The sequence below is a fragment of the Ictalurus furcatus genome, chromosome 10, assembly GCF_023375685.1.
Source record: "Ictalurus furcatus strain D&B chromosome 10, Billie_1.0, whole genome shotgun sequence".
Taxonomy (NCBI): Eukaryota; Metazoa; Chordata; class Actinopteri; order Siluriformes; family Ictaluridae; genus Ictalurus; species Ictalurus furcatus.
This window is the reverse complement of record NC_071264.1, coordinates 23561281-23633369: the sequence shown is the minus strand read 5'-3', so window position 1 is coordinate 23633369 and position 72089 is coordinate 23561281. Positions and strand designations below refer to the sequence as shown.

The 72089-nt window shown below is 40.3% G+C and overlaps 4 protein-coding genes and 1 long non-coding RNA gene across 7 annotated transcripts; 3 read left to right on the top strand and 2 right to left on the bottom strand.

Moving 5' to 3' along the window:
* Positions 1–38914: 38914 nt before the first annotated feature.
* On the bottom strand, positions 38915–43733 carry si:dkey-56d12.4 (uncharacterized protein LOC799220 homolog). Its single transcript, XM_053635560.1, has 2 exons — positions 43132–43733; positions 38915–41264 (listed from the first exon to the last, which is right to left on the bottom strand). The coding sequence occupies exons 1-2, from the start codon at positions 43487–43489 to the stop codon at positions 40012–40014; spliced, it is 1611 nt and encodes a 536-aa protein (XP_053491535.1). The 5' UTR covers positions 43490–43733; the 3' UTR covers positions 38915–40011.
* A 73-nt stretch (positions 43734–43806) lies between these two features.
* On the top strand, positions 43807–53403 carry tomm20b (translocase of outer mitochondrial membrane 20b). Its single transcript, XM_053635562.1, has 5 exons — positions 43807–44050; positions 47183–47229; positions 47334–47415; positions 49097–49239; positions 51475–53403. The coding sequence occupies exons 1-5, from the start codon at positions 43927–43929 to the stop codon at positions 51517–51519; spliced, it is 441 nt and encodes a 146-aa protein (XP_053491537.1). The 5' UTR covers positions 43807–43926; the 3' UTR covers positions 51520–53403.
* rbm34 (RNA binding motif protein 34) lies at positions 53269–61909 on the bottom strand. The gene is made up of 11 exons (XM_053635561.1): positions 61500–61909; positions 60343–60499; positions 57488–57606; positions 57201–57405; positions 57055–57114; positions 56931–56974; positions 56721–56804; positions 55122–55185; positions 54971–55013; positions 53926–54044; positions 53269–53843 (listed from the first exon to the last, which is right to left on the bottom strand). The coding sequence occupies exons 1-11, from the start codon at positions 61523–61525 to the stop codon at positions 53460–53462; spliced, it is 1305 nt and encodes a 434-aa protein (XP_053491536.1). The 5' UTR covers positions 61526–61909; the 3' UTR covers positions 53269–53459.
* Positions 54837–59444, top strand: LOC128614208 (uncharacterized). The gene is made up of 3 exons (XR_008387016.1): positions 54837–55201; positions 56219–56441; positions 58155–59444. It is a non-coding gene; the product is annotated as an uncharacterized LOC128614208 (long non-coding RNA).
* Positions 61910–61953: 44 nt separating the features above from the next.
* On the top strand, positions 61954–71825 carry tbce (tubulin folding cofactor E). 3 transcript variants are annotated; one of them, XM_053635556.1, is made up of 18 exons: positions 61954–62058; positions 63484–63616; positions 64126–64210; positions 64918–65094; positions 65236–65321; positions 65436–65535; positions 66179–66281; positions 66436–66512; positions 66845–66937; positions 67059–67123; positions 67692–67756; positions 67851–68003; positions 69482–69635; positions 69796–69864; positions 69958–70017; positions 70105–70196; positions 70752–70832; positions 70969–71825. In XM_053635556.1, exons 1-18 carry the CDS (start codon positions 62056–62058, stop codon positions 71002–71004), a joined length of 1632 nt encoding a protein of 543 aa, XP_053491531.1. In that variant the 5' UTR covers positions 61954–62055; the 3' UTR covers positions 71005–71825. The 3 variants fall into 3 exon arrangements, with proteins under 3 accessions (XP_053491531.1, XP_053491533.1, XP_053491532.1); XM_053635557.1 differs by lacking the exon at positions 61954–62058 and adding an exon at positions 62400–62550; XM_053635558.1 differs by having other exon boundaries at positions 70752–71825.
* The last annotated feature ends 264 nt before the right edge of the window (positions 71826–72089 follow it).

Genomic DNA, 72089 nt, shown 5'->3' with positions numbered 1-72089 from the left:
AGGCGGCCTGTCTATCTGGCTTAGCTGATTCACATGGGAGGAAGTCAACAATCCACCACTAGACTGGGTGGGGTGGGGTGGTAGTGGTGTTAGGAAACAGGTCAGGTGATCCCCAGATAGTGTGTCTATAATCGCATCTAAGAGTGAATGGAGACCTAACATTGATTAGTTTAATGCCAGCCACATCCCATCCACGTGCTGTTTACTCCACTTCTGTTTACAGTATGTTTATTGGATGGTAGCGCAGCACCAGATTGCTTCACCCAGCTGCCTGCTTGCTGGTTACATATGTATCAGTTTTAAAAGACTATGTTCTGAGGCTTTTTTGAGAGCCTTCCTGGAATAAGATGCAATCTCTGAAATGAGTAATCTGATCTGAGCAGGCGTAACGTGGGACTACAGGAAGCAGGTATAGCGCCTGCACTGTTTCATTCTTTCTCTTTGCCGACTTGGGACAACTCATGCTGCTTTTCTTTAATAATTGAACAAATAGCTTTGTAGTGCATGCCTTTTGATGTGTTAAAGCCATTGAATTTTTAATGACACGTATCTTTAATGAAGAATTCTGAACATGACACACTGCTTTGATGTCCCAGAGACTGAAAAGCATCTCGCAAGTTGTCTGAAGCGTCTGCTGCCAATGACTCAACAACAGCATGGCAATATATAATCGCATCCATGATGTGATGTCATTTTTGCATTTTGTATTACAAAATAGAAAATAACTGATCGAGCAAAGCTATGCATACACACTACGCCCTCTCCAGTGAGCTGCCAGCGGTCACGCGGACCTGTGTATGAACATATTAAAGAGGTAAGAACAAATCTAGACACAGATATGAGTGATGTAATCTTTCGGAGAGCCCTTCTTTGCCCAGCATGAGTCACTTTTCTCATCGGCCTACTCCTTCCACCGGAAAGCGTTGCTATGGCAACCACAGCCTTATCAGGATAGCCTGTGTGACTAACCGCTTCCTGTTTACAACATTATGATTGCTTTCCACATTCAGCTCTGCAGACCTCCAGCAAAGTAGCACGCACATGTAGCCTATACACACTCACACACAATGCACACACGCACACTTATGCTAGAGTGTCAGGCAATGAGGCCAGGGGTCTTTTCCACAGAGCATGAAAAATAAACTGCAACGTCCTGCTACATACTTAACCATATGAAGCCCTTCTCCAGCTAATGGACCTGGTTTTATTTACTCACTCGACACAAAAACCACAGGCCAGTGTGTGATTTAAGGTGATTGGAAAGCATGCGCCACATTTCAGCCTGGCTGGCTCCAGCCGCTGAGTGGGCAAGCACTAAATCGCAGCGTCACCTCCACTCTAGGGCGCCGAAAGACAGAGCAGAGTGAAATACTCCTCTCCTAGGGAGGAGTGCAGAGAGAATATATGACTATTGGCAGATCACGACACCCCGTAAACAGATCAATGCAGAGAAAAACCGACGTCGACCCAAACAGGAGCATCTGGTTTGCAAGAAGAAATCTGTGTAGCTAGAGATGGCCTGTGTGTTTCTGTTGATTGTGATGCATGCAACAACGTAGTGGTATTGAGCTGCACTAATCAACAAAAGGAAGAGTTCAAATCATAGGACTGGCACTGAGCCACTGATGGGCCCTTCAACAAGACCCTTTACCTTCAAATGTACTATGCTTGGATTGGATATAATAATAATAATAATAATAATAATAATAATAATAATAATAATAATAATAATAATAATAATAATAATAATAATAATAATCAGATGTCATCAGCCTAAAGAAAGAGTCTCTTGACTAAAAAAAATAAATAAGACACCTTCTCAAATATCAAACTAATTGAAGAAAATTAGTTTGTATTGAACTAATAATATGGTATGGGCAGTGATAGTGACTAGGATTAAGGCCAGAAAGACTGCATGGGAGATAGGAAAATCTGACGAAGAACCTGGTCACAGTGACAGTGGTTCTTCAGCTAACAGCAATGTAACCATGTAAGATGGAGCCCGAGAGGAAGATGCAGGGGATCTTTTGATTATTATCTTGTGATTATTACTTAAAGCAGCACCTTGAGTCTATTGCTGAAGAAATTATGAAAGAAAGAAAATAATAATAATAATAATGTATAGTAGAAGCAGTAGACTCTTAGGGGCAAGGATGAGTCTAGCATTTTTCAAAACAGTGGCTTCAAAAAAAGACTAGGAATGGCACACCCAAACGTCTGGAACAGGCACGCCCAAAGACACCCCCCCCACACACACACAAACACAGCATTTAGGAGATGAAAAGCGCCAGATATAAAATGGTGCACTTTGTGGGGGAACGAGTGTTGAATAGCTTTCCACTCGAGACTGAAGAGGAGGAGGTGATGTCACATAAAATCTCTCTCTCTCTCTTTCTCTCTCTCTCTCCCAATCCTCTTTGCAGGCTTGGAAAGGAGAGGGGCAGGCTGCCAAGGCAAAGGCTGCTGGGAAAGGGTGGACGTTGCCAAGCGGGGCCTCAGTCGCCGGCGTCAGAAGCACACATCTTTGTTCTCTGAGACCTGGTGTTCTGCCACGGGCCTCATTTCAGCCTCCGCATTATGGCTGCCCTGGACATGGGCCAGACTACTGAGAGCTTGCTACCTCTCCCACTTTTCTGCTCTCTCTGTTTTTCCATCGCTCTCTCTCTCTCTCTCTCCTGCTCGCCCTTATTCATCAGACCATTTACGGCTCGCTGCCAAACATTCTGCTGTTGCCATGGCAGCCTGGAGAGCGGAACGTTGGAGAAGCACCGCAAAAACAAGTCTTTCCTGGATCCAGATGTGCCACATCTGCAGGCGCTGAAAGAGCACACAGCAAATAGCTAGGCAAAAAATAAATAAATAAATAAATCTTGCAAAATCCTCTAGGTCTAAATGAGAAATGAGAGGAAAGAACAGTGTGGGTTTGTTTAGGAAGAGTGTATGGAGGGACTGTACACACTGTAGTAAGTTTAGCCTTGAGCAACACATTTATTCTAGGATTGTGAGAAGGTTGTTTCCAGGTCCAATCAGAAGGCAGCTAGCAAGGTAGGCAGCATTTTCCCAAGATAAAGGCTGTCATATTCATAAGCAGGTCCTTTATTTGGGTCAAAACCTGATGTATCTCTCTGTACAACAAACATCGCTCTATCCAAGGCAGTGTTATGAATATAAATAAACTGTTTGTCATGTAGCTTGCTAGCATATTTGTACCAGAAATTGTTAGCTAGCTTACATGTGGTGAACATGGTAACGGTTAACTTGCTATTCAGTAAAGAATAAAGCTACCACGACAATTAGCTTTAAACTAGCTCGCTATGTTATAGTGATGTAAATTTGCAGCCCTAGAAAAATAGATGCTATTTCAGGCTCTATCCTCAGGTACACTTATGAATTGTCAAGTGATAGTGAATAAATAAATGTCACACGTGGTGCATGCTAAAAGTTATCACTGGTATACAAAGATAATTTCTGGTTAAAATGCTGACCAAGGCTACGCCAACTTCCTCCAGAATGAAATGCTTTTTTTTTTTTTTTTTTTTCCTTTTTACAAATATCATTTAAAAAAAAACCCCAGAAAATATTAAAATGATGGAAAAGTGAAACCGATGATGACTTTGGAGCTGAATGTTTTTGACACATAACAATTTTCCCTGACACATAACTCTCTCAAGTGCAAGCTCAGAGCTTCTGGGAGCAAAATGGTAAAGTCATCAACAAAACCTCAGTTGAACTGCCGTTTTTTTAATCTACCCTCCCCTTTTCTCTCTCTTTGTGTCTCTCGCCTCGCATAACTGCAGTCTTTGCTCTTGATTGTTTCCCCGCAGGCTCCTTGCCATCTCAGCTGCTCACAGTACAGGTAACTGACATGAGCAGTTTTCACATGGCCTCAAAAAAAATAACACAGGCGCGGCAACGCTCTCTGTGACATAACTAAGCCCCAGAGCAAAACCCGGCAAATAATGACAGCTTATGTAATGTCCAGACAGTCCTGCGTCTCTCTCTTTCTGTCTCCTTCTGACATCAAGTGCTGTCATGCCATACTTTACTGCCCCTCACTGCTTGTTTAGGAGGATGGACTGTTCAGCAAGATGGCACGGCATATCTTCTTGGAAAACAGTGAAAGGCTTAGAGAAGTAAACCGATTCACTTATTACTTTTTTTCTATTCACGTCCACATGTCAACGTTGCTCAAGACTCTAAACTCTGAGGACAGAAGACATGTTCCAATAATACATTTTCATATTACGATAATTGTCTATCCTGACTTTGCGATTGTTACCGCATTATCACATTATTCCTGATTGTTTTCCAATAACAGCACATTATTGGAAGTGTTTTATTCCTATTATACCACAGCCATTTCCTAACAATTACAACATTAATCTTTATTAAACATTAATTCATAACATTTATAGTTACATTCAGTTTTGTGGAACATCCAAGAAACAAGCTAGTTCCGATATAACAGCCATAAATAACTGTTCTGGGGGGGGGGGGGGTACGGTGGTACCTCCAGGGTTGGGGGTTTGATTCCTACTTCCATCCTGTTTGCACAGAGCTTCCATGTTCTCCACGTGCTTCGGGGGTTTAATCCGGGTACTCTGGTTTCCTCCCCCAGTCCAAAGACATGCACTGTAGGCTGATTGGCATTTCCAAATTGTCCATAGTGTGTGATTGGGTGTGTGATTGGGCACTGTGATGGGTTGGCATCCCATCCAGGGTGTCCTCTGCCTTGTACCCTGAGTTCCCTGGGATAGACTCCAGGCTCCCCACAACCCTGTGTAGGATAAGCAGTACAGAAAATGGATGGATGGATGGAACTATAGTACTGTGCAAAAGTTTTAGGCACATGCAAAGAAATTCTGTAGAGCAAATATGCCTTCAAAATAATGAAATTAAATGTTTCTACATAATAAAAAAGAGCCATAAAGAGCAGTAAGCAGTAGTAAATGAAACAAAGTCAATATTTGATGTGACAAATAAATAAATAAAAATAGCATAAAATTTAAAAATCTTTGGTACAATTTGTACGGTTTTATAAGGAAATGAGCTGTAAGTTTTACTGAGTGTCTTGCAGAACCAGACATAGTTCTTCTGGAGACTTTCTGACTGTCGCACTCGCTTCTTATTTTTGCAGCAAAACCCAGTAGCCTTCATTGTGTTTATTGTCTGAAAAGTGGTCTCTTATGTAATATGCTGGTTTCTTCACTGACATGCAAACATTTTTCTGTAACATTTACTTGTGTGCTAGAAAACTAATGTTTGGGAAGCTAAAACGTTTTTTGTACTGATTCGATAATGAAGTCATAAAATAAAAAATCTATAGCAAATTTTGTATTTAAAAAAATAGGGTGCCCAAAATTTTGCACAGTACTGTAGGTGTTCCCTGTTTAGACTTAAAAAATGTAGCTTGTTATGTGAGCAAGGAACTAGAAAGTACACCGTCCTTTGTCGTGAAGAACACAAGCTCCTATTGAAACTCTCTTTTTTAATGCTCACTGTTATCTTAGTTTGAAGTTTGTCTCTCTCTGTCTTGCTCTTTGTGGTTTGGATGACATACTTGTAAAAACAAGCCCCCCCTTTATGAGTACTTGTGTTAAGAAAACCTCTACGATACATCACTCATGAATCAACTTCTCGTTTCCAAGCATCTGGAGCCGTTTCCTGGTTTCCTCTTGCTCCTGTCAATGGGCCCAGATGAAGCTCCGCCTGTGATGTCGTACGTTGTGACTGCAGCACATTTCCCTTGCTCTTTATCAGGTCTGACACTGATAACAGATGGAAAGATTCTTACAATGTTCTTTCTCTCATCCAACAAGCATTTGCATGTATTATCGTTCTTTCCTCATCCTTTTCATCATAATCCGTAGCGTGACCAGAACTGGCCTTCAGCTTTAGCGTTGAAACTTGCATAACCTGAACAAGAGCTAATTGAGTTCTCATATTACACATGGGAGAATGCAATGGGGACTTGCAGTGACGGTGCAAATTTGCAGTTCTTTCTTTCGTGCTTTGTAATCACTGTAGATGTCAATGCCGTAGCTTACTAACATGTTCGAGGTCTCGCAGGACACAAGCTGGTAGCGAGTATGTCTCAAGGTGCTTACACAGGTGCTTACACTCAGGTTGTGGCGTAGTGAAGGACATCTGAGTGGCAGCCTGTGAGAAAGGAGACCTGGATAAGCCGAGAAGAAAGCCAGTTGGGCCTGTCAGTCTGCCGGCTTCTTCTTCAGCAGTAGCCACCTGGCCGTGTCAGTGCTATCTAACCTTCTCAGCGCATTCTGCTTTATCTGCTAAAGCTCTGCGTGTGGCTCCAAAGTCCACTCAGTGTCTTTAGTTGATCAGTTATCAAATATGACCACAAGCTTTAACTCAGCTGTTACATATGATCCAAGAATACATTATTTAAAAGCAAATTTAAATACGAAATTCAAACACACAGAAAATGTTCCGTTTGCCCACCGTTAGCGAATTTGTTTTTACATTAATGTGACGCCATACATTTAAGTCAAACTTGCACAGTGTTAGTGGACTGATATTGATTCAATTATTACGTTATGAACTTATATGACATTATTATGCCACAGTGTTGTTGAATTCTTGATTTTGATTGGTCTGAAGTTGTTGAGTAATTGTCTATATGACTGCATGGCTCTGACAGTTGTGCCATAAGTCTAATAATAATAAACTGATTTAAAAATAAATAAATAAAATAAAATAAAACAAGAGAGAAAAACCTATAAGCATTCACATGGCGAAGCTTTCTGTAAGGAGACATTTATTTAAAGTTTAAGAAAGGAGTCTCCAGCATTTGTAACACTTTGTAACAATCAGTCTTATAGGTCATTCAACATTAAATGTAACTCTAAATGGATAAAAAAAATATACATTGTAATTTAAACAAGTAAAAAAAACAATGGAAACATGGGCAGATTCCTGTGGTATAAGAGCAATAAGACACTTCAGGATGTGCTGTTATTCAAGTGGCTGCGTCACACCACCCCGTCATAGATTGTTTTGGTTTTTTTCCCTCGTATAACAGCACATCTCAATTTATTTTATACTTTAATATATAATCTCCCTGGAACTATTGGCAGGTCCAGAATTTTGTAACTACATACACACCTCTCCTACTGGTCTCACTGTAGTTACTGAATAAGTCATAGCAGTTACTGATTAATATAATATAACTGAATAATAAGCATTTAATAAGCGTTTAAGGGGTTAATAATAATAAGAACAGTAGTTTGTTGTTTATGAAGAATGAAGAAGTGAAGAATGGCGTCTGAAAAGCAGAACAAATTTGGAGTTACTGATGAAATAAAAACAGGTTTCAGACCCTACTGTAATCCTCTTTACAATAACTATTGGAGTTTTCTCTGTCAGCCATTATCTAATGCTCTTTCACACACACACACACACACACACATGCACGCACGCGCACAAACAGGCAAGAATGGGGAGCAGAGTACACTAGGTGCCCTTGACGAGACAGATAAGCTGGAGTAATATGATTACACATCCTGCATTGTGCAAGCCGTGACTCACGGCTCTACTTACAGCCGTGACGAGGTCAGTCTGCCCAGGGTGAACAGATTGCTGTTTGCGGGTCAGAGAGTGTGTGTGTGTCTGTTTGTGTGGTGTGTGTGGGTACGTGTACGTGCGGATGTGTAACAAGGTGGGTGTGCTTAGCATACAGGAGATGACCTTTTGTCACAGAGTTATGCTGAACTAGCGGGAAAGCACTTGCAAACAAACAGAACAGGTTTGCATTTCCATTACTAGGCAAAAACAAAAATTACAGTAATCACACACAGGCTGGACGGGGAAATGAAAGCGCTGCGTATAATCTCCTTTTCAGTGTTTAGAAGCGGCCACGTAAACAAAACGATTAGAGTTTGGTGTTGGCTGAAGAAGTGGCGAGATTAACTTGCTGATAAGGTCTTTTAGTTCCATGGAATCCACCATGTGAATGTGCCTGGTGTGAAATACGTCACAGCAAAGGCCAAGGAGTTTCATCATACCATCCGAGAGCTGGGCCCAGTCTTTCCACACCATCTCAATCTCCAAATAACTAGCTGGACCATGAACGCTTATAGGGCTTATCTCCAGCGGATCTCACTAACCTTTCCTCATATTGCTGTTAAACATTAAACCCATCTTATCGCTGTTTCTGGGTAGACTGACTTTAACTACAGCATGGAGCGTTGCGTCAGATATTTATCAGTGTGGCACTTTGAATAGCCTCCCAGGCTGTGCAAATCGCTTCTTTTCCATCTGTCCTCTCAGGGCTGCTGGACGTCACCATGCGAATGTTCATGTTACAAAGTAGGAAGGATGTGAGCTTAATGAAAGTTCTTTGTGTGTGCGTGTGCGTGTGTGTGCGTATGATCAGACCTACACTTAGGGACAATCAAGCTGGCTAAGCAGGCTTACGGTCACTCTCAGTCGGTCACATGTCCTCTCTGTAAAAACTCTGACCCGATTTTAAATAAGATCCGCCCTTATTTGTATGTGGTCAATGCAATGAGATCAGCCCTTATTTGTATATTGGCAATGCTGTGACAACATGACTGGATTATCTACGGGACTGTTTCGGGTGACAACCGTGTCCACGTGATAGTGTTTCTAAACACTATGGTTTTGCAATGAGAGATATGACTAAGCGAGAATTTTATTATTGTCTGGGTAAAGGCTCATAGGCTCTACAGATTCTGGATTACAAATATGCTTATACTTTTAGTGTGCATATTACACTCCTACTTACAGCATAGTGCTTAGTTATTCATCTTCAAGAATATTATTCCATAACAATGATAAATTCATTAAGTACCGGAAAACTAATGCAGGCAAGTTTAAATGGCTAATACATAGTTCATTATTATAATTATATATAATTTTATTACTATTAGAGCATTAGAAAATATATACATAGGCCCGTAGACAAATATACAAACACATGAGCAAGTCAGCTTTTAAGCCGACTGCAAATGCGGCATGGCTTCTTCTTCCTTAAACCCAGAAAAGTGTGTTTTGGAATCCAGAGTAACATTCCTCATCTCCAAAAACCGCATCCGAAACGCCTCAGCGCTTCAGAGTCTAACTTCATTTTTGTATGTCATTTACAGACTATCATTCTCCTATTACCTGCTCCCATTAACTGCAAACTGTCTGGAATAAAGTTGTCCTAATGTGAGATTACAAGGAGACTGTAGTCGGATGATTATAATTGTCTTGCAAGTCAGCCAGAAAAAAAATAATGAAGAACAAATGTAAATTACATTATAGTATTTTACTTGGAACTCATACAGGATACAGAGTCCCAGGCTGTGAATGTTGACTGTAAAAGCCGTTTGTGTGAGACGGAGCATAAGCCTGTACAGGATTGTGAATGAATGGCGAGAGCAGGTCAAACAAATGAGGGGTGGGTGGCATTATCGCAGACGGGAGGCGGGTTAACAGCTAGAGGCCTTGCTGACTTGACAACTCTGCTTGGCTTATTTCAATCAGTCTATTTAAATAGAGCCATGCAATAGTACACACACACACACACACACACACACACACACACACACACAAAATAGCCCAGGGGTGCGTCAGAACTTTCACAGCTGACTGCCTTGAAATCTGCTTCACAGGAAACTTAGCATGGGGGAAAACCCAGACAGAGATGAGAGATGAGAGAGAGTATCTTTAAAAGTCAGAGGTAACTTCAATGCTTATGAACACAAGAGTGCTTATGAACAAAAATTCCCTCACCCCCATTCTGCAAAAATAGCACAGACTACCAGTTTGCAAGGTCAAAGTTTATATGAGCAGACAACCCCCCCTCTCCTCCCTCTCCTCATCCCTCTCTGCTTAAAGTTTGAGGTTAGTAGAGGCATGTGTCCAGATGTCTCCTTTCAACCAACTGGATTCATTTTTCTCTTTTATCTGACCTAGATTAGAGCAGGAGCGAAGCCCCCTCACGTCCCCCAGTCACCCCCCAAGGGGGCTTGAGAGGAGGCGGGGTGACAGACAGGACAGTGAGATAGAAGCCTTTCCAAAAGCCCTCTTAAGCCGAATGAACACTTCGTTCCAGTGAACTTCATTTCACTGATTCACAGAGCTGTTCATTTTGGCAATGCAGTGTAAAATGTAAGTCTGTGAGCACATCCCGCGTCCTGGAATCTCATCCTGCCCTGCTCCACGACACTGACTGAGACTGTACTCTTGCTATGTTTAAATCGGGTCATGTTCACTGTGTTCTTGTCTAATGGCATTCGGAATGTTTTTTTTTCTTCTGATAGTTCCAATTCAATTAACTTTATTAGCATGACCACAAGCAGTTACAGTATTACCAAAGCAGCACAGAGAAAAAACAACTGTTATTAACAAGACATATTTAATTAGATCAACAAACGTCCACATAGAGGAAAGAAGATTAGAGAACTGAAATTTATATCATTCATAAAGAATTCATAAATGAATATAATATCAATAAAATAGTGACCGTAATGACAGTCAAAATCGCAAAGAAGTTGGCATTTCTCATGGACATTCGTTGTCCAGAAGTATCATTCATTCATCTTCAATAATTTCATTACCCACCTGCTGAAAAACAAAAAAAAACAATAGAAACCATCACAGAAATTCTAATGGTTTCCACTACAAATACCATTACAAACCATCAGCTAACCATTAAAACCATTACTAGTCCTTAATGGTATCCACTAGACATAACATGCCGCCAACAGGAAAGCAACAAGTGTGGTGGAGAGTATAATTTAGAGTTTAGTCTATGATTATACTTGATTATTGTATTTTCCTTTTTTTTTTTAAAATTGTGTATTTTTTTATTATTATTTTTATTATTTTATTTTATTTTTTTGGATATGTGAGTTTATATTCTATTGACCACAGGGATGTTTGTGGGGGCACCAGGGTGGGGTGGGAGGTTGGTAGAGGGAAGGGTTATAGTGGGGATTTATGTTAAAATAGTTTGATTCATTATATATGTTGTTTGTCTCTTTGTGTTAACTTGTGAATCAATAAAAGTGTTAATTACAAAAGGAAAGCAACAAGTTACCAGTAAAAACCCACAGGGTCCATTACTGTTTCCATTAAAACGAATACAATTCCCATTATAACCATTAAAACCTTTACATATTGTATGAGGATTTCTGTTTTATTTTTTATCAGGGCGTGGTAAGGCTCTTGGTGGATCCCAGGAACACCGAAAATGAGGCAGGTATACACCCTGAATATTACGCTAGTTCATCGCAAGGCATCATGTACACATTCATTCCACACCTAGGAGCACTTTAGCATAGCCAGTATACCGTACCTACCGCCATGTTTTCAGGAGGTGGGGGAACTGAAGAACCTGGAAAAAACCCACATGGATACAGAGAGAACATGTGACACTCTACACAGTCCTGACCTCAGGATCGAACAGGGAGCCCTGGAGCTGTGAGTTAGCAATGCTACACAGCGTAAGCTAAGTATAATTACAGTGTTATAGTCATTCTATAAAGTCTTTTCTAAGTGTTTTAACAACATACCTGAGGGAAATGTTGATATTCTGGACAGTTTTGTGTTATTTCTACTGTCAATATGTCTTTACATTGCCTGTATAGAAGACTTTACAGATACGTACCAGTTACCTATCAACAGTGTACTCACAACATTAACCACTTGAACACCAAGTGTACCATATGTTCATCTTATTAATTAAGATTAAGCTAGCTTGGTCATTTAGCAAAATGTTGTTTAGTTGTTTTATTTCAGTTGTAGCTGTCATTTTGTTCTATTCAGCACCACTAAAATAGCTGCTGCTAGGTCATGACCTGCCCACAGGTAAATAAGTGAGAGATAAATGTGATTAGATAAGTATCAGATGTGCTGCATGCTAAAAAGGTGTGCTGAATGTGGTACATTTCCAGTTAAAATACTTCTCAATGAAACAGGAAATGTTGAAGAATGTAGCTATTAAGACCTCCAGAATGAAACCCAGTTTCAGACATACAACTATTAGCACTAGCCATGATATATATATATATATATAAGTGTGTGTGTGTTCTATAAATATACAAGTTTATACCCTTGCCTGTCTAGTAGAGCACAGTGCATTGGTATTTGTGGTAAAACACAACTTTGAGGAGGTGATATAAGCATATGGATATGGGTTTAGTGTTATTAGCATTCAGTTAGCACATTCACAAATAAATGGCTGAAAGTGACAGATGGTTTCAGTTGCCTTAAAATTAAAGGCTGAAAATGAAGAAGTGATGAACAGGATGCCGACTAAAACCACGAGAGAGAAAAAAGCAGAAAAAAGACATGAGGTAAGGCTGGAAAAAGATTAGCTTTAGTCTGGTTCTGTATCTGCATCATCACTTGAAGAAAACGGAAGCATGTAGCTGCATTTCTGATTAAAAAAAAAAATCGATTGAGGGATATGGGATTTTTTTTTCTCTTTTTCTTCCGCTTGTCCTTGTTCTTCTGTCTTTCCTTTTGTCTTTCTGCACTCTGTGATGACCGAGATGTCTCGGCGTGGACGTGGCATAGCTGAGGTCACCCATCTGCCCTGCACATAAAGGCCCATTCAGCCTGCGCATCCATGCTTATCAGAAGGAAATGGCCGTCAACCTCTCACATGAGCCTACACAGCTCTGATACTGTCTGCAAATCTTTTTTTTTCTTCATTCTACGTGTTCTTTCTTCGCGCACCCCACCTTGCTCTTTGCTTTGCTCTGTGAACAATGCCGCTTGTCTACGTTCAAAGCGAACCTGATACGGTCCTGAGCGGGCAGGCCTCTCACCTATGGATGGAAGCAACCGGATCTTGTGAGAGAAGAGGACTCACGGCTTCACAGCGGATTGAATGACCGACATATTCAGTGCCTCTGTGAGATGGAAGGAGAGAGATGTGTGTGAGTGAGCCGTATGAGATAAAGAGAGAATTGCAAGGTGTGACTGTCTGCATCTCTCTCTCTGTGTGTGTGTGTGTGTGTGTGTGTGTGTGTGTGTGTGTGAGTGAAAGAGAGAGATGGTGTTGTTTTACAGTCTTTTGTAGGTCACAATAAGCAGAAAGTGACACGAGGCCACCACAAGATGAACAGAGCAAGGGCTTTCAGACTTTCTGACAGCTCAAGAACGTGTATTAAGCCAACACACATGCTTGAACTCAAACAACTCCGCCCACTTACTCATATTTTGAGAAGTCAAACTGCGTTCACGTCTGAAATAAGTCACATAAACTTTCTGATGTGGTTTACAACATGTTATGAAAAACTTCACAGTATACCCGAACACGGTGTAACATTATGGTGAAGCCATCTTTGGCGACCAAAATACAACCCCAATTCCGAAAAAGTCGGGACAGTATAGAAAATGGAAAAGAGGAGTGAGTTGTAAATGTACTTTGACTTGTATTTAAACAAAAATAAAACAAACATATAAAGACAAGGTATTTGATGTTTTACCTAATCAATTGCATAGTTTTTTTTTTAAAGATAAATGTTTATTTTGAAATTGATGCATGCAACACGTTCCAAAAAATTTGGGACAGGGGCACTTTAGGACTAATGTGAGGAGTTGAAATAAGAAGGTGATGTGAAACAGTTGAGGCAATCGTCTAATCATAGTATATAAGGAGCCTCCAAAAAAGACCTAGTATTTCAAGAGCAAGGATGGGTCCAGGCTCGCCAATCTGCCAACGGGTGCGTCAGCGAATAGTCCAACACCTTGAGAACAACATTCCCCAAAGACAAATCTGTAGGATTTTTTGGAATTTCACCTTCTACAGTGCACAATATAATTAAAAGATTCAAGGAATCCGGTCAAATCTTGGTACGTAAAGGGGAAGACTGAAAACCACTTCTGTATGCATGTGATCTCCGATCCCTCATTTTTGCCAATAATTTTAGTTGCTTAGTGCTTAGCACATTTGCGTCACACCTCTGGGGTTGGGGGTTCGAATGCCACCTGCACCCTGTGTGTGTGGAATTTGCATGTTCTCCCTGTGTTTTGGGGGTTTCCTCCCCAGTCCAAAGACATGCATTGTAGGCTCATTGGCACCAGATAGTGAGATTATAAATCGTTATTCTTCCACAACTGTATACGATAAAGTCAAACAATATCTAAGTGTGCTCAGATTGAGGTTTGAAAGGATGATTAGTTTGAGCATTGGCAGTTTTTATGATTACAGCAGCAGTCCACATGACCAAGTTAAAGAAAGGGTGAGACTTGGGCATAAAATGTTTTCAGTCTTTTAAGGTATTCAACATTAGCCTTGTAGCTGCAATACAAACACCAAACATGTCTAGGCTGATAAACTGTATTTGGCAGGGAAAATTGTGTAAATATTATATAATATATAAAAAAAAATGTAATAAATAATTATATAATATATAAAAATATATTTTTTAAATTCACTCAAGTATTCTGAAAGCCTTTGAAATATTCAGAGCTCTAACACTTCTGAAATAGTATCTTGTTGCATCTCATCTCAGTGCCATGTGGGTGGATGGATGATAGAAAGCATTGGAGTGAGCATTTATTTACCCCCCCCCCCCAACCCCCAACCCCCACCCACCCCACTCTCCTCCTCTTTCTTTCTCTCTCTCGCTGCTGTGTGGAGTAGGGAACTGGCATTTCAGTCACGCATAGGTGAAGGCTCGGTCAGCTTGTCTGTAGCGGAGAATTTCACGCGCTCCTGTCAGCCAGTTACTCAGCGCCTCGGTGTCGAACACTACAGATCTTCCACTCCTCTAAATCTCACACTCGTTCTCGCTCTCTCACAGACACACACACACACACATCCACGCACTTTCTAACAGGTACACGAAACATCACCGCCTTGTACACAGAGTCAATGCTTCAAAGGCTTGTCAGGGTTGACTTCAGTTCGGCCTGTCATGGCGTTCGGCCCGCTCCGTTTGAAGCAATGCGTTTTGTCCTTAATAAACCCAACAGCACTGATACTGAAGCCTATACAGGCCTGAGTCACTCATATCAGGACAATAAGAGCAAGTATAATCAGGCAGAGAGGAACAGAGGGAGGACGGCCATGGGCTTGTTTATGTTTCAGAGAGGCAACAATGCGAAATCACGTTATTGAGCCAAGTGAGGCGAGAGGAAACAGGGCCAGGCCTGTAGTCTTACACACACACATAAATGCAGTAGGTCAGATGGTGAAGGGAGTGGCTGACAATGCTCAGTGGGATGAGATGGCGTGTGATAACAGAGAGAGAGAGAGAGAGAGAGAGAGAGAGAGAGAGAGATATTCACACTGCCATTCCCATCTGCTGTTGCGCTGTAGGGCCTCTGGCACTTTCCATTCAGTCTGCTGAATCCGAGCCATCGCATTCTGCCCTGCTCCAGTGCACACAGAGATACTGTACAAACAGACACAAACACACATTTCTACTGGGTTGATAAAGGTTTTAAGCTTGTTTAAAAAATGCACAAAAATAGTCGGTGCAAATAGGAAAGTGCACAAAAACGCATTCAAATCCACAAAACGGCAAAAACTAAAATTTACTAGAAATAATATTTTAATAAGTAGAAAGAAAAGCCAATGTGTAAATCAGTTTTGAGATTCCAGTTGCTGAGTATGACCGTAAAAAGTGAACGTATTCATTTTCTATTCGTGCAAACTGTCTGTTTGTACAACTGCCGATTGTTGACCCTATTTTACCCTTGAAGTGACTTATCAATAACGAACATCGTTACTGGTCAGTCAGTCAGGTAGTAAATATGATTGATCAATCATGTATTAATTAGCCTAATGGTCAGTTAACTTTTCTATTTGAGAGGGTCATAAACCTTTAATACTGTTATTATTATTATTTTTTTCTAAAAAGTACTCTAAAGTGTGAAGACATGTCTATAATTATATACACAGTAGATACACTTACTGGCGACTACCTGTATGTCTGTTTATTCGTGTAGTTATCCAATCAGCCAATCATGTAACAGCAACACAGTGCATAAAATCATGCCGATAACAGGTCAAAAGCTTCAGTTATTGTTCACATTAAACATTGGAAACTCAGAAACTGCTGGGATTTTCATATAGAGTTTATACCATAGAGTTGTAAAAAAAAAAAAAAAAAAAAAAAAAAAAAAAAAAAAAAAAAAAGAGAGAGAGAGAAAAAAACATCCAGAGATCAGCAGTTCTAAAGCTACAATGAGCTCTGAAACTGGGTAGTTGAAGACTGAGAAAAAAACAAAAAAACAAACAGATGATGCTTTTCCCGTCACCGCAGTTGTAAAGAGTAGTTATTTGAGTTACCATAGCCTTCCTCTCAGCACTAACTAGTCTAGCCATTCTCCTCTGACCTCTCTCATCAATCAGAAATGCTGCTCACTGGATGTTTTTTTGTTGTTCATACTATTCTGCGTAAACTCTAGAGATCTGGCAGACAATCTGGCACAGACAATCATGTCACAGGTGTTCCTGAGTTATACACTCATTTGAGCCTGTGAGTGTATAATATAGTTTGCTTCACACATTATGGAACTGTTATTTATTTATTTATTTATATTTTTTAAAAACTAAAATCTATATCGAAATACCTGAGGACTTAACAGATTGGAGGTCTTGAAGCCAAATATTCCTAGAACAGTATATTTAGAAAACTAAAATTGTTAGCTGGGTTGCTAGTGAACATGTGCTAACTAGCTTGCAAATGGCTAATTCCTTAATGTCAGATAGCTACTGCTGAAGATTGCTTAAATTAAACAATCACACAACTTTTTGTGTAATTGAAACCAATATCCAAGATTACTAGCAAGCTAACTAACACAGGCTAGACCTACAGTATGTCCACACTAGCAACCGGTGACCATTCCTTTATTACGTGTGGCAGAGAGCCATGAATTCATGGCCTGCAAGAGGCAAAATGACAGCGTGACAAACCGACATTTGAACTGAGATTTTCTCAATCCTGATTCTTAAATGTATGACGAGGTAAAGCAAGTCCAAATGATTGTCTTGAATGACTCCTGGGACCCATCCTGTGGTGTGTTTAGCGCCTACCTTCAATTAGTTCTCAAGAAAAACATACGACTTATCCTGTCATATAAAACCTCTCATGACATGTGTATAGAGACATGACAAAAAAAATCAATCTTGGAAAGAAGTATCAGAGATCATTGATGCCTCTGGCATTGCTAGCTAGTACTAGCTGGCTTGCTTTTTGCTAATCTGCCAATAAAGCTAGCACAAGCATGTAAAATGTAAATCAATCAAAAACAACCAATGTTCAAACAAATTAATGTAATATTTCACTTATGTTTAACTAGTTAGCTCCAGAAGGTATATATAGCTGCTACTATTTATCATGGGGGGTGGGGGAGAGGGTGGGGGTCGATGCTAGCCGAATGCTCGACCACAAGCGACAACAGTAGCGGTTACTACATGCCCACAAGAGAAACTACAAGCAACATGAGCAACTTGTTACTTGCTAGTATGAGGCCGGCATTTTTACTTTCCTTTTTTTTGTACTGTATGTATTGATGCTATGTAAGTGTAAAGTCGATCGTGTATACATGTATTCTCGTGCGTAGTGAGATAACAGCACAAACTGGTTCTCTAGAACATGGTTCTCGTAGCACATTAAGCTAAGTATTATATACTAATTAAGACTGGTAGCTTTAATTATTGAATTACTCACATGCTCAAACACAAGAGTAAATTTCAATATATTTACAAATATTGTTGGATCAGCTCTAAACCAGCTTGACTCTTTTTCAGCTCCATATATTAGCTTTATGTACCAACATTATATGCATAACCTATTATAGATTTCAAAATGTATACAATGTATGTATGAATGCATATCCAGTGCAGTACACTGTTGATAAAAGCACGCACACACACACACAAACCACACACACACACACATTCACTATAATATAAATCAAAACATCTAACAGATACAACACTGCACATATGCTCAGTGCGCTACACAGTACCAGACAGATACAGACCTGCTGACACAAGCAAACATTACAGCCGGGCTGAATGGCTGATTACTCATGGAAAAGAAAACTCCCCTCTGCCTTCCCCTGACCTAACCACTGATGCACGTAACATATTTTCCTTTTAGAAGCTCAGGCAGTCAACACCCCCAACACACACACACATACACACACATGGATCAGACACTACGTTTTTATGCCTCCCCTTTAGGCCTTTCACTGCGGTCTGACTAGTTTCTATCTTACACATCAGATTCACACACACACATATTCAATTGTTCTCGAGAACCACCCCATTCTTTCTCTTTGCTCAGCCCTAGGGCTAAGAGATGAGGAATGCTTTTTGCTAATGTTTATCTGTATAGCCTTGAGGCTCTGTGAGATCACATGGGCTGGGCTACCATTAGTGCAATGTCACTGCCACTGCTATGTTTATATCTACATATGCAAACACTTGGTTCGTCCGTGCCGAAAAAGGAAAGTGATGACTCTGGGTGCATTTTCCTCTCCAATCAAGAACATTCGTGCCGTGGCCTGCGTACTTTCAGACTGTCAAAGGGCTACTGTGTAAACAAATGAAGCCGAGCTATCATCTTAGGACAGCGCGTTCAAGGCAAAACCCACCAGCGTCACAGTGGAAAAAGCAATACACAAAGGACAGGGACAGTGATGGCAGAGATGACTCAGTTCGAGCTCTGCTTAAAGTCCTGACACAGTGCCCTGGGTTGTCAACGTCAGACCATCGCCTGTTGTTTTTGCTGTGTGTTGGCATGAATCGACTAGTCCCATCAGAACCGCTTGACCAAATGGACATGTTGAATTGGCTGGCGATGAGAGAAAGCTTTTTGATAGGCCTGTTCAAACCAGCGACTCAATGAAAGAAATTTAAAGTCATAGTTCCATGGTACCCAGTTCACTCCTGAACTCTGGTTACTGTCTGTATGGAGGAGTTTTTCATGTTCGTCCCATTGCCACTTGGGTTTCCTCAAGGTCCTCTGTTTTTCTCCTACCTATGGAAAAAAGTTGATGACTCTGAATTGCTCCTAGGTGTAAATGAGAATGTGAATGTGTCTCTGCATTGTACCCTGTGAATCACTGACTTCCCATTCAGCGTGTACTTCCACCTCACACCCAGTGTTCTTGGGATAGGCTATGGATCCACCACGACCTTTACCAGTATAAAGTGGTTACTGAAGACTGAATGAGTGAATGAATGATAAAGAAGACTTTTTGTTGACAAAGTACAGCAGGGCTATAAAACTGCATTTCATAGCACAGCAATCATTCTGTACAAGAAAATTACCTTTTTTTTTTTTTTTTGATCATGATGACTACTGCCATCTCCTGGTATAGACGTATTACCTTTCCCACAGGTATAGAAATATATAAACGTCATTTGCAGTGTGTTCAAATGCAACATTTCACATGCCCTCAGGCTAGAACTGAAGCCCAAGAGATGAGGTTTAAATCTGGTCCTAAACTTCAAAGCCAATAATGAAAGTATGATATGTGCCAAAATTACGCTTGAGGAAAACACACTCAAAACCAGTGACACTGTTATGTTCCCCTGACCCTCGCTTCCCAGTCCAGATGTCTAACATATGTGGTGTGTTCAAAAGCCACCCATTTCTGACCTCAAATCAGCCGTATCTGAAATGACTCAGTCATGGATGGCCTCAGCACCACAAAAGCATCAGCTCCAGCTTTGATCGGGTTTTGAAATAAATAGCGAGACACTCCCTGGCTCTCGTCATTGAACTGATACACTGGTTGTGGTCAGATGGTGCGACACACCCAAGCAACTGTGCCTCACCTCCATTCTAGAAATAAGATCTGGCTTCTTTGTCATTTGTTCCCAAATGGGCTTTGGCAAAGGGGAAGCCATGGAGGCATCTATGGCAGCTTGAAAATGTCAAAACATAATTTAGATAAATTATTACAATCAACCAAAAGCACCTGTTATTCGTCATGCTTATGCAATTCTGTCAAATTACATGAGTCACCACGAATGCTGTGATCAGTGTGAATTTCCAAACCTTTGTATGCTTGTGTGTGTCCTTATTTCTTAAAAATTCCTGGGAGCTCTGTGGGGACATCTGGGCCTCTCTAGGAGCCTTGACTCCTCGCCCGGATTTCCCAGAATCCTCTGCTACTCCGCAGGCTACCTGGCGTGCCTACTGAGCGACAGGATTAAGAGCCTGAATCTTCCGGACGGCTGGGGAGAAATTGTTGCCTGGAGGTTTTTTAAATCACTCAGTCATGAATCAGGGCTTCAATTTTTTACTGAGTCAAGTAAAAAGGAGCTCCCAACTCCCCTCTCAAAAATGAGTGTGCTCAATCAGTAGGTTTATTTGTCATCATTATTAACACGTGCTTGCACTGAGACTACATTGATCATCCATGGGAATTTCCATGGGGTTCTACTGCACCTCAGTTTAGGGATGAGGTTGGGACATGATGGTCTGTTAGAGGGATTGTTAGTCTTGCAGGACAGGTCACAGAGTGGAGTATGAACATATCGCTAGCTAGCAACTTCCTGTTACCCACCAACTGACCTGCTTATAAGTAAGTATTAGTCCAATTTAATTATAACATCAATTATAACTGGAGTAATTACGTAGTGAATAAGATATGAGAATTGAGCTATGGTTCCTAAATGATGGTCTAGATTGTATGTGAAATATGCATATGCTAAGACCCGGATAAATGACAGGCTGATCTACAGCTACTATTTCAGTACCTGCAGCCCTGAATGCCATTGCCTTTCTCGTGCTGTGGATTATGGCTGGGGTTTCAAAAACCAAATACGTCCAGCCTTGCAAAAAGAAACACCCAACAGCCCCTCCTCTATCTCCTTCTTTCCTAAACTCCACCATGGGGTTTTCTAATGTTAGTAATGCCCTGAGTCTTCTCTCTCTCTCTCTCTCTCTCTCTCTCTCTCTCTCTCTCTGCCTTTGAACTGTGATGGAAAAAAGGAGGGGGGAAAAACACTTCATCCTGTGGGAACAGCTGTGACCCATCATCTGTGCAAGTCCAGCCTCCTTTTCCTCTCGCCTGGAAATAGTGCTCTTAATGGATCCACCACTCCAAGCCTGTACTTGTGTGTGTCTGTGTGTATCATTGTGGATGTGGATAACAGCCAGTTTTAGATTGAGGGGGGGGCAACAAATGTGCCCCTGGCTTACTGGAACCCTCGAGGCGTTCCCTAGGATGAGAGGAAGCATGTTCTAAAATGAGTTTGGTCTGCTTGCATGTAGAGACCCGACGCACTCGATCTCAAAAAAGCAAAACCCTTAAAGTCTATAAAGACACCCCCGGATCACTCCCGATATAGTCAGGCGTCATTGTTGATGAATGCCAGACTGGAAAATGAAAGGCAAGACGAGGCCATGGAGAGCTATCTGAGTTGAGTATAGAAGCTGGAGCGTGGTTAATGGAAAACCAATGTGACGGTCAGCTGAATTTGCTTTAGCAACCAAATAGCAACTACAGCTCGTATGCTGCACGGCTCGCTATTTGATCATCAGAAACCTGAGCTGTGGCAGACCATGATGGTGAAAATATTTGGCATAAAATTAGTGTCAAATGCAGCCTTGTATCAAAGAGACAGAATAAAATAGGAACATGAAATAGAGAGAGAGAGAGAGAGAGAGAGAGAGAGAGAGAGAGTATTATTCTGTGATCTTCCCTCCCCTGCCTGGCTGTGACGTGACTTGTTCCCATCATATTGAGAGGCTTGTTGTTGACAACAGCTCCTAAAACACATTAGAGACACTCAGCAGACACTCAGCAGACAAACATTTTTCCCTTTCACACACGCACACATGCCCTGAAGCATCTGACAAACATGGCCTAGTACCTCCCCACCTCTTTCTCGTGTGTGTATGTGTGTGTGTGTGAGTGTGTTTGTGTGTGTGTGTGAGAGAGAGAGAGAGAGAGAGAGAGAGTCTTGCATCATGTGGGGTGGAGTGCTCAGAGGGAATGTGAGTCAGGACTAGAGCCAGAGGAACAACGAGTCAGCCGCTGAGAGGAGAGACACATGGGAAGAGATTAACACGCAACCATTTTCACAGCAACAGCCTGCTCTCACATGCCTGCCATGCGAAACATTAGACTAGAACTAAGGGTGGAAAACTCTTAGTGGTTTCTTTCTTTTCTTTCTTTCTTTTGGAGCAATGGCCAACACATAGTATTTTATAATATTCTGATTGATCTAGCTTTGAAATACAGTGCAATCTTGAATTATTCGCACTATTATGACTACTTTCTTTTTTTCTAATAGTAGCATTTCTCTCCAAAATATATGTGGCAAAATTATTGTCACCCTAACAAATTGCAAATAAAGGTCATTCATATTTTTGTTAAAAAGAAAGAGATTGTTCTCAGCCCCCAGGTCCTGTATCCCTGGGGTATAAATATGATCTTGCACATATGTAAAATCCCTTTGTCATCCATCACCATAGGGGGAAAAACAAAGAACTTTAACAGATAAAATCAGATGGTTGTTGACCTGCACAAATGAGGTCATTAACATAAAAAAAATAACGTAATGCACAATTAGGATCATAACAAAAAGTTTCATATGTCTGAAACAGCAGGGAATGGGACCCATCAGCACACTGTGTAGGAGGAGGGAAAGCCCAAAGGTCACAGTTTGAAAATTGCACAGTCTTAGTTGATTACTGTGGTTGTCAAGTTTCAAAATCTACTTTTAAATGCCAGTTTCATAACAACAATCTGTTCAGAAGCGTGGCAAGAAAGAAGCCGTTCATGACTCACAAAATGTAGCACCTGAAGTTGTTCACATGAGACCAAAATCCAAAGTTTTTGATCCTGCACACTATCAGCACACTATCGACAACAAAAAGAGACTGAATTCTGCTAAATACTACAATACTTCAGCACAAACCTGGTTGCCTCTTCCAGGAGGTTCAGAAGATGATATGCCAAACATAATTCCAAATAATCATATTTCCAAACAACATAATTCCAAACAATCCAAATAATGGAAACCTGTGGTGTGAATTGAACAGAGATGTCCACATTCACAAACCTAAATATATAAAATAGCTTAAAATGTTCTGCATGCCACGGTGGACCAAGATGCCTTCTGTGTTTGGAAAAAGCAACAACAAATAAACGTGTGTTTAAAAATAAGCTATACAATGTCCCTGTATGTTTGAGCTCTAAAATATCTGCTCATTTTCATGAAGGGTGCCAATAATTATGGCAGACACTGCTGCCTACTTTGCCACAATCAAGGCAATCTCCATTGCTCAATCCTGCACTGAATGGGCCAGTAAAGCAAACCGTAAATGACACATTAGAGCTGCTTCAGATAAGGAAAAAAAGGTCTTACTAGGTAAACAAATGTTACGCAAGAGCACAATGAATTCCCATTCGTTCTCGTTAAAGCTGTTTGGGCAAAGTCTCTGCAGGCCACTAATACACAGCTAGAAAAGAATACAGCTCTGCATTCCGATGAAAGCATGGCCGAGCAAGCCAAGTGGATGTCCTTTTCGGGGCCAGGCTTAATCTTCCTGTCCTTGGTGGACTGGCAGCTCAGGCTTTAGGTGAATGCAGGGTCACAGTAGCCTCGCTCACTCCAACCGCCGCAAAATTTTTCACTCCCTTGCCAACAGTCCTCCCACACTTAACTTCTTCAGCGTTTCCCAGAAGGCGCTGCAGACGGTTTCTTTGTCGTGGCTTTGATTTACATTCTACCCTGCAGTAATCTGGTCAGAAAACCTCTCGTATATCATTGATAATATTGTTTTCTGATGAAAACGTTACTAATTAGACATGATTGTGTAATGGCTTATTATAAACCTGATGCACACTGATACACAAGTAAAAAAGAGATAGCAATCGTGTTACTTGGGTGTGTTAGAACTTGACTTCAGCGAGCCCTGAAGGCATTTTTCACTCCTGCTAAACCTTTAATAACATTTGGCTTCACTCCAAACAACAGTTGTCAGGGAAGAAAAGAGAGTGTATAGAGAGATTTATGATAGGTCAGAGCTTCAGGCGTTGTTGTGACACATAACCTAAGAATGCACCTACGCACACTGTAACCAGTTAAAAGCTTGCTATCTAATCCCTAAAGGAGTAAACAATAAAATACAACATGCTTTTGCAATCTGATTCCCAAGAGTTACAACATAACCTGGACTGGCTTGATAAGAGCTAGTCACCATGGGAAAAAAAATAGAAGAAAAAGAATCCAACTCTGACGAATGCATGGCCTGAGCCGGGATATGTAGTCATGTGACAATCTGATTGGCCACTGGGGGCATTTCTGAGAAAAGCCAGGAGGGGGGGTGGGGGCTAGTTCTGCCCAAGGTTGGCCCTGTGTGTATGAGTAAAGATCAAAGGTCATGGCAATAAATCTAGAGACGAAACCAGCGATCCAAACAGTCAGCTGGTGGGAGAGTGGTGGGACTCTGCTGTAGCCAGCTGATTTATTGCACAGAGTCACACAGAAGGGCAAGGAACATTCTGCCAGCCCTACTCATGGCAGCCATTTTAGAACGACAGAGCCATCTCAAGGCTGTAGCTTTGTAATCTGTGTGTGAGCCTGGGCCAAACATCTAAATAAAAAAAAAAAGTATGGCTATTAAAACACAGAAGAGCAAATCTGATTGACTTCTGAAATCCAGTTTAAGATCATGTGTTCATATTACCAAATCCAATTTATTTGGACTGCAGCCTAATTTGTTGTTATATACACATTGCTAACAAGATAGGTGTGCATACACAGATTAGTGTAGTGCAGGCAACATGGAAATTTCACCATAATATACGTGCGATATCCAGTCATGGTTGGCACAAACATCTGCTGAAAAAACTCGCTTAGTCAGGCAAACTACCAACTGCCAAAGCACAGGCTGAGCTGGTCAGGCTGGTAGATCATCTTTGTCAGATATCAAATGCTTGTAGAAAGGTTTCTGAAGTAATGCTACATCATAGACAAGCTATTTTTAAGAAAAATAACAATAAGGCATTTCAATTATGTATTGTTCAGGTTAGACAAGTAACTTTGAAGATGGGAAATAACTCACCAGCTGGTAAAAACGCTCTACCAACTTGACCACCTGTGTTTTGGCAGCTGGTAGCTAGTCAGCCCGAGCTGGCTGTTTCAGCAGGGTAGATAGCTGCTAATAAGGAAATGTCTTCATGGGTTATGTTTTACATACGGGCAACGTCCAATCATGGTTCTGTACATGTTCAGCACAGACAATAGTGTCTTATTTATTTATTTATTTTTCAATAAACAAAGAATTCAGACTATGTTTTGGTTTCTGCAGGACCAGCTAGCTACGTTCCTATCCTGACCTTCCATCATGTTAATTCGCGCTTATGCGATTTGTTTCTTGTTTTCTTCAGTTCACAAGCTCCATAGACTAAATAATGGGGAAATACCATCAAACATAACAATTCAAATTTATTAAGATTTGAAACCAAATACAACATGGCCTGAATATGATTTTCTGCCATTTAGACTGCAGGAAACCCGTTCGAATGGGAAATCCCAAACAACATCAGGTTTGAGCTAGTTGTATTGTTTATAGCAGACTTTGATCTGATCTCAAACTAGCAGTTAACATTTCACCTGTGAAGTCCGTGTTAAAAGCAGCTTTACAAGCAACAGACTAGTCAGCTCTCCCTTTTCCTGTTTGTGTGGTTGTGTCTTTGGTGCTGTTAATCAGCAACTTATTCTATGGACTTTGTTCTACAAGGTAGACTAAGGTTAAAGGAAAAGAGATGAATGGAGGCCAGTGGCTTTCGATGGGTGTAAATTTATCAAGCCGGCGTGATGTGCTGTTTCTTTCCCCTACGTTTAACAGGCTAGGACAGCCATTTTGGGTCCTTTGTTTGCTCTGTTTACATTACAGCACATTCCTACGGGCATGACTAAGAGGGTGCCAGAAGTACAGAAAAGTGATGATGAAATGCTTTCAGGAATCCTCCTGAATTGCTTCATCAGGTTAAGCAACTTCTGCTTTTGTTTCCTCAACAGAAAAATGCAGTTGCTCTGTTTTTCGTTTTTTTTTTTTTTTTTGTAAAGCGTGTTACTTAAGGAAACTGTGCAACCTGACTCTATCTGGACAAGTAAATGCATGTTCTGTTGATGACTATTGTGCGTTGTTAGACAGATTTCCTGTAGATGGTTGGAAGTGACCCGGCTGGTTTCTACACCTCACAATGGCAGCTGTCTGGCAAAAACATTCATAGTAGCAACTGAAAAGGCCTGCCTTTAATTACCCATTGATATGAGTGCTATGGGTAAACTGAAGTGGTTGCTATATTATAACTAAAGCTTCTTGTTACAGAGATACTGTAGATACAGAGATCTGTATAATGTTATTAAATGAAACAGTATGAACATACACTGCAGTCTCTGATGTTTGGGAAGTCTCTGACTTCCAGAAATTTTGCTTTTACATCTACTGCAAGTAAACCAAAGGCATTTTTATACACATATTCATTTGCAAATCCAATGTGTAGCCAAAAAAACTTTTCTGTCCTTTTAAATGCAGATTACAGTGTATAGTGAGAGACGAATCACACTTGAATTCACTGACACGGATGTGGGAATATGGGAATAACATTCTTTTTTTGTGGTGTTAAATCGGATCATGGCTTTGTGAGCGTTTGATGTGGCAGATCGCCTGTCCTCACACACCAGAAAAGCCCCGCCCACCGACCTTCACACACCCACGTACATGACCCTGCCGTTGCCTGGCAACACTGTGTTGCTATGCCAACGGAACACACACGCGGAAGTGGGTTTTTGTGTGTGTGTGTGTGTGTGTGTGTGTGTGTGTGTGTGTGTGTGTGTGTGTGTGTGTGTGCGCCTGCCTAATTATCAGAAAGCGGAAACGTTCCCAGCCTAGCCTTTTGATCTACACCGTATTCCTGATGGGCTGGGCTTTGCATATGTCTATGTGTGTGTGTGTGTGTGTGTGTGTGTGTGTGTGTAATAAATGTGCATGCTCTTTACACGTGACTTGTAAATCTGCACTGCTCCACTCAGGTGCAACACAACACATCAATGAGCCCATGAAACAAACACATCATGCTGCAAGTTACTGCAAGGATTTAGCAACTGCTTTATTTAGCTGGAAACTGGAGCGTGTGCAAGAATTCAGCAAGCATGTCAATACTTCTTTCTTCTTTCTCTATAAACTTGCTGCTTGAATTTCCTTTAAATGCTTGACTGTAGACTTCAGTCTAAACCGAGTGCTGGAGATGTTTCCAGTTTGGTGAGTGGCTTGCTGTTGTCCTGGTAGCACAGCAGTGATCCATCCATCGGCTTGGAAGTGGCCAAAAAAACCCCCAAAACAAACATGTCTAATTATTAGACTATTATATAACAAATATAAGATTACTAAGCGTATATCTAGGCATTTTTACTCATTACGAGTGTTATAAATAGTCATTTCCCATTAGCCAACACCTTGTTTCTTTTTCTTTCTAATTCACCCTCAAACAACTCCACAGCAGATGTTGAAAAGGGAGGACAGTCCTCACCCTTTCCTCACAACTAGCTAAACAGCCTACAATTTATTACATGTTCTTAGCTAGCTGATAAATTTTGACCTGTTAGTAAGTTAGCGTTCAACATGAACATTTGCTAGGTATTTCCAAACACTGGCTAGATAACAAGCTAGCTGCTGAGTGTTGTGTCAGTGGTTGTAGTTTCAAATCTTACAGCTAGCTGAACAGACTAGAATATATTACATACGCTTAACTAGCTAACAACATTCACGATGCATTATTAAGTTAGCTTTTAACATGAATAGTTATTTCCAAAAATTAGCTAGATAGCAAGCTACGTTTCAAGTGGCTGTAGTTTCAAGTCTTGTTATTTGCTAATTCACCCTCAAACAGCTCCACAGCAGATTTTTTGAAACAGGAGGACATTCTTCTCTAGCCTAGACAAACTACAATATAGAACATATTTTTAGCTAGCTAATAAAGTTCAAAATGTGTTTGTTTTATCTCTCAATGTAAATGTTTGCTAGTTATTTCCAACATTAGCTAAAAGTTAGCTATTAGATGCTATGGCAGTGGCTGTAGTTCAAGTCTTGTTTGCTAATTCGTAATCAAACAGTTTCACAGTGGATTCGGAAAAGGAAGGACATTCTTCATCGTTCTCTTACAATTAGCTAAACAGCCTATGATTTCTTACATAGTTGTAGCTAGCTAATATATTTCACAATGTGCAATTAAGTTAGCTTTCAATAACAAGCTAGCTGCCGGGTGTTGTGCCAGCTAGTATCTGTAGTTTCAAGTCTTCTTGTTTGCTAATTCACACTAAAAAAAAATCTCCACAGCGAATTCTGCACCCTTCGCTTACTGATAGTTTTACATTATTTTTATTCATATTCTTAGATAGCTAATACATTTTACAATGTGTTATTAAGTTTGTTTTCTATGTAAACGTTTGCTTGTTATTTCCATTAACATTAGCTAAATACAAGCTAGCTGCCGAATGCTGTGCCAGTGTATTATAGTTTCAAGAGTGCAGGAAAGGCGTACACATGTCCGTTACTGAGGTAAAGGATGTATAGTTTAGTCAGGCTTTTCAAAACCTCGGTGCTGGTTAGTGAACTCTCACACAAGCAAAACTGAGCATTTCTATTTTAAACCTTTGTCTGTGGGGAGTCGTATTAGACGCAGCAGCACTGATTCATTCATCGGCAGTGTCTCAGTTTCATTTTAGAGAGCTGCACACTTACACAGAGGGGCTTAGCTGCATGAGGAGAGAAGGAAGATAGTGAGATGTCCTCTCTAGACACTTTGCGTTTGTGAGTACTTTAGAAAACTTGCTTTACTTATTACTTATCACTTATTACACACACACACACACACACACACACACACACCCCTCCCCCATCCTCCTCCTCTCCTTTCCATCACATTGGAAAAACAAACCCGGTTACAGTCAGACGCTTCAAAGCCCTGCATGTTGCAGATAAAGACATCAAAGGGTTCTTTCAGATGCAAATTGGTGCGCTGCGCTCACGGGTTTGAAAGTAAACATGTTTCAGCATCATCACAATTATTCATCAGCACAGCACTTTCACAATGAGACAGTGGATTATGGGAGGAGAGGGAACAGCACTCATTAGCAGAAGTGGCTGGATTCGGTTTGCAGCATGGAGACGGTCCTGGAAGGTCCCATTGACCCTTAAGAACCAAAATACTTTAAAATATATTATACCACAGTGCTGTTGAATTCTGAAATCTGATTGGTCAAGAAGGTGTTGATTCACTTTCTCTAACAGCAAGTCTGACAGGAGTGCCGGCTGCAAGACAAATCACAGGTTTATACAACTGTGCTTGTTCTAATATATTAGCATTTCTATGGACTCGAAATGCTAATATATTAGAACAAGCACAGTTGTATAGCTATAAAGCCTCACAGATATTCCACAACATTAAATGTGATCATCCATCCATCCATTTTCCATATTGCTTATCCTACATAGGGTTGTCGGGGGAGCCTGGAGCCTGGAGCCTATCCCAGGGAAATTGTGGCAGGGCACAATCGCACACACATTCATACACTAAGGACAATTTGGAAATGCCAGTCAGCCTACAACGCATGTCTTCAGACTAGGGAAGGAAATCGAACCCCCAAATTGAGAGGTGTGAGGCAAACGTGCTAACCACTTAGCCACCATTCCCTGCTAAATCTAACTATAAATAGTTAAAGGTATTATGTTCATTAATATATTAAAAACTAATATCAGAGGAATAAAAAGCTTTGGGGATGTGCTTTAATTGGAAAATAATAATCACATTTGATAGGTCATTCATCATTACTTATATGTTTAGGTAAGTCAAGTTAACATTATCCTTCATTACAGAAAGAGAGTACAGATTAAAAGCTTACTGTTACATTAAGCCAGCAAATAGCAGTAGTGTCTGCCTCAGCATAGAGCTTTGGCATTTCTCTCAAGCTCAAGTTGGCACATGGTGAAGCTGCTTAGGCAGCCTTTTTTCTGCAACTTGCTGGAGACCATGGCATCTGTCGCCCGTCTCGTATGACAGGGTGGAGGACTTGTGGCCGGCCAAGCTTCTCTGTAACTCAGCACGGCTGCAGGGGTATCAACTGGTTTGCCCTTTTAGTGTCCTCGTGTTGGCTCTGTTTCCCTTGTTACCATCACTAGCAGCTGACACCCTGGAGCTAGTGTTGGAAGGAAGGGTGCTGGTCAGGTGTATTTTAAGATTTAAGGTTTGTATTTTTAGGACAGCTATAGCCTACGACGTTCATCACATTCCCAGGTGGATGAAAATAAACAAACAAAGCCTGAGTTACTGAAGGAAGCAGCTGGTGAGGATGGGTAGACTCTTAAAGGGACACACTGGCAGGCCTGTCCACGTTGATGACTCGTCATAAAAATGGCTGCTCCTTCTCCAGTGCAGGCTTATATTATTAGAGCTATAATGGTTATGTGGATACAATGCTGAATGTGACCGTGCACAAGGGCAAGACAGTAAACAATGAACTCGTTAAACCATTTGGGTCCTAGAGTATTTCAAACAAACTCTGCAGTCTAAATAATGTGTCACTAGCTGCACCACCTGTTTAGTGGCCTAATATGTGTTGTTATATCAGTCCATACTGGATTTTTTTGTGATCATTACGGCCAAAAATGCTTGATTTTGCTGTGGCGGAAATCTACTTGAATTGGAGAAATTTCAATGCCATGAAACTGTTTGCACAGTGATGTTTGTTGGTAAACAAGACCTTTCAGCTGTACTCATGTTCGACGCACGTGAATCGAAGAGGGTTTTGACTGACTGCGTGTTGTGATGACGTCACATGCCACGTCTTGGCCAGAATCTGTGGAAACTCAGATTTTGAAAAATTGTTTCCTTGATTTTGTGTTAATTTCTGTCATCGTAAAACCCTAGAGGGACTGTTATATTCACCATAAAAAGTTTCTAAGACTAATTCCTCTCTGCGCCTGCACCAAAAGTGTTGCATCAGCATGTGGCCCAGGCTCACGTGGTGTTGCTGCTTGCCCGTGACCTTGGCTGAGCACCTGGAGAGATTGTATTAAAAAAAAAAAAAAAAAAAAAAACTCAAAAAAAAAAACAGCAAGGCCGACAGCTGCCTCCTGTCTCTGCGCCTTCGACCTCCTTCTCTTCTTTATCACTACACAAATAACAGAATTCACACCTGTGTCATATCAATGGCTGTCAATAGCGGTGGGGAGAGACGGGTGCCAGATGTTGAGCTGTCCCTGGCATGGGTGGGCGGACTGCGTTGAAAGCACCAAAAGATCACTCAACAGAGGCCGAAAGGTAAATTGGGGTGGGGGTGGGGCGTTTAAGAAATAGTGTGCTTTTCACTGTGTTCAGAGAATTTGGGTAGGGCAGGGAAAGAAAACTGGAAAAGGGGGTGGGATTACATCATCAGAGGACTCGTCTCTTTCTCTGGGAGGTGCCCAGCCCCCGGCCATGTAAACAGGAAACGAGAACAGCCAGATGATGAATGTGTGGAAGGAGAGGGGGGAAAAGACCAGCGCCTTTCATCATTTGAGTATTTCCTGAGGCGAGCTTTAGGCGGTGAGTGAAGGGGAAAAAAAGAAGGAAGACTGAGTGAGTGAAAGAGAGACAGAGAGAGAGAGAGAGAATGAGGGGAGGCAAAGAAAGTGCAACTAAACTGGAAATGTTTTCCAAATCTGCGTTCCCAAACTTGCTCAGAAAATATGGCCTCGGGCTTGTGCCAACGTATTCATGTGAGTCTTGACCTGAAACAAAGGCTTCAAAGCCTTGGAATACAATATGCAGGCCGAGGAATTTGGCACAAAACACATCCTGCATAGTTCAGCAGTATCATACAGGTTGCTGCAAAACTCGTGAGCGTCAGTTTGGGCAAATACTGTTTTTCAGGAATGAATCAAGTCCTGACTATATATATTATGCTACTATCAACATATCTGTTTACAAACCACCGCGATACGTCTCAAAAACAATTGCCGGCTCTGCAACTAGAACACGTTTCACATTTTCCCTCTAATAAAAACAAGTGTATACATGTGGAAACCGCCTTCTCTGTTCATGACAGACCTAGAGCCCCTGCTCCATCTCTAAGCGGCCCCCTCGTCTCCAGTTTCACAGGCTAAAGGCTGCGGTGATGGGAAACTCCTCTGCAGCCGGCTAATCCCCTGCCGACGAGTCTGCAGAGGCCCTGCGAGTCACTGCAGGAAAGTGATGGAGTGTAAAGCTAATCCTGCTCACACTTTTTTGAGGCCGTCGAGCGTAGAAAGAAGCCTCGTGCTGGATGGTGCCCAACCCCAGGCCTGCATCTGCCAAATTTTTTTGTGCTGCAACAGAGTAGCACATTCCATCCAGATCCGCACTAATCGCGCCTCAGCCCGTTTTTTAAAACCAACGACAAGATAAAAGAATGGTTTTCTCCATTAATGACTATTCGTGGGTCTTTAATCATTGGATTTAAGCAATCCCGATATAATTTGAAGGGAGTTCAAAAGGCCTAATTGGTATGCTCGGATGTGCCCACACGTGATCAATGCCTGTCTCTTCTCAAAGGCTTTAATCAGATCCATTGCAGGCGGAGGCTACATGCCGAGCATCAATCCCGGGCCATCTGCAGCACCACTGACCCTTGCCAAGACGCTCGGGTTGATGTGCCTGGCTGGCCAATGCTAATGGCAGGAACACACAAGGACTGAAGAGAAAGTAGCCGAACAGGTGCAGATCGACACCGCTCTCCTGTCTGTCTGATAAAACACGATGTGAATTTTGTACACCTCAAAGCTTCCATCTTGGACAAAATCTATGGCTCTGAAAGCTCTGTAAAATGATTCGTGTTGGTGTATGTCCAACAGAAAGAAAGACAGATCCCAAAGGAACCAATGCCAGAAAATAAAAACTGATTTATAGGTGAGCGGAATTATGACCTTCAGTCTTTCAAGGAAAAATTATGTGTGGTTGTACAGAATAAATTCCTACTAGCAAAATTTTACATTTATTTTAGAACATATAAAGCTTGTATCTAGTTTGTTATATTATTGGCTCACACGGAAATAGGAAGCAGTCTGAAGTTTTGACCTGACTACCAAGCAAAAAAGAGTTTAATTACTTTGATTGGTCTCGCTGTTTTTGCTATTACTAAGTAGAGTTATCTTATCAGTCATTATTTTTAAACCTTGACCATGGCTGTTCTTTGTGTGTACATGCTCGTTGGATGAGTGTAGGTTAGTGCAGCAGCTACCCCTACTGAAAGAAGACAGAAGACAGTCTGTGTCCACTTTGTCAAACGAGTTCTGTCACAACAAGACAAGCTGTGAATGCAAGTGAAAAGAAAAAGAAGAAGAAGAAAAAAAAAACACTCTGGCACACACAAACAATCCCCCCCCCCCCTCCCTCTTAAGTGAGGGTGGGAGGAATAAGCATTGGTGTTTTCACCTCCCATGACCTGGGCCTCTGAAAGCTGTGATTTGAGTTGGGGAGTGGAGAGTTTGCTGAGAGAGAGAGAGAGAGAGATCCACTGTTTACTGACCGTGAAAACCACTGTCGCCAAGTGCGGGGCCGGCAGCTGGAACACAGCGGCCTAATAGGCTCCCCAAGCCAAGAACACGCCAGCACTAGAAAGAAAAAAAACAACCCTTTTTTTTTTTTTTTTTTTTTTTTTTTTTAAAAACACACCCTCCCTCTCAAACTGTTTCTCCATTTCCTAGCTGAAAGCAGCTTTGCAAGCAACCCACACGACCCCGTTCCAGGTTCCACTACGTGTTCCTCCTTGAAAACACATCGGATGACATCGTTTTTGGAAGCCAAACGAGTCACTCCGAGTTCATGGAAAATACAGAGTCTGCTTGCCACAAGGGCTTTAGCTGGACGTTCCTGGGCTGTGACTCAAAAAAGTGGTGTATATTGTTCCAGCCGTAAGAACGAGGGGGATTTTTTCAGTTCCTGTCTCCTGGAATGGAGCCACTGCTGCACTGCGCCTGCCAAAGTTCACATAAAGCAGCTGCAGCCTAGGTAAAAAATAATTACACTTCTGTTTGCCCTGAAGAGGAAGGAGAGTGAGAGAGAGGGTGTGTGTGTGTGTGTGTGTGTGTGTGTGTGTGTGTGTGTGGGGCGTCGTCTTCCGAACCTCCCCAGCTAAACCATTCATGCGGGAATCACGTGGCGGCCACAACCACAGCCTGATAGTTATTGTCATGTGATGTGTGACAGACGTGGCTGCTCCTCTGGTGCTGTCGTTGCTCTTCCCATATGGTCACACGCAGCCATTTTTGTTTTCACTCCAAAGTGTCTTCTGATGGCGCGTGTCAGTTCGGTGAGTGGACGAGACTGACGAGTTCCGCCTGGCTGGTTTGCACTACAGCAGCATGGAAGATTACAAAGCGAAAGATAATTGCATCAGCCTGGAAGAAGCAAGGCGGTAAGCCAGGTTACTGCAAACGTGCTGACTCAGCACTCCTCTGCAAAAAATAGCACCCTCTCCATTCGGCTGCAGCTGCACTCACACTCTGCTCAGTCGATATTTCAGAAAATAACACATTTACAGTGTGGCTTATCGCATTACACATATCACAGTAGCACATTCTGGATATACAATTCACTACGGGGTTTCCCCTATTGATCCAAACACGACTCTTTTATTGCCCTTGCACTTACTTGACTCGGAGATCCCTGTGATCTGAGACCCCCCCCCCTCCCCCCATCCACCAAAGCAAATACAGGAACTGGTAATTTGAAAGTCGGCGAATGTGTCTGGAATGTGCGTTACTCAAACACACCCGCTATTCTGACTCAGGGAGTTATTAGTTTTCTGGAAGGGAGGGAGTTGGTGAAGTCAGGGCATGTAAAAACAACTTCCAGGAACAGTGTGGTAATAAACCGGTGGTTAAGCTGTAGGACTGCTGTGATGTCTGGCTACGAGGACAGACAGCCGGAAAAAAGAGAAACTTGGCTCACACAAAGAGTTTGGTGTGATAAGGTGTTATCAGATCGAGTAAAACACATACACATACACACACACACACACACATACACACACATAAATCATCCTTTTCATAACTCACACAAACAGGTCCAGTGTTCTACATAAGCTACTACTGAAGTCCTCATATAACTGAATTTGTAAGTTGTAAAATGTTTACAGTAAACACAAACACAATATAATGCTTCCTGTTAGCAAAAACAAACAAACAAAACTTGAGGGGGGGGGGGGGCAGTATCCTGTATACACAGATTAAGTAAACTTTTCCAAAGGTTTTATGTATTCAGGACTCATTTTCCCAGACTTTAATGTCTTTTAATTTTAAACACCGAAGACACATTTAATCGAATTAAAACATACATTCGTTTAAAATCCTTACTTCATCCACACTTGAAATTGATGAAAAAGCTGGAAAATGAACTAGGCTGCACACGCTGAACCCTCACTTGTGCTGCTTTAGTCTACATTCATACAGTTGAACTCCATGCATGAACAATAGTGAAATGTATACACTAAACTGAAGAAATGCCACACTGTAGCCTATAAAACACAGTAATCGGTCATAAAAGGAACAAAATGTTAAGTATGAACATGTTCCAGCTCTCACTTCTGCTGAAGCCTAACTCCAGCTTTAAATCACCATGTGTTCATTGTGTGCCGTATAAATCTGAGGAAAATAGGACCCTGGGAACATAGATACGCTCCCAAAAAATAGCTAGGACATGATCATTTCTTTCCCTTTGATTTCTCAGAAGGTTTGGTTCTGTATAGCCAGGGTTTCTCTAAGGATTCTTGTAAACACGTTCCATTTTTCTTCCTGTTAAAATACTCATATGGAAAAAAAGAAGCGTGATGTCCGCACACTGAATTTACAGCTCCAAACCACTTTTTACTGAAAGCGCAACGTTTCGACCATCAGGTCTTCATCAGGCGCCTGACGTTGCACTTTCGATAAATACTTGCAAGCTAGCATTTTGACATATTAGCCTAGTAGCATATTAACATCCTTACATATTAGTACAAAGCATTTATAGACCAGCTTGCACATTAGCATGTTATCACATTAGCACACTTTTGATCCAGCATACAAGCCATTTTATTTTACTACTACAGTTGCAATCTTGCGAACTAGCATGTTAGCTTAATATTAACAAGAATATTGCACACAAGCATAGTGGCACAATAACATACTGACATATTAGCATAGCAGCATACTAGTGTTCTGTATTACTTGCAATCTTGTTTACTAGTATTCACACACACTCTTATGTTAGCATATTAGCACGTCAGCCTACTTGCACAGCATTACATTAGAATACTTGTATACCAGCATACATCTATAACTACATATAGTATACATTATATTGTATACTAGCACATTAGCATACTTACATACTACCATTGTTTTAGACTAGTTAACTTGTATCCTAGCATGTTTGCTACCGTAGTTGCATGCTTCAATTCTTGTATACTAGCACACTACCATACTTGCATCCTTCATTTCTTGCAGGTTTGCACACTACAATGCTTGCATACTACCATGCTTTTAGACTAGTATACTTGTATCCTAGCATGTTTGCTACCGTAGTTGCACACTACCATACTTGCACCCTTCATTTCTTGCATGTTTGCACACAACAATGCTTGCATACTACCATGCTTTTAGACTAATATACTTGTATACTAGCATACTAGCATGTTTGCTCCCGTAGTTGCATACTTCAATTCTTCCATACAAGCACAATACCATACTTGCATCCTTCATTTCTTGCATGTTTGCACACTACCATGCTTGCATACTACCATGCTTTTAGACTAGTATACTAGCATGTTTGCCACCGTAGTTGCATAGTTCAATTCTTGTATACTAGCACACTACCATACTTGCACCCTTCAATTCTTGCATGTTTACACACTACCATAATTGCATACTACCATGCTTTTAAACTAGCATACTTGTATACTAGCACACAAGCATGCTTGCACACTACCATACTTGCATACTACCATGCTTTTAAACTAACAATCTTGTATACTAGCCACTAGCATACTTAACAAGTATGGAGTGATAGTATACGGTTACTTTATAGTACACATATAATACTATTATAATTATACTATATCATTATACTCACGAGGTCACATTAGCTAATGCTGCAAACTGAAACTAAACCAGCTGACATTCCTTCGTTTTTTTTTTGACAGTAATGTGGGATCTTTTACCACGACGTACTGATGAACATTTGCACACTTATACTGTGAATTTTTCGTACTGTCCCAGCTCTGAGTGTAATGTTCATACTAACATACTTGAATCTTCTATCAATGAATTTTGCCATATGGTTGTTAAACGTGTAGGAGTCCACTTCACTGCTGGCACCGACCAATCCGAACTGTCCAGCAACTAATGCAGATACCGACACGACCAATGAGACGATTGTTAAGCGTAAGCTTAGTGATGCTGAAAAGAAAGGAGCTTGTCAGCCACCCATATGGCTGCATCAAAAAAAATCTCACATTTAGCTCTCTCTCTACTGTTTAGTATCTGAACATTCAGATACTTTACATCTTAAAAAAGTATGTCTATCAATATTTATGTGCACAGAGATTGTTAAATAAACACAAAACAGGTCCAGTATTAGGCTTCCTGTGTGCCAGCTGGAAGAGTACAAATGTCCTACACACCCCTAAGCAGCTCCCCATAGAAAACATGTGGTTAATGACGACATGCAGTCAGTCAGCCATCCCTTTAATAAAGAATGACCACAACAGCTGCACACACACACACACACACAAACACAAACACACTGATGGAAGCTGGTGGTGCTGGGTTGGGCTTTGTCTCAAACACACACAACTGATGCTCACTGCTCCTAATTAGCACTTCTGCTGAACAACAACAACTCTGTACTACAGTACTCGGATTGAGGTCTACACAAACGGAGTAACACTGTGTGTTTTGAAATCTTAAAAATTGTTTTTTTTTTGGCAGCATGCGCATTAAAACACACCCTTGGACACCCACGACGCTTGATATTATTCCCAACCTTGCATTCACTATCAAATTATTTTTTACTATTGTTATGACTGGTTGCATCAGGCTGTGCATGAAGTCAAGGCTTGAGCTTTGTGGTTGATTTACCGTGGCTTACTACTGCCATCCAGAGGCGACGTTGAAAAATACACCTTCGAGCATGCGCCAGAATTATTGGCACCCTTCATGAGAATGAGCCAAAATTTATATCTAAAAAGAATAACCTATGAAATAAGTGATATTTTGAGCTCAAACATGAATAGACTTATTATATATACATATATGCAATTTCCATCGGGTATACTTATTTTTTCACGACATATATATTATGACAAATTCGGACAAGCAAACATTTGATCCTCTTTGAAATAGTGCCTATTAATGAAGATGATATACCTGACCCACAAGGAAATTTTGCTATTTCAATCATTTATTCAACAGAAATATCAATAGATGTGTTATTCGTGTGTGGAAAAAGGAAGTACACCCTTGGCCCCCTGTAGCAGAAATAACTTCTTGTAGGCATTTTGCATAATTATCCACCAGTCTCTGACATCTATTTATTAATAGACACTGTTTCAAAGAGGATCAAATGTTTGCTTGTCCAAATATGTAAAAAAATAATAAATAAATAAATAAATAAATAATTTTTAAAAAATCAACAATTTCTATGAGGTGTACTTATTCAACACGACTGTATATACATGTACGCGAATAGTTTTATTTTGACAAAAACTGAGCATCTTGCCAGTGTTGTGGACTCGAGTCTTAAATTTCAACTGAACACAATTAAAGAAGACTTGTGACATGACTTTCCATTTTATTCACTTCAATTTTATTTGTATAGCGCTTTTAATAATGGATATTGTCCCAAAGCAGCTTTACACAAATATATAAATTCAGGATATAAATTTTACATTGATAAATGTATCCCTAACGAGCAAGCCAGAGGCGATGGTGGCAAGGAAATAATCCATGAGACGATATGAGGAAGAAACCTTGAGAGGAACCAGACTCAAACGAGAACCCATCCTTATCTGGGTGGGGTTTGATTCCCGCCCTGTGTGCATGTTCTCCCCGTGCTTCGGGGGTTTCCTCCAGGTACTCCAGTTTCCTCTCCCAGTCCAAAAACATGCATTGTAGGCTGACTGGTGTTTCCAAATTGTCCGTAGTGTGTGATTGTGCCCTGCGATGTGTTGGCAACTCAACTAGGGTGTCCCCCGCCTTGCACCCCGTGTCCCCCAGGATAGGCTCCAGGCTCCCTGCAACCCTGTGTAGGATAAGTGGTACAGAAAACGGACGGATGGATGCCAAGACTTGCCATGACTTGCAAAACAATGACTTGATCCCACCTCTGCATCTTACGGTAATGTCTACCAAGGTTGAAGACACTTCTAGAGGAATCTAGAGAAACCCCTCATCCATGCAGAACATTTTAAGCTAGGCTAGGGACATGAGTGGACATGACATGCTGCATAAACTAACGTGGTTCCAGAACACCTTTATTATTAATTTTCTCTCTCCTGAACCTCAATACTGTATCATTTCTCACCATCTACAGGTAGTCTCGGGTGGGGTACCGCGTGCGCTTCCTGGTCCGCATGACAGCTTTACCTTACCGATTTTTCATGCAAACTGCCAGCGTGAAAGCCCCCTAAGATGTTTCTTATGTCCTTAATCATTTATGTACTGATTTGGTAGTGTACTTGGCTCATCATCTTGTTCAAAGCTCTATCCATGACCAAGTCTGAACCTCCTGGCAGACGTTTCCAGGTTCTGGGCTGAAATATCCTGGAGGCAGAATTCATGACGCTATCAAGCTTCAGAAGAGCTCCTGAACATCCAACCACAAAACTGCCCCAAAGCATCAATGAACCACTGTGTTTTAATGTTCTCTGTATTACAAACACAAACACATTCTTATAGACAGTCTTAAATATATACAGAATTTCATTAGTGGTATGCCATAGTATGTACAATCATACACCAATACACCCAAGACTAGGTTCATTTAATCTGTAGGAACTTCACAAGGACAAATATTGCATAAAGCACAACAAACTGTGACCATTTTGTCAAGGGTAGTGGTGTGTCCTTCATCTGTTGTGTTGCACAAAGAAATGGGGATGGTGCTCTGCAAAATCGTGTATTTGTTCCTGACCAGGCTTATTACTCTCTCTACGTGCATCTGGACAGCAACGTGTCCTTTTGTTTTGTCCAGCTCAAGCGGAAGTAGTTGATGTTTACCTTTTGTGAATGCTTGAATCTTCAAATCAGCAGTGTGCAAACCCACGGTTTCTATAATATTAAAACCTTTTCCAGCTAGTATTACATCTCCAGTTGATAGCTTGTCCAGATATCCACATCTTTCGGTTAAGTACTTGTCGCTTACCTGACCTCCCAAGCCCTTTGATACGAATGATATGACTCCCTGTGGTGTGATGGATATCAAATATTTAACCGTGTCGTGATTCTTGTATTGGGAGCATGTCTGAGCACTGTCGCTCAGGTTTTTGGGTTTTTCAATACATAATTCCAAACAATCAATAACGGAGGTACAATTGTTCAAAGTAGATCTGAAACACATCGGTAGACTAATCTGAATTTGTTCTTTGCCTGGCCAAACAATTAATCTACAGAGTGTTTGATGCATTACATCCAAAGTGACGTTAAACACTTCAGCAACAGTGGACTGTGACACGTGGAACATGTGTGCAAAAAAACATAACGGTAAATTTAATCTCATCCTCATTAAAGTTATAAAAAAACACTGAAAATTAGTCAAGCCTGAACCAGCTTTCAGAAATCCCGAGACTAAAGAGAATACGATCATGAATTTTGCGTACGATGCCAGACCGGTGAGTTCCTGCACCATTTCATCGCTATCCCTAAAAGACTCTTGTCTGAAGGATAAGTTATCAACTTTCTCTTTGAGCCGAGCGATCTCTGCTCGGAGTGCTGCACATTCATCAGTTAATGCTTTCACTGCAGCTTGGCAGGCGGTGTTGGTACAAGGTGTGATTGTCTGGAGAGAATGTACATTAGCCAAATAGCTGTGTTCAGCACACTGGTCTTTCTCCAAGTCCGTGGCATTGCACTCGTCAGTGCTGAGGACTGGCGTTTCATCTGCATCACAGTTCCTCTTTCTTTTAAGTTGCAGAGTTTGTTCACACCTCTTCGGGTTGCGTGCATTTCTTTGTTCCTGTTCAACTGAAGTGTGTGCAAACTGAGATGGCACAAATTCGGGGCTCCTGAGGGTCTCGTCTGGGGAAAAGAATTCATAGTACATAACGGGTAAGAATAGCGAGACAGTACCATACATGCCTTTAGATGTAGTGATTCAGCGAACGCTGATATTCTGCCATTTAGTGTTCAGTTAAGTGTTAAAGGAGCATTAGATTGGGTCTCTAAAGGTTAAATAGAAAATAAGATAGGAATTATTATTATTTTACTCCTGAAACCCACCCCCATTCCCGACCCCATGTACACAAATGGTCAGGTGTCTACAGAGTCTTGAGCCCCATTCGCTCCCAGCATTAACATGCGTCCTGGGTGATCGACTCACAAGTGTCTCAAAAATGCATTGTGATGCAATCACTCAAACCACATTGGGACCTGGTCTGGGATGCAAAAGCCCACATTACATGGGGCGGCTGTGGCTGGAGTGGTAGAGCGGGTTGTCCACTAACCGTAGGGTTGGTGGTTCGATTCCTGGCCGACATGACTCCACATACCGAAGTGTCTTGGGCAAGACACTGAACCCCAAGTTGCTCCCGATGGCAAGTTAGTGTCTTGCATGGCAGCTCTGCTGGTGTGTGAGTGTGTGCGAATGGGTGAATGAGACACAGTGTAAAGTTCTTTGGATAAAAGTGCTATATAAGTGCAGACCATTTACCATTTGATGGGTCTTGGACAACAACAAAAGTCCAACTATTCATGATACCAGGGGTGAACGGCTATACGTCTTGGCTCATAGGAGGTCTTAGTATGCTGTAGCATTACAATTTCCCTTTACTGGAACTAAGAGGCCCAAACATGTTTCAGCATGACAATGCTCCTGTGCACAAACCAAGGTCCATGAAGATATGGTTTGCTGAGGTTGGACTGGAAGAACTCGAGTGTCCTGCACAGAGCCCTGACCTCAACCCCACTGAACAGATTTGGGATAAACTGGAACACTGATGGTGCCCCAGACCTCCTCACCAAACATCTGTGCCTCACATCACTAATGCTCTTGTGGCTGAATGAACACAAATCCCCACGTTCTGTCGATTTCTCCTGCCTTGTCAGATTTTCCCACAGTAGCGCAAAATTATAGCTATATCTATAGATCCATCCGACCACATCGAAAAATCCTACTGCGGGTTTCCACTTCGCGTCTATGACTACGTAAAATAATTCAGAGTAACTGTGCAGAAGATTCTTATTAGGCAACGGTAGGATGATATTACGGCGCAAAATACCCTATCAGATACTCCTATCAATATAAAATAAACATGTAGGTTAATTTTAAAATGTAAAATACACTATTAGGTTGTCCTATCAATATAAAATAAACAGGTAGGATGATTTTACAGTGCAAAATCCCCTATCAGATTCCAAGTCCACGAACAAGTAGCAAAAAAATTATGGCGTGTTGTTCAGCGTGACAAAAATGTCGCAATATTGATGTGCGCATGCGCAGTAAGCCTTGGTAAGACAATCTGACGATTAGGATGAAATGTCAGGACACCCCACGGCAACGCTCCAAAACCTAGTGGAAAGTCTTATAACAGCAAAGGGGGACTAAATCTGGAATGAGACGTTCAACAAGCACATACAGTATGGGTGTCCACATAAATTTAGTCATATAGAGTATTTATATACTTTTTACTTTATTTGTCATTAACTATTTTAAAAGTTATTTTGTAGTTAATTTGAAACGCGGAAGTAATGCTGCAGGTTGGAATGACGTCATCCGCCACGTCACAATGTTAGTCTTCTGCTAGCAACAAGCGAGCCAGCTAACAGTGATGAGAGATCCTTGTCTACGTGAGTTGCTGTTTAGGGACAATGGACACCACTAGGCTTTCAAACAACTAGTTAATCTCTGAAACATTAATTCTGGTTCAGGCGCAGTAGTCTAACTTACCTTTGTGTGTTGATGTTTTCATGACGAGAAGCTGCGTCAGTGTGTTTACTGGAGCATCGTAGCCCAGCCACTTCTCTGGATACGGATGCTCCTTCGTAGGTCTTTTATCCACAAAATGGAAAGAGCAAACGTACGGTCTCTTCGGTGGTTTCTCGAGATTCAGGGCTTTTACCCAAAACCGAAGAGCTTCTTCGTTTTTAGGAGGCGGATGAAGATTGTATGGCGCCTCGCATCCACATTCAGCTCTCGTGCGCGGTTTATGGTCAAAACACACCTGCTCTAAAAAGCGTTTTCGTTTGTACCAATTATTATGGCAACCCCTAACTGCACAAATGATACCAGTTCTCCGCGAATTCATAACTGTTAACAACGAATCGTTAAAATGCAGTGTCGGTAGATACTGTAATGACTACAAGCTAGCCAGCTAAAATAACCGGAAATGGATAACCGGAGGTGTTACACAAAAAACCTTTAAATAGACCGAGTCTTTCAGAACGCTAAAAAAAGTGAATAAATAATACACCGCGCAAACTTTGATTCTTAATTCTACAGCAATGCTGCGCATATGACAAAGTTTTGGAATCTTCCTGAATCTGTCGCTTGTTGTATGTTTTATTATTTATTTTTTATGAACAGGCACTATTACGAACAGCTTGGTCGTGACGTCATATGGTGCGCCTGCTGGCCGGGGTCCTTCCTCTCCTCGTCTATCCGAGGGTCATGTACAAAACCGCATTGTCCTAAAAAAAATAAGCGCTGCTTAAGATAGTATTTAGTTATAGATTGTTTGAAGACATGATGGGCGGTAGGACGAGTGCGATAGCGGCCGGTGTCGGCGCAGCGCTTTTGGTTGGTTACTGTATCTATTTCGACAGGAAACGAAGGAGCGACCCAAACTTCAAGAGCAAGCTGAGAGAACGTGAGTGCTGTAGCTCCAAACACCCTCTGTTTTAGACATAGGTCACTAGATAATTGCTGGAAGCTGTTCTTTTATCCCCTGTGTAGTGCACCGATGTAGCAGGCAGTTTGGGGATTGGGTCACTGTTTTCTAGTGAGCCGGTTTTTCTCGTGAAGCGGCCTCCCCTCCTCTCGCGTGGCCTTGTCATTCAAACTGTCTGGTTCATTTTAAAGCGCACCTATAATGGTTTTGAAACGTGCCTAATTTTGTTTTAAAGGTCTCATACAATAGATTTACATGCACCCAAGATCAAAAAACACTTTAATGTGCTCGTAATTTAAATTGAAGTATTAACTCTCCCCCCTCTCCAGTGTCACAAATGACTAGTTCAATGATCCGTACTAAAGGATTCATTCTAAACTCCTCCTTTCAGAGAGCATTCTCTGCTCTGATTGGTCAGATGTCCCAGTCTGTTGTGATTGGTCTACCGCTGTCAGTGAGCAGCCAGTGAAGAGCAGAGGCGGGGATTTTTGTTACAAACCTATGTAGGTTTGTGTAGGAAGTAAGTCTGGAATTACTAACGACTCGTTCGGAATCGGTTCCTTCTTTAGGGAATCACTAACTCCGTTTGTCATGCGCTTTGATTTTTTAAAAAACTTTGCAGACTTTTTACATTCACAAGCAGCTCTATATATAATATAAAAATGACACTGGCTCTTATACCTCTACTCTGCAATCTTGTATTGTAGCACCACTTGTATTGTTCTCCGCTTGATATATCGCTTTGCTTGTATTTCCTCATTTGTAAGTCGCTATGGGTAAAATTGTCTGCTAAATGAATGAATGTAAATGTAATATAACACACTACATGAAAGGTAATATTTGAAAAACCGTAATAGGTGCACTTTATAGGCGGTGAGGAAAAAATGCAGATAAAAACACTACAAATGATTTGTGACGGCTAACTGCTAGGTTATAAGCTTATACTCTAAATCCCAAATTGGTCCCTCTCTTGTTAGGAAATGTAATAATGGCTTGTACATTGTGTGTAGTGTTTTATATGGAGAGATTTGGGATTCAGCCAGTGTATACCTTGTTCACAGTGTTGCTTGTGTTATCTTGGCAGGGATTCTTAGCCCAAATTTCGCAGTTTTAATCCCTGTAGTGACTTATAAAGGGCTTAGTAATAGTACTGCAAGTTAAATGAAGTTGAAATCACACATGAGTATACATTTAAACAGTGCTGAGTGTTTCCAGGGCTGAGGTCTTTTCAAATAACTCCTGTCACGTGTCATGCTCGTGCTCGTTGTGCCAGATTTCATGTTTTTCTTTGTGACAGTTCCAGCTGTTGAGCATCAGTTTTGTTCTTCGTTTTTTATTTTATTTTCATATTCAGCTAACTGTCCCCCTTATCAGGTGTTAATCAGAGTAATCTACTGAGTGATATTGTATTGTGTAGAGTTAAGGGTTATCCAAGGAATTATAATAATTTTAATAAAAACAGTGTGTGGCCATGATTTGGGGATAAGTATGGGACAGCTTAACAAGACCTCTAATAACGGAGGAGATGAATGAATGAATGAAATAAAAATCATAATATTTCAAATGTCTATTCTTACTACATTTTTTCTATTCAAACTTGTAGACTTGGAATGAATACTAATCTGGCATGTACATTTTAAACATTTTATATATGTGTAATGTTATTTCTAGGGGTTACAGAGGCTTAGAGGTTAGCAGGTTTGCCTCACACCTCTGGGGTTGGGGGTTCGATTCCCACCTCCGCTCTGTGTGCACGGAGTTTGCATGTTCTGCCCGTGCTTCGGGGGTTTCCTCCATGTACTCCGGTTTTCTCCCCCAGTCCAAAGACATGCACTGTAGGCTGATTGGCATGTCCAAATTGTCCGTAGGGTGTGAATATGTACAATTATGCCCTGTAATGGGTTGGCACCGAGGGTGTCCCCCGCCTTGTGCTACGAGTTCCCCGGGATAGACTCCAGGCTCCCCCGTGACCCTGTAGGATGGATGGATGTTATTTCTATGAGTATATCCGGTTGGTGTGTGTGTAATAAATATATATTAATATTAGGGGGGCAGTTAAAGCTCTGGATTACTGGTTGGGGGTTCAGGCCCCAGCACTACTGTTGGGCCCTTGAGCAAGGCCCTTAACCGTCTCTGCTATAGGGGCGCTGTATCATGGCTGACGCTGTGCTCTGACCCCAACTTCCTAACATGGTGGGATATGCAAAGAAAACAATTTCACTGTCTAATAAAGACTCATTATCTTAATCATATTATTATGTGCATGTTTGGTTTGTATTATGTTCTTTGTTCAGATATTATAAGTGTTTTTTTTTTTTTCTTTCTGTGCAGCTCTGACTGATTTGCTAGTCTGTGAAATACACCCTGTGTCTTATGTTACTTATCTGTGGCCTCAAATAAATGATCTCTCGTTCTCTTAGCCATGCTTACGGCACAACCGTGACTAATTATCTCATTCCCATGCCTTACTAAGTTATTAGGAACCCATCCCAGTAACTGCACTGTTTAAATGACTCATTTGTTTAAACTGTGGCAAATCAAACCAACTAAGTTTGTTAGAAAATGCCTCGAGCTGGCCCAAACCAAAAAACCAAAATAAGTGAGGGAGCGGGATTAAAACTGTTTCACGTTCATTATAATGTTGCTAGGTACAGTTGAGTGCAAAAGTTTGCATACCCTTCAGACAAAGTGAAAAACAAAAAGAAATTTCTTTTAACCCAAACATTTAGTGTAGCAGGTTTTTACATATTCCTTCATTATAACATACCCTATTAACCATTTTCATGCTTGTTAAGATATTACAGTAACATCAATCAAAACATTTAAAAGTTTGTTTTTCCCTTTCTAAATGTGATTGAAATGTTCTGTAATAACGTTTCCTCTAGTAATAGTATCCTGCAAACTGGAGACTTTCGTATGTTATAGTTTTGTGTTGATACTGTCTGTTAGTTTTTTTTTTGCCGTAAGTCCTGATGTATTTAAGACAGTAACACTAATGAATAAAATCCTTCTCGTATAAAGAGTGTGTGTCAAGACAGTGGGTTTTCAAATCTAAGTCCATTGTAAATGAGAGTTAAGTTGATGAGCATTCACAGAAAATGTCACTTGCAGGAAGGAAGAAGCAGAAAGCAGCACAGGAGAAAGCAGGACTGTCACGGGTAAGGAAAAACATGCTGAGCTCCTGAGATCTGTTCAAGACTTGTCTTTTTAAACACAGTATAATGAATAGGATGGACTCTGAAGTTCGTGTGCTTGTGTGCAGCTACCGGATCTGAAGGATGCCGAAGCGGTTCAGAAGTTCTTCCTGGAAGAGATTCAGCTGGGAGAAGAGCTGCTGGCGCAAGGTGAGATTCTCTCGGTCTCAGGACTGTGTTAGCTCCTTATAACATGCAGTGTGTAACGCAGAGCAGCGAACACCACAGCACAAAGCTGAGTTTATTTTCTGATATTGAGATGCTACGATATTGCTTTAGAAAGCTTTCCTAGGCAAAAAAAAGAAGGGCCAACCCGAAAATGGTAAAAGCTTTTAACAACAAATCATTGGTGAGGAAATTAGCAAGAATGAAACAAATAGATAAAGTAACTTAGTATGGGATGGATTTTCCCTTCCCTGCAGACAGCTTTCTATTTATTTTATTTTTACTTGATTTTAATTTTGTACACAGAGACATGTTAGTTTGAATTTTGCATCAAACATTTTAATCATTATTATGATTTTCCGTTGCGTACAATAAAACTATATACGTGAATTTTCCTGTTTCTAGCTTCTCCCAATACCCCCCCCCCCCACACACACACAAATGGTGGCACAGGAGGTCTCAGGTGTGCATTTGTTTCATTCTTGCTCATTTTTAACCAAATGATTTGTTTTTAAGACCATTAAAAGCTTCATGTTTTGCCATTTTGGGCTTGGCCCATTTTTCTTGCCCAGCAGTATAGTCCCCCACTACAAGACATATCTCGGAAGCAATAAGGTTTATCAGTCCCTCCAGGATTTCGTGATCGCTGGAATTAACGCAAAATCAAGCATTCAGCCAAAGCCCACTCGATTCACATGTGTCGAACATGAGTACAGCTGAAAAGTCTCATTTACCAACAAACACAACTAAAAGACCGTGCAAAACAATTTAGTGCAAATGCAATTTCACCAATTCAAGTAGTTCTCTGCAAAATAAACGCAGCAAAATGAAGCATTTTTGGGCGCAACGATCACCAAAAAAAACGACGCAAAATCCTGTATGGACTGATTTATGGTGGTGTTGCTTTTGTTGAAACCATTTTCGCACACCATAGCCTATATAATAATTTTAATCTATTTATTCTGAATAAATAATTAATGACATTGCAGGTATCTACCAAAAACTACCAGAAATGATGCCAGCAATATACCGATCTTATATTTGATTTGTTTTTTTTGTATTTATTGCAATTATTGTCTAGTCACTTCTCTTAAAGAAGGTTTGTGTGTTCTTTTCTGTTTGTTGTGCCTTAGCAAGTTTAGAGTCTCACTATTTATTTATAGTCTCACTACAGGCATTTCAATGTACAGTTGTCTCTGGAATACTGTTCAAATAACTAATAAATTAATTTTTATTTTTTTATGTTTTTTTTGCTGTGAAATAAATGGAGAGCTTTGCTTTGACAGAGAGAGTCGAATGTTAAAGAACGAACGTCTTCATTCCTAGTTCCGTGCACATCCGGTCAATTAAAGCTGATGTAATTCAGTTTTCTTATGAAGGACATTCAGTGCTGCACCAGTGAAGGCCAGATTGAAGCGTGAATGTATGCTCGTCGTCATGGTTACATTTCAACACGTCTATTCAGAGCCGTGATTACGTTTGTGTCAGGATTTACATTCGAGGTGTCCTGCTACAAAGAGTTCTGTACATCTGCCAGCCAATCGGAAACAAATGTTTTCCTTTAGTCGTGCTATGAAGGTTCTTTAGATAAAATGGCCATTTGCACTCCGAGAAGTCAGCCATCTGTATACATTGTTCTCCCTCTCATATTGCTCGTGTTTTCCAGGAGACTATGAGAAAGGAGTGGACCACCTGACCAATGCCATAGCAGTGTGTGGTCAGCCTCAGCAGCTGCTCCAGGTGTTGCAGCAAACTCTGCCTCCACCCGTCTTCCAGATGCTCCTCACCAAACTGCCCACCATCAGCCAGGTGAGAAACCTGCCAGTCTCTTCCTGCGTCACGTTCTGCCTCTGAACCCGGGTCTCATTTATTAAGACGTGGAGAAGCCTAAATGTGGACGTGTAGACTCTTTTAGGAAATAACCATGAAAGAGTCGTAGTCCATATGACAGAAAAATGAAACTGCATTAAACGCTCATCATCTTAAAATCATGCACACAAATCCAAACAAATCAGCTCCACCTACAAAAATCCTTATACACGTTTACAAGAGGAAATAAGAGTGGTCTAAGAGACATCTAAGAGCAACAACTAATACCAACGGATTAAGGGAACCGTTTATATCTTCTGTAATGTAGGTGATAATGGGAACTAAAAAATGTTTTGCAAAAAAAATGCAAATTACTGTGGTATGAGTAATAAAATACTTCAAGCAATATCTCACGAGCAAGAGTGCAGTTATACTGAATATCGGCAGACGTGAGCCCGCAGGTATTCAGTATAACTGCATGATTGTGAGTGCGATATTGCTTTTGTACGACAGTCCTATAAACAAGAAATTAATATCGAGTAAGTGACCTTTTGGCTACAATATGTTTTTTTTGTTTTGTTTTTTTTGCTCCGAAATAGATCCCGAAGAAACCACACTCACTTTAGAGCCCGTAGACTAGCGGGCTGGCTAGCTAGCTCACAATGTTGTGTACATTCCTGTTAAAGGAGCTTCCAGTAAAATTGGTGTCCCTTCTTCCTTTTTCTTCAGCCGATGAGCTTTTCATATTTTAAGTAAAAAGTTTTATGATGCTTTTCAGGAATGTAACTTTTGATGTAAGATACGAAAGCTCGTCAGATGAAGATAAAAAGCGTAAAGGGACTGCAATTTTACCGGAACCACCTGTAAGGGAATGTACAAATCGATGTGAGGCATGCCTGCTGCTGATGTCACGTACATTACTGTAGTTAAGAACTAGGAAGTGGAATTGTTACGTGGTGAACACAGACGAGAGGACAAACAGTGAAACGTCCCAGCACGGTTACAGGAAATATAGACACTCTTTGAACGCTGCTCGACCAATCAGATTAGTGGACTGGGACTAAATGTTGAGTAGGTGAAAATAACCCACTTTGTGATGGCAACAGTAATTCCACATCACACCACCCTGCTTTGGTTATTTTCCCATAACAGCATCATGTCATGTGTTTTTTATTCTTACTTAATAGATGCTTAAACAATTAGCCATGATGTTTTAAAGTCCTAAAGGACTTTAATTAGTCAGTCAATAATAGTGTCCTACAAGCCACTCATAATGATGAAAATAATCTTATGGGTCTTAGTACTCATGCTGCCCGTGTTAAGGCCAAATCTCTAACAGAGTACAACAGCAGCTCTTTATTACTCCCAGATTTCTTCCCACGTTTAGTTAGCACAATACGTCCAACATGGATTATTGGTTATTAGTGAAGTAGAGGTCACAATATAGTCTGATTTCTCACTAGAAGCCAGGCCGTACAGGACTTCAGAGGTTTTTTTTTTTTTGTGACTGTTATGGCCAAAAATGCTTGATTTTACTGCAGCTTTTTTCAAAATTTAAGATGCAACTTGCGGAGTCTTTTTTTTTTTTTTTGAGGAAAACTACTTGAATTGGTGCAATTGCACAAAATTGTTCTGCATGGTCTTTCACAATGATGTTTGTTGGTAAATGAGACCTTTTAGCTGTGCTCATGTTTGACGCATGTGACGAGTGTGTTTGGCTGAATTGTGATGACATCACATGACACCTCTTGGTCCAAATATTGCAGCGTTTACTTGATTTTGTGTTCATTTCTGCAATCGCAATATCACAAAATTCTGGGGGGACTGAAGTTAAAAGCTTGAAGTCAGGCTTGCGAGAACACATCGTAGTTGGCTACTAACACATTCATTCATTAAGGTCGTGACTTGTAGTCCCCAATTAGAGCACAAGTGGAGTGTAGATTAGCGTAGTGTTGCACGAGCACAAACAAAATACCAAACACGCTTTTCAGTTTGTGTACATCAGGCTCAGTTTGAGTAAATCCTTCTATTTCTAACATTTCTGATGAGGCCTTGGTGTTCTGTCTGTACTGAAAGCTAGCCAATGTTCTAGTAGACAGAACGTCATTACTTTAATTCATTGTGGCAGACGCTTTGATTCACCTGAAGCAGAGCCAAGTGACCCATAGCAACATTCCCATATAAAGGGTAAGCATTTATCTTGAATGTAATAAATGTTCTTGTTCTGTTTTGCAGCGCATCGTCAGTGCACAGAGCTTGAGCGATGACGACATTGAATAAGACGAGGTCCTTTTGAACACGTGACCCTCCCTGAGTGCAACCTTCTCCCAGCCGTTTCACTCCTCCATGTTTAAATTACTGTTTCTTTGTATTCACTGTGCAAAATAACCACCAAACAATCCAATAGAAAAGTTTCCTAAAAGGCAGTAAGAGCCTGTAAATTATACCACCCAGATGTCTAGAAATGTCTTTCAGCGTTTTGGTAACTATTTTATCAAAGTGATTTCGATGTTTGTGCTGTCCACACACACACAGGAGTTATTGTTTTTGAATGTTGTATAAACGGATAAGAACGAAGCATGATCTTCTGATTTCTTTATTGCAAAAAAAAAAAAACAGGTCAGCGAATATGCAATGCACGTTAATAACAGTTCCTGTGTCACGGACAATAAGTTTACATGACCCAACTCAGTCTCGTAAACCCTGTACACTGCACATTTATGCTAATACACTGACTCTGCTTATGGAAGGCTTTTCATAGTTAACTGATAAAAGCCCAAGAAAAGCGGACGCTGCTGCCACCACCATGCTTCACCATGAGCATGGTGTTCTTTTGGCAATATGGTGTTTTTTTGCACCATGCATACCATTTGGAATTATACCTTTTGGAATTGGTTTCATCACACCATAACACATTTTGCCACATGGTTTGGGGTGATTGTATGATTGTGTTTTGTTCTATACATACAGTACAGTCAGACTTTGCAAAGCTCAGAGAGCTCTGGTCTTATTGTTATTGATCAAGAATTGTGTTTAAAAATAAATTAATAAAAAGAGCAGGGGACTTAACTAGAGGTATGCATCGGGACTGGGATAGCACGGGAACCCATTAAAAAGTTGCAAGAGGTTTTTAACTCTTATGCGAGTGGGCCACAACCTCAAACTCAACTAGACAGGCCATGTTCTTTAAAATGAGCGCAAAATGGACATGGTGTGGTGCTCACACATGTTTACCATCATCTTCATGTTTATCATTCATCTTCAATGTCTTCTTTATCCTGGTCAGGGTCCTTGTGGTTTAAGTGACTTATTTCTTTATTGAAATTGGCCCAGCTAAGTAATTACCAAGTACAAACAGGCTGGGATTGGTCAAACTTTCTGAGGGGGTGGCCAGGATTGGTCATATGCTGTGTTCTACCTTCTAAAAACCCTAAATCAAAATTTCCGACCGCGTTTGTCTTGAACAAAACGCCGCCTCAACTCAGGGTTCCTACTCAAACTTCTCCTCAACCCTGAGTTCAGCACCTGACATCATGTCAACATGACTGCTCACACCGACATCGGTAAATGAAATAACACTTCGCTATTTTAAATGAATTAACAATACTATTTACTTTAGATCAATCAGCATAGACACATTAGTTGGTTAAATCTAAAACACCAACTATAGAGTTTACTGTTTTGAGAAAGTAAATTCATCATGAAGTCACTAATGGTGGCTGGCTTGTACAGAGCAAAACACTTTCATCGAGGCGTCCATGGTTTTTCCCAGCTTGAAGAAAATGATGCCACTCTGAGTTAAGCCTTCCTAGTCAGATTTCTGTGGGAATGGGCATGGATTTAATAAAAAAATAACCCACACCTATAGACTGGTCTACAAAGCTCAGTTCATTTGCCAGGAACCTAGTGCTGAGCTCAACATTATTTAACTTAACTCTATTTGCAGTGAATCTCTAGAGATCTTCAGTGAATGAATTCAGCTTTGTAGTACAAACCTATGTCTATAAAGCAAAACTAGAGTTCCATTCATGTGTTTTTTCCTTTATTATGTATTTGTCTGACTCTGCAGTACATTTGAAGGTGTTTGTGTTTGCTCTTATGGAGGTCATTAATATAATGGAGTCTTTTTTTTTTTTTTAACAAATAAAAGATGGCTAAAGCTGATGACTCTGCAGTTACCTTTCAGTCTAACTCTGATCCACAACATATCAAGAAAAGAATTAAAAGTGAACAGGTTTACTCTTTTTCTTAGGTTTGAATTTCTTTCTCATTCCTTTTCCCTTTTTGGAAATGGGATCCGCCATAGTTCCTATGAAGGATGTTGATGTTTTGTTGCCCGTCCCAGGATTCTTCTTGAAGGGCTTTCCTGTGAATTTGCTGCGTTCAGCATGCTTGGGTCCTTTAAAATGTGCTGCCTGTGGTCCCCTCTCCCTCGCTGCATCTCGCCCATGCTTCCCTTCAGTTCCTCTTCTTGCTGGGCCTCTTCCCCTCTTCTCGTTCTCCTTCTTCACCTTCTCCTTCTTCACCGAGCGTTTCACCCTGATCTTCCGTTCGAGCAGCTGGGAGCCGTTCAGCTTCAGCGCTAACATTACAGCATCTGTGCTCTGAAAGGACACGATATACACAATGCATTCACTCTGCGTGTAGCCTTGTTTCTAAACTCATCTTGAAACATGATGCGCTCACCTCAAAAAGAATATAACCAAAACCTTTTCCCACTCCAGTATTTCGGTCCCTCACCAATCGCACAGCCTCTACTTTACCACACTCCTCAAAGTGCTGGCGCAGAGGCAGTTCCTTTATATCTGTGAGGAACAATGAGGAAAGTGTTAAAGGAACAGCAGGGTAAAGATAAGTTTCAAATACCCAAGTGATTTAAAAAAAAACAGCTGAGCTGATTCAACACAATGTGTACTGAATAAAAGTTGGGAGCTAATGGTGAAACTGAGGTCTCTATATTAGTAAAGTCTGATACCAAACCCACAGCCTGACAGGACGCATGGCCTCTGTGCCTATCACTCCCGACAGAAGGAGGCGTGGCTTTGGTTCTAAATAAAACATAATTGTTTACGCAATACTAACATTATATTTTATCATCATACTAAATCACTGGTGACAAAATGTATTATTTTTTTTTTTAAATACATCCAATCTCACTTATCGAGATGCAAATGATATTATCTTAAAAGAAAAGATACAGCCCCACATGGAAGAATAATATCAATATTATTTATAAACGAATAGAACTCGACGCCGACAACAACTTCTTGTTATTAATTAGAAATACCCTTAAAATATATTATATCGTACAAATCCTACAACCACTCGTTCTTCAGACATCACACTAATGAGAACCTCGGATGGACACACGGACAACCTGAAAACAGAACTCATCCACCACCTAGAAGCGGAGGTATAAAAATCGCTATTGCTAATCAGAGAAACCTGAGGTCATAAGTAACTGTGATTGGTTAAGCGCAGCAACCGATAAAACTACAAGAGTTGGAGCTTAGTGAATAAATACACTGAAATGCAACGATGCAAATTTGTCTAGTGTTATTCCTCTCTGTAACACAATTTTCTCCTAATTATTCACACACAATCGTGATGGAAGTATTTCGCAAAGATTTCAGCTGTGACAGTTTTCCTATCACTCGACCAGAGATCATTTATATGCACAGAAATGCAGGAGGACAACAAAAACGACGTGTGTCTGGGAGTGGAAACTAACCATATGGAAGGTTGCCCACGAAGATAGACCTCTTATGGTTATACTAAAGGACAAAAAAAAAAACAACAAGCATTAACCAGAGTATATTCCAAAGGGCAGTTGGCACATATATGACAGCCAGTTTTAAACCTTAGCTTTCTACGATACTCACTGAACTGCGCTGGGAAACTCGATCCACTCGGATGTAAAAATCTTTCTGGATCTCCATTCCATTCCTGCAACATATTTCCTGTGAGTCACACGTTTATAGCAGATCTCACACACATACTATATGTATCGGCCAAGATGTAAGTAAGGAATAAAACATTTCAGTTCAGTATGTGCCGTTATAAAAAAAAATATATTTTATTTTCCCCACCTACGCTCGACACTTACTGGCTGCTTTTCTGAATATTTCGCTCCAACGCTTCCGTTTAAAAAATATATATTTTTTGTAAATAAAATGTTAGTTTTCTAATGGAATAAATGAATACGTCGGCACAATTATATTTTTGTCTACAACACCGATTTCAAACATTTAATCACACACTTTCAGATCAAAAGGTTTTTAAGATCATGAGAAACATTTCAGTCAAGTGTCCCCAAACTTTTGACTGATAGTGTATATATGGTGTTTTATATATATAGCCAATTCTAACCATTTTAGCAGCTAAAGAACGACACAATGTACTTTTTATCTGTTTATAGTAACCCCTAACACCACGTTTTATTATTTGAAGATTATAAGATTAGATTTTATATTATGTGAAGCGTCTGCTATACAAGTTCTTGTTAGTTATCTGTTAACATATTAGAATGAGTTATTTTATATATATATATATATATATATATATATATATATATATATATATATATATATATATATATATATATATATATATATATATATATAAACTTGTGCTTTGTCTTGTATGCAGCCCTACTGTCAGAGCTGCTGTCTACAGAAAATTAACCAACACCTTTTGACCAATCAGAATTGAGAATTCAGCAGGGCTGTGGTATAACATATACAGTTGAGGTCATAAATTTACATTCGTCTTGCACAAAATGTTAATTTTTTTAATAATTGTTTTATAATAATTATTATTTTGTCTTCTGGGGGAAAATGTAAATATCTTATGTAGTTCAGTACTAAATATATAATTTTAAACAAAATAATTTACACCGATCACCTTGCTCAAAAGTTTACATCCCCAACCCCTGGCTCTTAATGTATCGTGTTGCCTTCTTGAGAGTCTTTTGTAATAGTTGTGTACGAGTCCCCCAGTTTTCCTCAGTGTGAAAAGATGGATCTGAACATCATATAGCTGCTGCTGGAAAGGAGTGAAATATGCAGAAGATGCTGGAAAAGCAAAGATTTGTGCAGGACCTGGAGGATTTTTCTGAAGAACTGTGGGCAGTTTAACCGCTCAGGACAAACAACTCATCAACTATCACAGAACATAAAAACATCATGTCGGTGATCATCCAGGTAACGACACACGGTATTAATAATCGAGCGTATGTAAACTTCTGAACCGGTTCATTTGTGTAAATTCAGTTATTATTGTGTCTTGTGGACTACATGTAAACATCTACTACGTGAAATAGCTTCTTCAGCACAGTACTAAACAAAATGCAATTTTTATGATCCCTATTTTTATTTATTTACTTACAAATTATTAACATTTTACAGATTTTGCAAGGCGAATGTAATCTTATGACTGTTTGTATTTCCTAAGATCTGCTCATTAATTCCAGACTGTATGACCTTAGTAGGGCACTCACTGCCCCGTCCTCCTCCTTGAACACCACATAGGCATTGATGCTTGTTTTTTTGGGGTCGACTTGGCGTCTAGAAACAAACACATGAAGGTCATCAGACAGACAATGCAAACAAATCAAACCTTGTGTGTGTGTGTGTGTGTGTGTGTGTGTGTGTGTGTGTGTGTGTGCACGTGTGTGCATTTACACTGCATACCGGATGGCAGCGAGCCTGCGGGACATTGTTGGATCTTCCCGAAGCTGGAATAAACCACAATAAGAAATCTACTACTTGACAAAACCGACATCTGGCTTGTAGTAGAAAGTGATAGGAAACTTACGACTGAGCGGAATCGCACCGACTCGATTGCTCCCAGATCTTTAAAGATGTTTTTCAAATCCTGCAAAAACAGAGGTTAATAAAAAAAAAGGACAATGATTTGAGATGCTTGACTTGTAACCCATTCACGAACAGAAATTCTGTCACCTTCTTTGAGCAGTTAACGGGCAGGTTGCCAACAAATACGGTTCTCTTCAGTTTAATCCTCTCTTCAGCCTTGTTCCAGGCAACTTTACGCCTTTTCACTGCTAGCATTTCTCCGTCATCGTCGTTCACTTCTGGTGCTTTGCGCTTGACTTTCTTTGGACGACTTTCCTCGTCGGCGTCGTCTGCATTTTTTAAGGCTTCTTCCCTGGAAATTGACAAAGACGGTTCATTTACAGCCGTTCAAACTACATACCCAAAACAATATCAACAACAGGGACACTATGAACCTGTCCTCCAGCTTCTTTTCAGCTGCTGATTTTTGTTTTTCCTTCTTGTGTTTCACCGCTTCTCCGCCGCCTGACACACGACCTGCTTCCTGTTTTACAGAGCTGGCCTTTGCTTCTGGCTGTATAGATACAAAAGAAGTTAATACGGGACTGTCCGAATCATTTTCAGTGTCGGTCTACATTACTACATTTACACATTGCTGTGGTCTGAGGCAACAAATAATATATAGCTACTATGGCTGGACAATATGACGATATAATATTGATATTGCTATAAATTAGTGAGTCAGGATACACTTTTCTCAGGTATTGTTGGTATCGTGATAGCTTTGTAGAAATTTTTTTGTTTTTAATAAAATCACTAACTTAATCGACCTCAATGGAAGCAGTTGATTTGATGTCATTTTTATTTAATCTTTTAAATAATGTAATGTTTATTATTGATTTATTTAATTGATAAACTCTTTTCAGTGTTTGAATTTAGTTGTTCTAGGCATTAAATAAAAGTATCATGACACTCAGTTCTTAATTGTTATGTCATTAATGCAGCAATACTGTTCTTCTGGCTGTTTGTTAGATAAATTATATGTTGCGATGCATATCACGTATCATAGTAATGTCCTTATGCTTCCGTCCATTAATCTTCCCTAGCGTTTATCCTACACAGGGTCGCAGGGGAGCCTGGAACCTATCCCAGTGAACTCGGGGCATAAGGCGGGGACACCCTGGATGATTTGCCAACCCACTGCAGGGAACAATCCCACACAATACAGACCATTTGGAAATGCCAATCAGCCTACAACGCATGTGTTTGGACTGGGGGAGGAAACCCCCGAAGCACGGGGAGAACATGCAAACTCCGCACACACAGCGGAGGCGAGATTCAAACCCCCGACCCTGAGGTGCGAACCATTAAGCCACCGTGCCCCCGTCCTCACGTATCATGATGTGATAGCTTTTACAAGTGGACAAAAGTACCAATCACAACGACATGGCTGTGCCGGCCACAGTGTTTACATAATGGCCTAATCTCAATTATTTGAGCTGATCAGGATTATGTGAAATCATTATGATACATTAATATAAATACATCTGACTAGGAAAATATCTGATGTTGCTAGGACTAAATTTTGACAAAACAGCCCAAAATGACGACAAAACATTTTTTGTTTACAACGTTTTGGCTCAAATTGAGTTTTTCAGCCTGATCATAAATGCATTATCAAAATGATAAGGAAATGTTTTTATTTCCTTTCGAACATCACCCTGGCTATGGTTCTGGAAAGATCATGTTGAATAAAGAGCCTAATCAATTCAGTGTGTAATCAGACACCAGCTGTTAAATGGTCTGCCATGCTCCTGCACCACCACATCATCAAAACAGAGAAGAGCACTTAGACACTCTGTACAGATGACGGCGAACATCTGTACAGAAGTTTTAAAGTATTTTGTTTACCCGGTATAAAAATAATGAACTTTACCCGACTGAACAGAAGGCACTGTATTAATCAGCGATTAAATAATGGAAGGATTTCTGAAGGGTTTTTCACTTGTCTGTATTAAACACGGCTCACAGACTCCTCGGGCTGATTAAACTGGCTATTATAGCGACAACTACACTGCTATAAAGCCTTGTTTTGGATTCGAACCTGCCACGATAATTCATTTATTTATAAAAAAACTATGACTCATGATAAGTGTAAGGGACAGAATTGAAGAGTTTTATTCTAGCATTTGGGTCAGTTTTTGCAGCGAGCTATTAAGTAAAAGAGTTTTTTTCCCCTAAAGTACATTGTTTATTGTCCAGTAACCTATGCGAGTGTGTGTATGTACGCATTTTATATATACACACACCAATCAGACATAGAACTACCTGCCTAATATTGTGTAAGTCCCTTTTGTGCCACCAAAACAGCTCTGACCCGTCGAAGCATGGACTCCACCAGACCTCTGTGGGTATGCTGTGGTATTTGGCACCAAGACATTAGCAGCAGATCCTTTAAGTCCTGTAAGTTGCAAGGTGGTGGCTTCATGGATTGGACTTGTTTGTCCAACACGTCCCACAGATGCTCAATCGGATTGAGATGTGGGGAATTTGGAGGCCGAGTCAACTTCCAGCTAGCCCCATACGCAACAACCTTTATGTTCTGACACCTTTCTATCATAGCCAGCATTAACGTTTTCAGCAATTTGTGCTAAGGTAGCTCTTCTGTAGGACTGGACCAGATGGGCTAGCCTTCACTCACCACGCGCATCAATGAGCCATGCGCACCCATGACCTTGTCGCTGGTTCACTGGCTGTCTACAGGGAACAGACCTGCTGTTTTGGAAATGCTCTGACCCGGTTGTCTAGCCACCACACTTTGGCCCTGGTTAAAGTCGCTCTGATTCTTACGCTTGCCCATTTTCCCTGCTTTCAACACCTCAACTTCGAGAACTGATTGTTCACGTTCTGCCCAATATATCCCACCCCTTGACGGGTGCCACTGTAACAAAAGAATCAACGTTACTCACTTCACCTGTCAGTGGTTTGTTCTGGCTGATCAGTGTATATATGTTATAATGTGTCATGTCAGCTCATAGTGGAGTGTACTGCTCCTATTTGTCAGCATGTGTCGCTTGACACTCTGCTTTTTTTGTGACAGGGACCTGCTAAGAGCACATTATGCACACGTTTGCTATAAATCTCCCATAAGCCTTTATGAACTTGTCATTTCTTAGACAAAGACGTCTATGTTGATGTGAAGTTCAACAGCAAATGTCTCTGCTCTGTTTTTATTTGGTTTTATTGTTTAAAGTATCAGACCTGTGTTTTATCACCTCTGTACTAACGGATGTCAAGCTTGCATACTTACTTTTGGTGCTGGAACGAAGAGCGGTGTGTTCTTTGCGGCGGCAACTGAGAATAGCGAGGACAGAGTCCCCGCAGTTGTCTGATCTGCAGTCAGGCTGTCTGATACCAGGCCAACAACATAATCCCTCTGCTCAGAGGCATCAGCAACCGCCGTCGCGCTGAGAGATGACAAACAGTCGTAAACAGTCGAAAAATAGTAGAACATCCACACAAAAACTCCTACGCCATCAGTGGCTGGTGTAAATGGGCGTGCAAGGGCTAAGCCCACTCCCTTCTTACACTGAGGTGATGGAGTATTTACTCAATCATGCATTTTCCCTTCTCAAAAATGCCTTTTAAAAGCTGATAGACTAAGCACACATTTTCCTATCAGCATACAAATTACACAAAAGGACTTTAGTGACTTTTTTTTATTATTACACCACTGATACCTTATGATATAATGTATTGCTCAACCCAAACAGTTTCATTGTCAAGCTAATGATAGATATTAGATTTTAGCCCTCCCATCTAATATCTCAACCAGTCGTTACTGTCATACAGTGTGTCAATCACAAGAATATGTCAAGCATATGATACAGTACACCAAACAGCTGGAATTTATACACAGCAGACTATGCTGTGCCTATGACTATTCTCCCTGCTACCCAAGTACAGTACACTGGATAAAGTACAGAGTATGAATCCGTATGAAGTATGAACACAGAATGCCACAGGTTTCCAACCCTGGTCCTGAACATTTGAGTGTTTTCCCAGCTTTCTCACACCCACTTCCTCTTAAGAATGGATGTTAATTATCTGATTCGTTAAATCAGGCAGGGAAAACACTCAAATGTCCTGGACAGGGGTTTCTCCAGGACATGGGAACATGTGCCCTGTGCAGTGCACTATGCACTATTCAACCTAGAAAGCAACTGTCTGATAACTAGATTCAGATTTTCCATATTATAGTATATGGAATAGTAGAAATGAAAATAGTAGGTTTCTATTGCCTATATATTAAAACAGGAGCCAAATAAATATCCAGTACGTCAACACAAATAAACAATTATACCCAATTTAAGATCTCATACAAAGAGCACGATTGCACTATCATAAAAAAGTAAGAAACTATTTATTTTTCGTCTGTCTGTAAAGGAGTATATATCAGTGCCAAACCTCTTTGCAGCGTGCTTCTTCTTCATGCTTTCTTCTCGGGTTGTTTGAGAGCTACTTTGACATAAATATGTAACGATGTGTAGATATGATTTATAAACACATATTTTGTAAATTCTGTTTTGTTATTTTGTTAAAGAGAGAAAATCGTTCGCCTTTTACTTTCGTGTTACACCAACAAAACTTGAAAATCAAACGCTTTTTTCGCGACACTCCACCAAAACACGTTTCCACCCGCGCATCAGTTTTCTTTTTCCCCTCAATAGCAATAGCCTAAATCCTACGTTCCGGGGCTGGCTCAATCAATTAAGTACCGATTAAGTACTTAGATTAGATGTATTAAAACAAAAAAAAATTAATACAATACACATTACAACAACACACTAAGCTGTTAAGTTTGAGCACAAATAAGAAAATGAGGCACCGTGTAATAGTTCCGATGTGGGTGTGTTTTTACGGACCGTGATTTTGTGTGCACCGTTTCGTATTGGTAGAGGTGTAACTGATGGAAGAGAAACATCGAAGCAGGTTGTATTAAAACATGGAAGGAAACTGATTCATGGTATGACCTCATTTGATTTCTCTGGTGTAATTAATATAAATATATATGTATAAATATACGCATTTGGGTTTGGTCTGATAGACGTTTCGGTTAGCTTAATAAACAAACATGATGCTAAAGCAGTTCTGTCAGACAGCGCGAGCTCACTGAAGTGTTCTACATAAAGTTTCGTACTATTGTGCATCAGTTTGGATAGTTTTTTTCGTTATGGTTTACAAAAAAAAATGCTATATATCTTCATGTATTCAGAGAGGAATTAATGCAGTGTAACGTTACAATATTCTGTTGTGTTAAACCTACAGTGTTTTATTAACTCTAACACCACAGAGCTGATCTGGTTTTCTATAACAGCAGCTCTGACAGTAAAGTAGTTCCGGCTGCAAGGCTAATCACAGGGTTATATTAATGTACACATTCTAATAGATTATCGTTTCTATAGTAACAACCAACACAGGGACTTGTAAGGCGGGGTCTGCAGTGTCAGCACTTTAGGTGCTAAAACGATATGTTTATTCTTATTAACTTTAAGAGGAAAAAAAAGAGAGTGATGCGGTTAGTGACAACAGGAACTAACTTGTTTCGCAGATGTTCCACAACATAAGAAGCACATGAGACCTAGTTAGCTAGTGGGTGACAAATGGGTGCCCGAAATGGGGTAAAATAAAATGACATTTTTAATCAACAAAACACTTCGTAGAATTGGTGAACTGCTGTTGAGTAAAATACTCTGGGACATGCTGTTATAGGAAAATAATCACACTACCCCATTGTTGATCATTTTCTTTTAACACCATGCCCTGTTGGGTTTTTTCTTACTGGAAGTAAAAAAACAAACAAACAAAAAAAACTTACTTAGTTTTGAAGTAGGACCTTCAGTATAAATAAATATTGATCCCACCCCCAGTTACAGGGTGGCAGGTCGATCACATGCCTCCACGTGCCAAAGTGTCCTTGGGCAAGACGCTGAACCGCAAGACACTGTCCCAATGACAGGCTAGCACCTTGCATGTGTGAGAAACAGTGTAAAGCACTTTGTAGAACCACTAAGGTTAAAAGGCGCTATATAAGTGCAGATCATTTACCCCCAAATTCCACCCATGTTCACGAAGCTCCACCCCCAGGAGCCCACAGAGAAAAGTGTTTATAACATGACTGACTGGAGGCCCATCCAAACACACACAAGTGTTCCAGACCAGAAGTCCAGACACTTCTCCAAACAGGGTTTCTTAGCTGCTTATTAATACATTTGTGCAGTGCCAGTTCTCGAAGCTGCATTTTAATCAATGTTATTTGCTTTTAAAAATAATATTTTCCAGATTATTTGTTCAAGTAAGAAAAAAAATGGATGATTGCACCTTTAAGTTGTTTATGTATGCTGGACTGTGTAGTAAATATTTCCTCCACTTTATGTTTGGTGCTGTGTAGTATGCGATGAAGATTCAAGGGCAGGACCAACACACGATGGAGCAGGTGCCTGAGGATGCTGTGGGCAGGCAGGTGTTGTGTGATGGAGAACGGGCCACGGTGCGATACGTCGGGACAGTTCCGCCTACCACAGGTGAGATTTGAAGCGCTGATGGTTGTTTATTTCCCTATTCGATTTGGATTGTCTTATATCACTTAAATTCTTTGCAGTCACGGGTTCCTTTATGATTGCAGTACAGATTTGTTTTTATAGAGAAAATTCACATTGAACTGTTATGTACTATTTTTTTTTTTCTTCTCTAGAATCACTTACAGTGTGTTGTTTTTCTTCTGCTTTTGTTATTAGTTGTAGATTATTATTAATGGGAATTTCTAAAATGTTAAGAATCTGATTATGAAATTAATTCTGTTCAATTCAAGTGACCAACCAGTTAAGCTTAAGAAGAAAACATATCTACTAATGACCAATATTTTGACACTTATAGATTATAACATTTATAGTAACTAGTCGATGATAACCATAACAGTAGCAATTGATTGTAGATAGTAGTCACCAAAATAATAATACATTTGCAGACTTGATTATAGGTCACAGATCGCACTTCATGAACCGCTTTGTTTTTTTGTTTTTTTAAACTGAAGGATTGTGGCTTGGTGTGGAGTGGGACAATCCAGAGAGAGGTAAACACGACGGAAGCCATGAAGGAGTTCGATACTTCACGTGCAGGTAATGATCACAATGGAAATGCTCAAGCCAGGATGCTTTTTTTTTTTCTTCACCCCAACAATCTCATAATTATTGATGTGTGTATTATCAATACTGATAATTTTGTCAGTTTTGACAATCCTTACCTGAATGAAAAGCTGAAAGGATTCAGATTATTCAACCTAATCTCCATCTATAATCTATAGGATGTCTTTACAAATATTCACAAGAATTGCAATAAAGACATTTTAGACTAATATGCCTTTATATGGTGGTTTAATTTTGTCCCAACTGGTTACGCCAAAAATTCTTTTAGGGGTTTCACAGCGATGAGATGAATACGTATGCAAACGCAACGTTTATGTTTTTAAATTTGTGAATATTTTTGCTAATTACATTGTCTATCTTTTCATCCAGTTCAATATTATGTACTATTTTGTGTGTATTCATGACATATAATCCCAGTCCATTTCAGTTCCTGGTTATGACATTACAAAATGTGGAAAAGTTCAAAGGGGGTGAATACTTATGCAACCCACTGTAATCTATTTCACAAACCTTTTTTGCCCTTGCAGTTCTTCTTATTGTTTGGAAATCTTATATAATATAACATTGTGTTCAGGTATGTTGTCATGTCATCTAGTTTGATTGTACAAGAAAGAAAGAATGAGTGATAATAGTTAGAGGAAGTGCTGACATTCTGTTTTTGTTGTCCTCGGTCTCATAAGTCACCCAACAGGTGGCTCGTTCGTGCGACCTAAAAAAGCCAGCTTTGGCGTGGACTACCTGTCTGCAGTAAAGCAGCGCTATGAGATGGAGCTGCAGGACGCCATTGGAGACGAGGTAACGATTTCCACCAAGACTGTGAAGATGGTCGGCTTTGAGTCTATTGTAGAAAAACAGAGGTGAGTAATAAGATACATGTGAGAGTGAAGTGTTGTATGAAAGGTGACGCGCTCGGCAGTTCATTCAGATTGATCAGAATTATGAGGGGTTTTTTTAGTGGTGTGTGTTGTTATTTTTTATTTTATTAATTTTTTTAACAGATTGGATAATCTAACAGAGATCGCTCTCATGAACTGTGGAGTGTCAGGTCCAGGACCTGAAAATGAAATCAGGAAAAACACACCCAGTATCCTTAAATAAATGAAAGGAAACTTTCTTCAGGTAGACTTTCCGTTGAGTTGCGTGTGTGTGTGTGTGTGTGTGTGTGTGGCTGGCACATTTCTTTAACACATACCCTCAGATGTCGTTTCTTTGGATCTGTCTGGAAATCTTCTGAGCTCGTGGGAGGTTGTGGCAGCAATTACAGAGCAGCTAGAGGAACTGCAGGTACTCTATCTCAGGTAGGTATCCATCCTTCCATCCAGCCATTAATTAATTATATCCATCCATCCATTTATCTATCCATTCATTACATCATTCATCACTTACATCCATTCATTCGTCCATTAATTTCATCCATCCACCTATCCGTCCAAATTATGTCCATCCATCCACTTATTACATTGCTCCATCTATCCATCCATTACATCCATCCATTAAATGAATTACATCCATCCATTCATCCATCTATTCATTACATACATCAGTATATCTAACCATTGCATCCATTAAATCCATTCCACCCATCAATTCCTTTCATTAAATCCATCCATCCGTCAATCCAGTCATTAATTCCATCCATCTACACAACCATCCAAAGTATGCCCATCCATCCATCTATTTGTCCATCCATCCATCCATCCAAATGATGTCCATCCATCTATCTTTTACTTACATAGGTTATATCCAGCCATTCCAATTATGTCCATCCGTTCATCCATCCACCCATTCATCTATCTATTCACACATCCATCCATCATAAGTATGTCACTATAGATCTCACAATCAGTGCTTGTTCTCAGTAGCTCCATTTTCCTTATCACAGGTTTAAAACACTACTACAGCATTACTAACCTTTCTGATATGCTTCTTCATTTTTTATAGCCATAATCAACTAAGGATTTCCTCGAACCCGTCCAACATGAGCCACGCCTTCTCCCATCTAAGAGTCCTGATGCTTAACGGCTGTGCTATCACCTGGTCTCAGGTAGGGAACAACACAATTCTCTCTACACACACACACATCTGTTAAGTGTATTATGTATTTGTTATCATTGTTTCATCTTTCTCCAAATGCACACGCCGTATTTACACTTATTACAAGTCTTACTGATCCATTGCTCTTCCCGTATCCTTGGCAGGTGCTCCAGTGCGCCCCCATGTGGCCACAAATAGAAGAGCTTGTTCTCAAGGATAATGATATAACTGAACTAAAAAGGTCAGGCACTGCTGTAATTACTCCACATGTGAATTAGTCTTCCGGTCATGAACGTACAGTACTGTGAACGTCTTTGCACTCTACATTTGTAGTTGATTGTTGTCTTGAATGCCTGTTTTATGTTTTCTGTATTAGGGTGTCAGTAGAAAGATGAACATTCCAAATGATATTTCATTTATTTTATTATATTATTGGTGTGTTCAACTGTTTACTGCATAATATAGTGATTTATTTATATACTTTTCCTTTTTTGATGTTATCTGTGCTGTACCAGATCTCTAGACTGTTGTTTGTATATAAAAATCAGAGGCGTTAATCAGGTTTGTTTTTAGGCCTGTAGATGTGCTGCAAGATTTGAAGGTTCTTGACTTGTCCAACAACAATTTAACACAGGGAAGTGTACTACAATTATCACATCTACCCAGGTAGTGTATATATTTCACGAACATAAAACCATAAAATGCTTTCAACATGTTGTAGCACAGCACAATGATCAGCATTACATGTTTGTCACAAATGTTCTTTCTGTTTTGTTTGGAAACTCAGGTTGGAGAAACTGAACCTCTGCAGCACAGGACTGTCTGACATTCAGTTCAATGACACATTACCAGGTAAGCGAATATCTTCTAGGCTAAGATAGATTGCTGATAGATTGTTTTAATAGAAATAGATTAAAATGATAAAGGTCTGATCCTAATTCTACTGGATTTGATATACAAATGGTTATAGCATCACCCTGGCAAGTTGCTTACAAGTATATTCGCTGTAAATGGAAGGAAAAAGAAGATCACATTTAATTCATGATGCCAGCAGTAAATAATAGCCAAGTTTAGTTTAAACCACATACTGAAGCCTAATAATTTTATTTATATTATGTCTCAAGTTTCTGATCAGCTATTTATTATATAGCAGTTACATTTTTGTAATTTGTCTCTTAAAGGTGCACTTTGTTATTTTTAAAAAATATTGTCAGTTTGGCCCGTTTCCTAAAACACAACCCTCGTTGAAATTGTAATTCCCTTTGCAGGCAGAAGAGGGCTCTAAAAATGATAGTCAACCGTTAAATATTTGAATTGGCCTCCTCTCTGAGGATGAGTAATGCTTACTTTGTTTAATATGTTTCTTTACTGCACATTAATCTCTAATAATGTTAAATAATATGTGTTTAATCTTGCAAAGGCACCAAGACTTCAGCGTTCCCTGCACTGAAGATTCTTTTGCTTGATGATAATAAAATTACTGAGGTATTAACCTTTTTAGTAAAAGAAAAGGTAAACCAGTGTAAAGTTGATGAACTGTATATAGCCTAAATGGCTTCTTTCTGTCATTGCCTTTCAGTGGGCTGTTATTAATGAGCTGGATAAGCTGAGGGCTTTGGTGCAGTTATCCTGCTGTCGAAACCCATTGATGGATTCGGAGAAGAACCGAGAGACAACTTGGCAGCTCCTCATCGCCCGCATCAGCCAGCTGGAGATACTCAACAGGAGTCAGGTGTGTTTCATAGAGTCTTAATAAATAAATAAATAAATAAATAAACCATCAATACTGTGTAAACGCAGATGGGTCATAGATGTGTAGAATGCAGTTTTGGATTAGTTGACAGTAGTTCAAATCACATGATAATTTAATGCGCTCATTCTAAGACCTTATCGTTTCCATAGTAACACCTATTTTGTAGGGACGTGTATTGTGGATGGTCAACATAATCTAATTCCAATCATTTTTATTTGTATTACCTAGAAATCAAGGAGGATGCAAACTTTAGCACATTAGTATATTAGCTGCCTAGCAACTCGAGGTCCACCGATAGTGGATTTTACCAATACTGATAGCTAAATTGGACGGTACCTGCCGATAACCAATTAATCAACCAATAGTTTTTAAAATTGATACTGATACTGTACCATGAAGTACATGTACTGTACTTTTTTTTATGAAATAAATATATAAATATGAATACATATTAACTTTACTAAATATTAAAGTAAATAAAAGATATACAGCCAAACTGAACCAAAAAGTAACACTCCAAATAACAAATAAAAATAGAGACATAAAATGAATTAAAAAAAACATTTCAAATAACACAACAAAATTTGTCAGCGACTACGTTTACACGGACAGCAGTAATCTAATTATTGACCTTACTCTGAGTAAGATAATATTGTGATTAAGGTGTTTACATGAGTCGCTTTTAGAATACTCCTTTCATGTACTCATTTTACATGTTATAGAACATAATTAGATTAACGGCACACGTCATTACGTCACCGCACCACGCCGTCCAATGTCCCTCCAGAATTTCACGTATCAACATACCGTTCGTCTTCGTAATGGTACTGTGTATATAGTTTTGGGTGTTTTTATTTTTAATTTTTACGAGCGCTTCAAGTGCGGTTAATTATTTGTCATGCTGTACGTGCAAATAGACGACTGCTTGAAGCCGTGGGCTGCATCCCAAACTGCGTACTTACCTTCTATATAGTAGCCGAGATACATGTATTTCGCCTACTACAGGCCTATAGTAGGCAAGTATGCGGTTTTGGACGCAGCCGTGCTCTCTTGTTTGCCGTAAAATGGTTGAGCACTGCCGTGTGTGTACGTGTCCTGTCGCAAAATGCGGTGAAAACCCTCACAGGACGTTAATAATGTGATTAAGTTGTGTACATGTCTGTAATGCACCTCGATGATGCGACTAAAACAGGAATACTCCACGTCTTAATTCGATTTGTGTTTACTTCGAGTATGACCTTAATCGGATTAAGATAATTAAAAATTGCTGTTTACATGGTAGTTTCTTAATCAGAGTATTGTCTTAATCGGGTTAATATTGGATTGTTGTCCATGTAAACACACTGAATGACAAATTTTTAAACATTTTAAAAATCTGTGCGGATTAATTGGCAAAACCGATGAATCGGTTGATCTTTACAAGCAACACACCTCATGCCGAGTGTTTTGTGCCCCAGGTGCTGCAGGTGGATAGAAGAGGCGCTGAGCTAGATTACTGTAAGAAGTTTGGTCGTGCTTGGCTGCAGGCTGGAGGCCACAGAGATCCGACGCTGAACCGACCCAGTGCAGAGTTTATAGCACAGCACCCTCGCTACTTGACGCTTATCCAGAGTGAGTCAGCAGTCCTACTAACTCATAATAAACCTCTTTTATTCAGCCTTCTTCGTGCTGTAACTGCCACACTTCTGTCACTGCAAACTGATGCAGCGTGATAAATGTGTGTGATGTAGTTGTAGTGAATAGCTACATGATACAGTGACATGTTTTTCAGAATATGGTGCACCTGACGAAGCTGAGCTGAAGGAGCAGAAACCGTTTGCTCTGAAAGACCAGCTTCTGAGTGAGTTACATCATTCGTAGCAGTATCTCAAATGCATCTTTATAAATAAATCTTTATATATATCTCGTTGTTTTTGTTGTTGTCTCTCATCAGCGATTACGTTCGAGTGTCCTAAGGACACAGAGAGGAAACCCATACAGAAGAAGCTTCCAGGTAAGAAGGTGCAGAATCATTATGTTTCTAAATAAATTGACTGCATTGATTTGATTGAAAATTTGTGGCTTTTGTTGCTTCTTTCAGACTCGATGATCGTTCAGAAAGTGAAGGGACTGCTGTGTAGATTATTGAAACTACCAGGTGCTGAGCTACACCTCACCTACACCAGCTCAAAGGTAACAGCCTGCATTCTCACACGCCCTGATTTAAGATCCAAAATAGTACATGTTTCTGTGAATATTCCCTGAAGTTTTCAGGCTCAGGCCCTGGACCTCATGGTAGATGATGCCTCCTCTACTTTCTCTCGTCTGTCATGTGCTACTGTTTTTGTTTTTTGTTTTTAAATAGGGCTGCATAATAAGCATACGTATAGCATACTGCACTTATATTGATGCCCATTGTGATGTCTGTGTACTGTGGATTGGCATGCATTAATCTATTTGATATTAAGTCAATTAAAATTTTATATATATATATATATATATATATATATATAAAAGAAACATTTATAAAAATAAAATTTATATTGATCAAAATTCTGAGCACACATAAAATCTGGAGAAAAGTAATCTGGAAATCATTTAGAATGCAAGGGTTTTTTTGCATTCTAGGGTTAAAATCGGATAACCAGACTAAATCTTTTAAGAATAAATATGATTCCTACTGGGAGCTCAGAGAGAGCAGTATTTGAGTTTATCTCTGTCTCTGTCTGTCTCGCCGTCATAATGTAGGTGGCAGGTAAAGAGATCGCAATTGAAAATGACCTGAAGCCACTGCAGTTCTACTCGATAGAAGATGGGGACAGAATTCTGGTACGCTGGTCCTGAGGACGCAGTTCGACTCTGGCCCAGTGGACTCTGGGTGATTGTTAGTCCCCTGCCATAATGCGCTAATACAGAACGCTGCACAACGTGAGCTCCTCCCACTCTTCTCTCCATCTTTTCCCAGTGTCTGGATGACAATGCTGATGCTGGAAGGTCTTGAGAGAGAATGGTGTGAACACAGCTCCTGTGGTCTTACCTTTCATGTGTCTGTCTGCCGAGGGACAGACAGAGTAAAGTTATAATATTAGATGTTGTTATGCCTTGATTTCAGAATCTGTCTAGATCATGTAGAGAGGAATCTGTGTTTTCCCTGCTCTAACAGTAGGCACATTTCCAACAATTCCTGCTTTGTTTCCATCATTTCCTATCAAACTGCAGCTTTCCAGGGCACGTGGCTTAGAAGCGGTTAAGTTTGTGTAAGATGTATTAGTGTGTGTGAGATGTGGTATGTTGTTGAATATACAGCTGTAGTCATTGGCTAGAAACCAAATCCAAAACTAATTAACATAAACCAATTATCAGGATGGAGAATAATTCACCAGGTCTGTAAGCTGCTTCTTCTTCACCTCTTTGGTTGCTGTTGTTTTATCGCTGTTCTGCTCTCTTCCTTCAGCTTTCCCACTGGCCCTTGACCCTACCCCCAAAATTTCATAACCATCATTAGAAAATGTTTTGACAAAAACACACCTGGGTGGCTGTTAGTATACTTTGTGGTCAGCGTATAACATCTGGTAAACTGAACTGGTAGTAATTGCTGATATATGTGAAGCTTACATTTGACAAATCAGTGACAAGTAACAAGCTGCATAAAATACAATAATCCCCAGAATACATGATGATGTGATTGTTCATCCCCCCTCTCCCAGGGATTACTGTACACTCACACTTTAACTCTACAACTATTTTACCCAATGTTGAACCTCTCTAAATAGCACTCTCTTGGTGAAGTAGCAAAATTAAAGATTTCTTAAACCTTGTAAAGCCTCATTGGTTTCTGGAACTGTGGCCAAGAACGGTTCTTATGGTGTCTTTCCTGTAGTGAAAAGGTGAAGTGCTGAAGTATGTTAAAACAGGCAGAACACTGACTGTGCTGTACTACTGCACTCTGTAATCAGATCTCAACACTAGATGGCACCGGTGACAAGGGACTGTACTAGTGAATAAGAATGTATAGCATTAGCAAAAACTAATGTGAAGTGAAATCAGTAACAAAGAGTTAGTGATACATAAATGACATTATCTGAT

Bases quoted from the DNA above. Each gene is read 5' to 3' on its own strand.
- si:dkey-56d12.4 (XM_053635560.1), bottom strand. From the start codon at position 43,489: ATGAATTCGCGGAGAACTGGTATCATTTGTGCAGTTAGGGGTTGCCAT. The intron at 41,265-43,131 runs GTAAGTTAGACT...TCTTTTCCCCAG, and splicing joins GAAAACATCAACACACAAAG to ACGAGACCCTCAGGAGCCCC.
- tomm20b (XM_053635562.1), top strand. From the start codon at position 43,927: ATGATGGGCGGTAGGACGAGTGCGATAGCGGCCGGTGTCGGCGCAGCG. The intron at 44,051-47,182 runs GTGAGTGCTGTA...TGTCACTTGCAG, and splicing joins CAAGAGCAAGCTGAGAGAAC to GAAGGAAGAAGCAGAAAGCA. The intron at 47,230-47,333 runs GTAAGGAAAAAC...GCTTGTGTGCAG, and splicing joins AGAAAGCAGGACTGTCACGG to CTACCGGATCTGAAGGATGC.
- rbm34 (XM_053635561.1), bottom strand. From the start codon at position 61,525: ATGAAGAAGAAGCACGCTGCAAAGAG. The intron at 60,500-61,499 runs GTTTGGCACTGA...GTCATCTCTCAG, and splicing joins AAGAAGCACGCTGCAAAGAG to CGCGACGGCGGTTGCTGATG. The intron at 53,844-53,925 runs GTGAGCGCATCA...GTGTCCTTTCAG, and splicing joins TTGGTTATATTCTTTTTGAG to AGCACAGATGCTGTAATGTT.
- tbce (XM_053635556.1), top strand. The intron at 65,095-65,235 runs GTGAGTAATAAG...TTTTTTTAACAG, and splicing joins TCTATTGTAGAAAAACAGAG to ATTGGATAATCTAACAGAGA. The intron at 67,757-67,850 runs GTATTAACCTTT...ATTGCCTTTCAG, and splicing joins ATGATAATAAAATTACTGAG to TGGGCTGTTATTAATGAGCT.